Here is a 72,089-nt window from a genome sequence, read left to right as displayed (position 1 = left end):
TTATGACAGACCAGCTAGATCTATTGTCTATTTTATAATATGACTGTCCAGCTAGATCTACTGTCTCTATTATAATATGACAGACCAGATAGATCTACTGTCTCTATTATAATATGACAGACCAGCTACATCTACTGTCTCTTTTATAATATGACAGACCAGCTAGATCTACTGTCTCTATTATAATATGACAGACCAGCTATATCTACGGTCTCTATTATATTATGACAGACCAGCTAGATCTACTGTCTCTATTATATTAGGACAGACCAGCTAGATCTACTGTCTCTATCATATTATTACAGACCAGCTAGATCTACTGTCTCTATTATAATATGACAGACCAGCTAGATCTACTGTCTCTATTATAATATGACAGACCAGCTAGATCTACAGTCTCTATTATATTATGACAGACCAGCTAGAACTACTGTCTCTATTATAATATGACAGACTAGCTAGATCTACTGTCTCTATTATAATATGACAGGCCATCTAGATCTACTGTCTCTATTATAATATGACAGACCAGCTAGATCTACTGTCTCTATTATATTATTACAGACCAGCTAGATCTACTGTCTCTTTTATAACATGAAAGACCAGCTAGATCTACTGTCTCTATTATATTATGACAGACCAGCTAGATCTACTGTCTCTATTATAAAATGACAGACCAGCTATATCTACTGTCGCTATTATATTATGACAGACCAGCTAGATCTACTGTCTCTATCATATTATTACAGACCAGCTAGATCTACTGTCTCTATTATAATATGACAGACCAGCTATATCTACTGTCTCTATTATATTATGACAGACCAGCTAGATCTACTGTCTCTTTTATAATATGACAGACCAGCTAGATCTACTGTCTCTATTATAATATGACAGACCAGCTAGATCTACTGTCTCTATTATAATATGACAGACCACCTATATCTACTCTCTCTATTATATTATGACAGACCAGCTAGATCTACTGTCTCTTTTATAACATGAAAGACCAGCTAGATCTACTGTCTCTATTATATTATGACAGACCAGCTATATCTACTGTCGCTATTATATTATGACAGACCAGCTAGATCTACTGTCTCTATTATAATATGACAGACAAGCTATATCTACTGTCTCTATTATATTATTACAGACCAGCTAGATCTACTGTCTCTTTTAAAATTTGACAGACCAGCTATATCTACTGTCTCTATTATACTATGACAGACCAGCTAGATCTACTGTCTCTTTTATAATATGACAGACCAGCTAGATTTACTGTCTCTATTATAATATGACAGACCAGCTATATCTACTGTCTCTATTATAATATGACAGACCATCTATATCTACTGGCTCTACTATAATATGACAGACAAGCTATATCTACTGTCTCTATTATATTATTACAGACCAGCTAGATCTACTGTCTCTTTTAAAATTTGACTAATGTCTTTATTCTTTTGGAATTTCTGTGAGTGTAATGTTTACTGTTAATTTTTATTGTTTATTTCACTTTTGTTTATTATCTACTTCACTTGCTTAGGCAATGTTAACATGTGTTTCCCATGCCAATAAACCCCTTGAATTTAATCGAGAGAGAGAGGAGTGAGATTGGGAGAGGGAGATAGGGGGAGAGAGAGAGGGGGGAGAGAGAGGAGGGAGATAGATAGAGTGGGGGAAGAGAGAGGGGCAAGAGGGGGAGGTAGAAACCATTTACTTGTCCCTGTGTGTCAACATGTCAGAGCAGTCATGTGATACATGCAGGAAGACAGAGTAAAGGGATCAGCATGATGACAGAGACCAAGTTGAAGCTGGTCATGAGATGGGATCAGCATGATGACAGAGACCATGTTGAAGCTGGTCATGAGATGGGAACAGCATGATGACAGAGACCATGTTTAAGCTGGTCATGAGATGGGAACAGCATGATGACAGAGCCCAAGTTGAAGCTGGTCATGAGATGGGATCAGCATGATGACAGAGCCCAAGTTGATTAATCATTAGATTAATCACTCAGGTTACATACTGAGTGAGTACAGGCTAGCAGTGAGTTAGTGGAGCTAACATTATGTAGCCCAGAATCCCAGGCTAGCAGTGAGTTAGTGAAGCTAACATGAAGCTAAAAATGTATATACAGTGTGTGCAAATGTAGTAAGATTAGGGAGGTAAGGCAATAAATAGGCCATAGTGGCAAATAATTACAATTTAGCAATTAACACTGGAGTGATCGATGTGCAGAAAAAGGAATGTGCAAGTAGAGATACTGGGGTGCAAAGGAATAAATAACAATATGGGGATGAGGTAGTTAGGTGGGCTATTTACAGATGGCCTGTGTACAGGTGCAATGATCGGTAAGCTGCTCTGACAGCTGATGCTTAAAGTTAGTGAGGGAGATATAAGTCTCCAGCTTCAGTGACTTTTGCAATTATTTCCAGTCACTGGCAGCTGAGAACTGGGAGGAAAGGTGGCCAAAGGAGGAGTTGGCTTTGGGGACGATCAGTGAAATTTACCGGCTGGAGTGTGTGCTATGGGTGGGTGCTGCTATGGTGACCAGTGAGCTGAGATAAGGTGGGGCTTTACCTAGCAAAGATTTAGAAATGACCTGGAACCAGTGGGTTTGGCGACGAATATGTAGCGAGGACCAGCCAACAAGAGCATACAGGTCGCAGTGGTGGGTAATATATGGGTCTTTGGTGACAACATGGATGGCACTGTGATAAAGAGTGTTGGAGCTGTTTTGTAAATGACATCACCGAAGTCAAGGATCGGTAGGATAGTCAGTTTTACGAGGGTATGTTTGGCAGCATGACTGAAGGGTTCTAAATTTAATTTTGGATTGGAGATGCTTAAAAACTTGTTAGGGATAGGGTCTAGTTTCCACCAGACTGATGTGCCCAAAGTAAACTGCTTGTTACTCAGGCCCAGGAACCAGGATATGCATATAATTGGTAGCATTGGATAGAAAATACTTTTCAACCTCTCTTTCGTATTGTCTGAGATCTCTAAAGATTGGAAAGTTGCTGTGGCCATCCCCCTCTTCAAAGGGGGTGACACTCTAGACCCAAACTGTTACAGACCTATATCTATCCCACCCTGCCTTTCTAAAGTCTTCGAAAGCCAAGTTAACAAACAGATCTGCTATGCAATCTGGTTTTCGAGCTGGTCATGGGTGCATCTCAGCCACGCTCAAGGTCCTAAAAGACATCATAACCGCCATCGATAAAAGACAATAAATAAATGTAAATAAACTATTATATTTCATATGGAAAGTAGTATGTTCAATAGGAAAGCAAAATTAGTAAGTGCGTGACCGAAATACTGAGTTTGTTCCAGTGCTCTCCTAACCAAAATTCAAAATTTTTGCTTGTTTTTCAAAAAACAGGCTTAAAACCTTGAATAAAGTCTGTTGACATCTAGTGGAAGCCATATGAATTGCAATCTGGGAGACGGAATTACATAGGAACAATAGGTTATATTATAAGAGCTTGGGACTTCAAAAAACAATTCTGGTGGATTTTCTTCAGGATTTCGCCTGCCATATCAAATCTGTTATAGTCTCAGACATCATTTTAACAGTTTTAGAAACTTCAACGTGTTTTCTATCCAATGCTACCAATTATATGCCTATCCTGGCTTCTGGGCCTGAGTAACAGGCAGTTTACTTTGGGCACATCAGTCAGGTGGAAATTCAGGAAACTAGACCCTATCCCTAACAAGTTCAAAGGGTTGCAACAATTGCGGTGGATCATTTTTGAAAGAGATTGTCTAGCCTAGTGGATAATAAGGGGTCCTCTGCGTTGAAAGACAGGCTTGATCCATAACAACAACAAAAAACATAAAAAATGTTCATGTTCTAGTATAGAAAAGTACTGACGTTTTGGTATAACGTGCAACACTGTACTCTAATCTACTTTTCTTTACCTTTCTGTTCTGCACTCTACTGTGCTCTACTGTACTGCACTGAACTCTACCGTACTGTACTATACTGTACTGTACTCTATTGTACTATACTATACTTTATACAACGGGTGGGTTTAATCCTGAATGCTGATTTGGTTAATAGCGCATTCTAGCCGGTGTCTATTCCACAAATTACCACCGGCTAAATCTATGACGTTAAAATGCCCATTTACTCTGTTCCATCTGACTGCGCAATCCACTGTCTCCTCAGCCCAGCCAGGCAATTTATAAACTTGATCTCCTCTATAAAAAGCGTCCAGACGTTATTTCACATTTCTTTTAGAGAAACATTTCGTTTTCAACAGCAGAGATTTGTATAAACTTTCCTCTCTGTCTCTCCAAAAATGTGCAACATTGTTTCAATATGGTAATGAATGTGTAGGGGTTGGGACGAGAGAGAGAGGGAGGCAATGTTTCTCAGCCAGTCGAAATCATGAATCAGCTGGCATAATTTTTATGGATAAACACAAAGAAATGTTAATTGAAAAAGGGTCAAACGAAACGAAGTGCAGCTAGTTTGCAGTCTTTCCAGCTTCAATTTGAAGTGATTGTTTTAGCTGTGTTTTTGGCTAGCTCCTCTGAACAACAGTGTCCAGCTTCAGTTTGAAGTGAGTGTGTTAGCTGTGTTGTTGGCTAGCTCCTCTGAACAACAGTGTCCAGCTTCAGTTTGAAGTGAGTGTTGTTAGCTGTGTTGTTGGCTAGCTCCTCTGAACAACAGTGTCCAGCTTCAGTTTGAAGTGAGTGTTGTTAGCTGTGTTGTTGGCTAGCTCCTCTGAACAACAGTGTCCTAACGAGAGAGCACATTTTCTATGCCAGGCGAAATCGTGTCTCATTAGTTCATTGTTATGGATGTATCCAAATAAATGTCACTAAAAAAACGCTTAAACAAATGCAGAACAAAAAGACTGAACGACTGGGTCGCGTCCATAGATACAGAACACAAAGACTGAACGACTGGGTCGGGTCCATAGATACAGAACAAAAAGACTGAACAACTGGGTTGCCTCCCATAGATACAGAACAACAAGACTGAACGACTGGGTCGCGTCCATAGATACAGAACAAAAAGACTGAACGACTGGGTCGCGTCCATAGATACTATACTCAAAGACTGAACGACTGGGTCGAGACCATAGATACAGAACAAAAAGACTGAACGACTGGGTCACGTCCCATAGATACAGAACAAAAAGACTGAACGACTGGGTCGAGTCCCATAGATACAGAACAAAAAGACTGAACGACTGGGTCGGGTCCATAGACACAGAACAACAAGACTGGGTCGCGTCAATAGATACAGAACAAAAAGACTGAACGACTGGGTCGCGTCCATAGATACAGAACAAAAAGACTGAACGACTGGGTCGCGTCCATAGATACAGAACCAATAGACTGAACGACTGGGTCGCGTCTCTGGCAGCCAAACCGATAGAACGAATGACAAACAGTCTTGTCTAGCAACCCTACATTTGTTTTGGGACTATAGCTTGTGGAAAATAATGTTTTTAATTCAAATATGTCAATAATTATTTTAGCATTAGCTAGTAATCCATTAGCTAGCTAGCTAACGTTAACTGAACAGTTTTGAAATACAAAACTACATTTGGTCAATGCAAAATCAACGCATTAGCTAGCTATGTTGTCAAGCGATGTTGCACAAAGTGAGCCCATACTGTAGTTAACGTCGTTATCCACTTTTTGACATTGAACACAATTAAGTATTTTAATTAGTCAGCAATCTCTGTGATGTTAAAACTTGTGAAACATAGATGTCTGTGATTGATACAGACTTGATCCGGTCTGGACCAACCAAAATATGGTTTAGAATAATAATTGCATGTAGAATAATACCAAAAACATGCAATGGAGTCTATAACAATGTTCTATATTGTATATGTCTACCTTTGTACCTATTCAGGATACATCACCATGAACAGATGGATTTTCATAAATATCCATTCATTCTGTTACTGTCATTATGTTACCAGGTGTTGATCCACTTCACATACTGTAGTTCAATGCCCAAAACAGTTGGGTGGGGGTTTACTCAAAGTGTCATGTCGTAGCTGACACCTTCATCTTTTTGCAGCTTTGAATCTTAGAATACATTTAACAGTTTTGGAAAAATGTGGTGACGTTAAAAACTGAGGGAGATTTTAATGTCACACCGTTACCAAACTTTGCCTCTGGACAGTTCCTAAAGTAAATGTAAACATTTCAGTGGCAATTGTTAAAAGTAGACTTCTCCGTATACTGTAGGTGTGTGGTTTGTTAAACTTTGACATCAATGGCTTAAGCTTGGCGTACATTTTCTAAGTGAAAAAGTGAGTCTCAGCGTCACTGTGTTACCTTGACTACATATTGTATGACATGATATGGTAGGCCTGTGGCAGAAGAATGTGAGATAAGACCTAACAATAGGATTGTAATGTATATCATAAGATATACAAATGGCACCCTATTCCCTATTTAGTACAGTACGTTAGACTAGGGCCACAAATGGCACCCTATTCCCTATTTAGTACAGTACGTTAGACTAGGGCCACAAATGGCACCCTATGCCCTATTTAGTACCGTACTTTAGACTAGGGCCTATAACCCTAACACTATATTATGAATCGGGTGACCTTTAAGATGCAGCCTATGTGATCTGTTTTGTAGTTCTGATTTTAAATGTGATATTTAAAAACATTAATCTGATTTGACAGTAGTTTAACAAGCATGCAGCATACACTTGCCCCATCCCCCTCTCTCTCCGTCCCTCTCTCTCTCCGTCCCTCTCTCTCTCTCCGTCCCTCTCTCTATATCCGTCCCTCTCTCTCTCTCTCCGTCCCTCTCTCTCTCTCTCCGTCCCTCTCTCTCTCTCTCTCTCTCCGTCCCTCTCTCTCTCTCTCCGTCCCTCTCTCTCTCTCTCCGTCCCTCTCTCTCTCTCTCTCCGTCCCTCTCTCTCTCTCCGTCCCTCTCTCTCTCTCTCCGTCCCTCTATCTGTCCCTCTCTATCCGTCCCTCTCTCTATCTGTCCCTCTCTCTATCCGTCCCTCTCTCTCTCCGTCCCTCTCTCTCTTCATCCTCCTCTCTCTCCATCCCTCTCTCTCTCCATCCCTCTCTCTCTGTCCCTCTCTCTCCCTCTCTCTCTCCGTCCCTCTCTATCCGTCCCTCTCTCTCTCCATCCCTCTCTCTCTGTCCCTCTCTCTCTCTGTCCCTCTCTCTCCATCCCTCTCTCTCTCAGTCCCTCTCTCTCTCAGTCCCTCTCTCTATCCGTCCCTCTCTCTCTTCATCCGCCTCTCTCTCTGTCCATCTCTCTCCCATCCCTCTCTCTCTCCATCTCTCCTCTTCCCTTCATTTCTGTCTGTTTGGGTGAGGAGTATTTTTGGTGTAACAGTGGTTTTGACATTACCATGGATACCTCCTCAGCCAGCCCTGGTTATTTATAGCATCTGTAAGAGATATATAGCTGAGCTCCCTCTCTCTCTCTCTTTCTCACTCTTTCCTCCCTCTATCTCCATAAACAGTATCTCTCTCACTCTCTCTCCCCTCTCCTCTATCTCCATAAACAGTATCTCTCACTCTCTCACTCCTTCCTCCCGCTATCTCCATATACAGCATCTCTCTCTCCTCTTTCCTCTCTCTCCGTCCCTCTCTCTTTCCTCCTATCTCCATAAACAGTATCTATCTCTCTCTCCGTCCCTCTCTCTCCTCTCTCTCTCTTTCCTCCTATCTCCATAAACAGTATCTCTCTCTCTCTCTGTCCCTCTCTCTCTCCTCCCTCTATCTCCATAAACAGTATCTCTCTCACTCTCTCTCCCCTCTCTCTCTCTCTCTCTCTCTCTCTCTTTCCTCCCTCTATCTCCATATACAGTATCTCTCACTCGCTCTCTCTCTCCATACACAGTATCTCTCACTCTCTCTCCTCGCTCTCTCTCTCTCACTGTGAGAAACAACCCAGTGCTGCCAAAACATGGTTGCCAAAAACAGACAACATGGGCAACACAGGATGAGGGGCAGGAGGACAGAAATGTATCATGCAAACATGCATTTGATAATGAACTCTATTTCACTGATATCTCCAGTGTGGAGATGCTATTAGGAGAATTAGGGCATTATAATACATCTACATATGGGTTATTTCAACATATCAACAGAAAAATACAAAGATCATCTTCATCGTAAAATACAAACAATAACTTACACTCTTGGAAATAAATGTAGTGTATTGATTGACAGCTATTATAATGAAAATATATCTATCCTGAAATAGACGGGCGATGATGATGTGGCTATTGTCTGTGGGAACTAACGTGACTAGAAAGAGCTGACCTTGCTGAAGAGAAGACGCCACGACAACAACAACAGAATACTGGGTCTAAAATGTGCATCCTGTTCTGTTTCTATGGTGGGTTCTGTGAAAGGAAGACTAACATAGAGACACACAGCCGTATCTAAAGAACAAATTACCACCTTCCCCTGGGAGAGAAACACCACGGTTCTGTTTCAGACAGACTTCTATGTGACATAAACCATGATTTTGACATTTCAATTGGTAAATGACAATAGCCATGTCAGTACTGCTACATTAGTGTATGGTCAGTCCTGTGTGTCAGTACTGCTACATTAGTGTATGGTCAGTCCTGTGTGTCAGTACTGCTACATTAGTGTATGATCAGTCCTGTGTGTCAGTACTGCTACATTAGTGTATAGTCAGGCCTGTGTGTCAGTACTGCTACATTAGTGTATAGTCAGTCCCGTGTGTCAGTACTGCTACATTAGTGACAGGTCAGCAGACAGGTCTCTAGTCTCAGGAGTTCCCTCTTCACGCACAGCGCCAGCCTCAACATCACACGCACACAACAAGGCCAAAGATACCGACATACACTTCCCTCTCCTCTCCACGCCGGCCTGCCTTCTGCGTCACCATGACAACCCCTCAGTGGAAGCTACACCCATAGAATTAGGCATTAGAATACTTTAATTCAATAGGATGTCTGTGGCTACACCCTCACCTTAGCAGCATATACAGGAAGTGGATATTTAAGTTTGCCCAGAAATTTGGAAGTGGGGACAAAGCAAAGGCACCTTCCTACGGCTGCTACGTTAGGCTTTACGACCACAGCAGAGCTCCACAGAGAGAGAGCTGAGCTGGACAAACCAAATATAAAGATCAAATGTTACACCCAGATATACCCAGGTCAAAGGCTATACCCAGATATGCCCAGATATACCCAGATCAAAGGCTATACCCAGATATGCCCAGATATACCCAGATCAAAGGCTATACCCAGATATGCCCAGATATACCCAGATCAAAGGCTATACCCAGATATGCCCAGATATACCCAGATCAAAGGCTATACCCAGATATACCCAGATATACCCAGATCAAAGGCTATACCCAGATATGCCCAGATATACCCAGATCAAAGGCTATACCCAGATATGCCCAGATCAAAGGCTATACCCAGGTATGCCCAGATATACTCAGATCAAAGGCTATACCCAGATATGCCCAGATATACCCAGGTCAAAGGCTATACCCAGATATGCCCAGATATACCCAGATCAAAGGCTATACCCAGATATGCCCAGGTATACCCAGATCAAAGGCTATACCCAGATATACCCAGGTCAAAGGCTATACCCAGATATACCCAGATATACCCAGATCAAAGGCTATACTCAGATATACCCAGATATACCCAGATCAAAGGCTATACCCAGATATACCCAGGTCAAAGGCTATACCCAGATATACCCAGGTCAAAGGCTATACCCAGATATACCCAGGTCAAAGGCTTTACCCAGATATACCCAGATATACCCAGGTCAAAGGCTATACCCAGATATACCCAGATATACCCAGGTTAAAGGCTATACCCAGATATACCCAGATATACCCAGGTCAAAGGCTATACCCAGATCAAAGGCTATACCCAGATATACCCAGATATACCCAGGTCAAAGGCTATACCCAGATATACCAAGATCAAAGGCTATACTCAGATATTGCCAGAAATACCCAGGTCAAAGGCTATACTCAGATATTGCCAGATATGCCCAGATCAAAGGCTATACCTAGATATACCCAGATCAAAGGCTATACCCAGATATTTCCAGATATACCCAGATATTCCCAGATATACCCGATATTCTCAGATATACCCAGATCAAAGGCTATACTCAGATATACCTAGATATACCCAGATATTCCCAGACATACCCAGATCAAAGGCTACACCCAGATATACCCAGATCAAAGGCTATACCCAGATATTCCCAGATATACCCAGATATTCTCAGATATACCCAGATCAAAGGCTACACCCAGATATACCCAGATCAAAGGCTATACCCAGATATTCCCAGATCAAAGGTTATACCCAGATATCCCCAGATCAAAGGCTATACCCAGATATACCCAGGTATACCCAGATAAAAGGCTATACCCAGATCAAAGGCTATACCCAGATATACCCAGGTATACCCAGATCAAAGGCTATACCCAGATATACCCAGATATTCCCAGATCAAAGGCTATACCCAGATATACCCATATATTCCCAGATCCCAGATCATACCCAGGTATGCCCAGATATTCCCAGATATACGCAGATCAAAAGATCTCGCCGGCAGGTAGCCTATCGGATAGAGCATTTAGCCAGTAACCCATCAGGTGTATGTCACAATACCAAACTCAACCTCTAAAAACTACATTGGCGCATATATCCACGAGATAACAAGCACTAGTACCCATATGAACCCCTCAGGGCTGTACACTAGGGGCTACAAGGCATCGTATCCATATGAACCCCTCAGGGCTGTACACTAGGGGCTACAAGGCATCATATCCATATGAACCCCTCAGGGCTGTACACTAGGGGCTACAAGGCATCATATCCATATGAACCCCTCAGGGCTGTACACTAGGGGCTACAAGGCATCGTATCCATGTGAACCCCTCAGGGCTGTATACTAGGGGCTACAAGGCATCGGCTAACATGCCACCCTACGGATAATCTACACTGAGTGTACAAAACATTTAGAACACCTGCTCTTTCCATGACATAGACTGACCAGGTGAATCCAGGTGAACTCTATGATCTCTTATTGATGTCACCTGTTCATAAATCCACTTCAATCAGTGTAGAAGGGAGGAGACAGGTTAAAGAAGGATTTTTAAGCCATGAGACAATTGAAATTTGGATTGTGCACTTGTGCCATTCAGAGGGTGAATGGGCAAGATAAAATATATAAGTGCCTTTGAACGAGGCATGTTGAAATTTGCCAGGCGCACGAGTTTGAATGTGCCAAGAACTGCAACGCTGCTGTGTTTTTGACTTTCAATCGTTTTCTGTGTGTATTAAGAATGGTCCACCTCTCAAAGGACATCCAGCCAACGGCAGGCCAGTGGTCGAAAACGGGTCAATGATATGATGAAAGAGGACAAAGGAGGCTGACACTAATTGTGCAGAGCAACAGACGGGCTGTAGTTAGTCAACTGACAGTCCAGTACAACACTGGAGCCCAAAGACCCATCAAAGAATGCACAACTCATCGTACTGTGACACTAAGTAGGTATGGCAGCCGATGACCTTACAGAAATCTTTCAGCAGAAAGCAACAAGAAACTGCGGTTGCAGTGGGATAAAGAACGAAAACACTGGACACTGGAGAATAGGAAAAGCATTGCCTGTTCTGATGAATCCCGGTTCCTGTTGTTTCATGCTGTTGGGAGGACAAGGGTATGGAGACTCATGAGTACATGCATCTATCATACCGTGTGTCAACAGTGCATGTTGGTGGTGCGATAGTGTGGGGTGTGTTTTCAGTGCACACATTGGGGCTCTTTATAAAACTGGATAGTGTGGGGTGTGTTTTCAGTGCACACATTGGGCCTCTTGATAAAACTGGATAGTGTGGGGTGTGTTTTCAGTGCACACATTGGGCCTCTTGATAAAACTGGATAGTGTGGGGTGTGTTTTCAGTGCACACATTGGGCCTCTTGATAAAACTGGATAGTGTGGGGTGTGTTTTCAGTGCACACATTGGGCCTCTTGATAAAACTGGAGCAAAGTTTATATGCCACAAGATATCTGAACATCATGAGCCAATCAGGCTCCTCCCTTCATGGTAGCAGTGTATCCATCTGCAAATTATTTTTTTTTCAGCAGCATAATGTCTCATGTTTACAAGTCTAAGACTGTCTCGGAATGGTTCTACAAACATGACCGTGAATTCTGCTTACTGCAGTGGCCTGCCCAGTCACCAGAGATCAATCCCATGGAGCATCTGGGAGATGGAAAAAGCTATTCGGAGTAAAGATTCCACTACTAATGAACTTGACACAACTGTGGGAAGCATTGGAGTCAACATGGGCCAGAATCCCTGTGGAATGCTTTCAACCACTTGTAGAGTTCATGCCCCCGACAAATTGAGGCTGTTCTAATGGCAAAAGGGGAGTGCAACTAAATACTAGGAAGGTGTTCCTAATGTTTTGTGCACTCGGTGGACATACAGTGCCTTGCGAAAGTATTCGGCCCCTTTGAACTTTGCGACCTTTTGCCACATTTCAGGCTTCAAACATAAAGATATAAAAATGTATTTTTTTGTGAAGAATCAACAACAAGTGGGACACAATCATGAAGTGGAACGACATTTATTGGATATTTCAAACTTTTTTAACAAATCAAAAACTGAAAAATTGGGCGTGCAAAATTATTCAGCCCCCTTAAGTTAATACTTTGTAGCGCCACCTTTTGCTGCGATTACAGCTGTAAGTCGCTTGGGGTATGTCTCTATCAGTTTTGCACATCGAGAGACTGACATTTTTTCCCATTCCTCCTTGCAAAACAGCTCGAGCTCAGTGAGGTTGGATGGAGAGCATTTGTGAACAGCAGTTTTCAGTTCTTTCCACAGATTCTCGATTGGATTCAGGTCTGGACTTTGACTTGGCCATTCTAACACCTGGATATGTTTATTTTTGAACCATTCCATTGTAGATTTTGCTTTATGTTTTGGATCATTGTCTTGTTGGAAGACAAATCTCCGTCCCAGTCTCAGGTCTTTTGCAGACTCCATCAGGTTTTCTTCCAGAATGGTCCTGTATTTGGCTCCATCCATCTTCCCATCAATTTTAACCATCTTCCCTTTCCCTGCTGAAGAAAAGCAGGCCCAAACCATGATGCTGCAACCACCATGTTTGACAGTGGGGATGGTGTGTTCAGCTATGTTGCTTTTACGCCAAACATAACGTTTTGCATTGTTGCCAAAAAGTTCAATTTTGGTTTCATCTGACCAGAGCACCTTCTTCCACATGTTTGGTGTGTCTCCCAGGTGGCTTGTGGCAAACTTTAAACAACACTTTTTATGGATATCTTTAAGAAATGGCTTTCTTCTTGCCACTCTTCCATAAAGGCCAGATTTGTGCAATATACGACTTGATTGATGATTGTTGTCCTATGGACAGAGTCTCCCACCTCAGCTGTAGATCTCTGCAGTTCATCCAGAGTGATCATGGGCCTCTTGGCTGCATCTCTGATCAGTTTTCTCCTTGTATGAGCTGAAAGTTTAGAGGGACGGCCAGGTCTTGGTAGATTTGCAGTGGTCTGATACTCCTTCCATTTCAATATTATCGCTTGCACAGTGCTCCTTGGGATGTTTAAAGCTTGGGAAATCTTTTTGTATCCAAATCCGGCTTTAAACTTCTTCACAACAGTATCTCAGACCTGCCTGGTGTGTTCCTTGTTCTTCATGATGCTCTCTGCGCTTTTGACGGACCTCTGAGACTATCACAGTGCAGGTGCATTTATACGGAGACTTGATTACACACAGGTGGATTGTATTTATCATCATTAGTCATTTAGGTCAACATTGGATCATTCAGAGATCCTCACTGAACTTCTGGAGAGAGTTTGCTGCACTGAAAGTAAAGGGGCTGAATAATTTTGCACGCCCAATTTTTCAGTTTTTGATTTGTTAAAAAAGTTTGAAATATCCAATAAATGTCGTTCCACTTCATGATTGTGTCCCACTTGTTGTTGATTCTTCACAAAAAAATACAGTTTTATATCTTCATGTTTGAAGCCTGAAATGTGGCAAAAGGTCGCAAAGTTCAAAGGGGCCGAATACTTTCGCAAGGCACTGTACTTTTTCTATGCATTGTCAAGGCAGGAAGGCAGACAGGGGAAAGACAAAGGGAGGAGGGGTGTGTCTCTTTTTTGAACAACAGCTGGTGCGCCATCTCTAATATTAAGGAATCTCAAGTTCTTTGCTTGCTTGAGTTAGAATACCTCATGATAATCTGTTGGCCATACTATTGTTATGGTGAGTGAATGAGGACCCAAAAGCGAACTAACTTAAACAGAGCTTCTTTAATAACCAAACATAGGTAGGCTCAGATAGACCGGCAGATTCCGACAGGACAGGACAAGGTTACAGCAAACATGACGATAGTCTGGCTCAGGCATGAAACACAAACAAACAAGAATCCGACAAGGACAGGAGCAGAAACAGAGAGAGATATAGGGACCTAATCAGAGGGAAAAAAGGGAACAGGTGGGGAACGGGGTGAATGGGTAGTTAGAGGAGACAAGGGACAGCTGGGGGAAAGCGGGGGAGAAAAGGTAACCTAACACGACCAGCAGAGGGAGACAGGGTGAAGGGAAAGGACAGAGACAAGACAACATGACAGTACCCCCCCACTCACCGAGCGCCTCCTGGCGCACTCGAGGAGGAAACCTGGCGGCAACGGAGGAAATCATCAATCAGCGCACGGTCCAGCACGTCCCGAGAGGGAACCCAACTCCTCTCCTCAGGACCGTACCCCTCCCAGTCAACTAGGTACTGATGACCACGGCCCCGAGGACGCATGTCCAAGATCTTACGGACCCTGTAGATAGGTGCGCCCTCGACAAGGATGGGGGGGGGGGGGGGGAGACGAGCGGGGGCGCGAAGAACGGGCTTAACACAGGAGACATGGAAGACCGGGTGGACGCGACGAAGATATCGCGGAAGAAGAAGTCGCACTGCGACAGGATTAATGACCTGAGAGATACGGAATGGACCAATGAACCGCGGGGTCAACTTGCGAGAAGCCGTCTTAAGGGGAAGGTTCTGAGTGGAGAGCCAAACTCTCTGACCGCGACAATACCTAGGGCTCTTAGTTCTACGCTTATTAGCAGCTCTCACAGTCTGCGCCCTATAACGGCAAAGTGCAGACCTGACCCTCTTCCAGGTGCGCTCGCAACGTTGGACAAAAGCCTGAGCGGAGGGGACGCTGGACTCGGCGAACTGAGATGAGAACAACGGAGGCTGGTACCCGAGGCTACTCTGAAAAGGAGATAGCCCGGTCGCAGACGAAGGAAGCGAGTTGTGGGCGTATTCTGCCCAGGGGAGCTGTTCTGACCAAGACGCAGGGTTGCGAAAAGAAAGACTGCGTAAGATGCGACCAATAGTCTGATTGGCCCGTTCTGCTTGACCGTTAGACTGGGGGTGAAAGCCGGAAGAGAGACTGACGGAAGCCCCAATCAAACGGCAAAACTCCCTCCAAAATTGAGACGTGAATTGCGGACCTCTGTCCGAAACGACGTCTGACGGAAGGCCATGAATTCTGAAAACATTCTCGATGATGATTTGTGCCGTCTCTTTAGCAGAAGGAAGCTTAGCAAGGGGAATGAAATGAGCCGCCTTAGAGAACCTATCGACAACCGTAAGAATAACAGTCTTCCCCGCTGACGAAGGCAGTCCGGTGACAAAATCTAAGGCGATGTGAGACCACGGTCGAGAGGGAATAGGAAGCGGCCTGAGACGGCCGGCAGGAGGAGAGTTACCGGACTTAGTCTGCGCGCAGACCGAACAAGCAGCCACGAAACGACGCGTGTCATGCTCCCGGGTGGGCCACCAGAAACGCTGGCGAATGGAAGCAAGCGTACCCCGAACGCCAGGGTGGCCGGCTAACTTGGCAGAGTGAGCCCACTGAAGAACGGCCAGACGAGTAGGAACGGGAACGAAAAGAAGGTTCCTAGGACAAGCGCGCGGCGACGGAGTTTGAGTGAGTGCTTGCTTTACCTGCCTCTCAATTCCCCAGACAGTCAACCCGACAACACGCCCCTCAGGGAGAATCCCCTCGGGGTCAGTGGAGGCTACTGAAGAACTGAAGAGACGAGACAAAGCATCAGGCTTGGTGTTCTTAGAGCCCGGACGATAAGAAATCACGAACTCGAAACGAGCGAAAAACAGCGCCCAACGCGCCTGACGCGCATTAAGTCGTTTGGCAGAACGGATGTACCCAAGGTTCCTATGGTCAGTCCAAACGACAAAAGGAACGGTCGCCCCCTCCAACCACTGTCGCCATTCGCCTAGGGCTAACCGGATGGCGAGCAGTTCGCGGTTACCCACATCATAGTTACGTTCCGACGGCGACAGGCGATGAGAAAAATACGCGCATGGGTGGACCTTGTCGTCAGAGAGGGAGCGCTGAGAAAGGATGGCTCCCACTCCCACCTCTGACGCGTCAACCTCGACAACGAACTGTCTAGAGACGTCAGGTGTAACAAGGATAGGAGCGGATGTAAAACGATTCTTGAGGAGATCAAAAGCTCCCTGGGCGGAAACGGACCACTTAAAGCACGTCTTGACAGAAGTAAGGGCTGTGAGAGGAGCTGCCACCTGACCGAAATTACGGATGAAACGACGATAGAAGTTCGCGAAGCCGAGAAAGCGCTGCAGCTCGACGCGTGACTTAGGGACGGGCCAATCAATGACAGCTTGGACCTTAGCGGGATCCATCTTAATGCCTTCAGCGGAAATAACAGAACCGAGAAATGTGACGGAGGAGGCATGAAAAGTGCACTTCTCAGCCTTCACAAAAAGACAATTCTCTAAAAGGCGCTGGAGGACACGTCGAACGTGCTGAACATGAATCTGGAGTGACGGTGAAAAAATCAGGATATCGTCAAGGTAAACGAAAACAAAGATGTTCAGCATGTCTCTCAGGACATCATTGACTAATGCCTGAAAGACAGCTGGAGCGTTAGCGAGGCCGAAAGGAAGAACCCGGTATTCAAAGTGCCCTAACGGAGTGTTAAACGCCGTCTTCCACTCGTCCCCCTCCCTGATGCGCACGAGATGGTAAGCGTTACGAAGGTCCAACTTAGTGAAAAACCTGGCTCCCTGCAGGATCTCGAAGGCTGAAGACATAAGAGGAAGCGGATAACGATTCTTCACTGTTATGTCATTCAGCCCTCGATAATCTATGCAGGGGCGCAGAGACCCGTCCTTCTTCTTGACAAAAAAAAAACCCGCTCCGGCGGGAGAGGAGGAGGGGACTATGGTACCGGCGTCAAGAGCTACAGACAAATAATCTTCGAGAGCCTTACGTTCGGGAGCCGACAGAGAGTATAGTCTACCCCGGGGGGGGGTGGTTCCCGGAAGGAGATCAATACTACAATCATACGACCGGTGTGGAGGAAGAGAGGTGGCCCTGGACCGACTGAACACCGTGCGCAGATCGTGATATTCCTCCGGCACCCCTGTCAAATCACCAGGCTCCTCCTGTGAAGAAGAGACAGAGGAAACAGGAGGGATAGCAGACATTAAACATTTCACATGACAAGAGACGTTCCAGGAGAGGATAGAATTACTAGACCAATTAATGGAAGGATTATGACAAACTAGCCAGGGATGGCCCAAAACAACAGGTGTAAAAGGTGAACGAAAAATTAAAAAAGAAATGGTTTCACTATGATTACCAGAAACAGTGAGGGTTAAAGGTAGCGTCTCACGCTGAATCCTGGGGAGAGGACTACCATCCAGGGCGAACAAGGCCGTGGGCTCCTTTAACTGTCTGAGAGGAATGTCATGTTCCCGAGCCCAGGTCTCGTCCATAAAACAGCCCTCCGCCCCAGAGTCTATTAAGGCACTGCAGGAAGCTGACGAACCGGTCCAGCGTAGATGGACCGACAAGGTAGTGCAGGATCTTGAAGGAGAGACAGGAGTAGTAGCGCTCACCAGTAGCCCTCCGCTTACTGACGAGCTCTGGCCTTTTACTGGACATGAAGTGACAAAATGACCAGCGGAACCGCAATAGAGACAGAGGCGGTTGGTGATTCTCCGTTCCCTCTCCTCAGTCGAGATGCGGATACCTCCCAGCTGCATGGGCTCAGCACCCGAGCCGGCAGAGGAAGATGGTAGTGATGCGGAGAGGGAGGCGACGGAGAGCGCGAGCTCCTTTCCACGAGCTCGGTGACGAAGATCAACCCGTCGCTCAATGCGAATAGCGAGTTCAATCAAGGAATCCACGCTGGAAGGAACCTCCCGGGAGAGAATCTCATCCTTTACCTCTGCGCGGAAACCCTCCAGAAGACGAGCGAGCAAGGCCGGCTCGTTCCAGCCACTGGAGACAGCAAGAGTGCGAAACTCAATAGAGTAGTCTGTTATGGATCGATTGCCTTGACATAGGGAAGACAGGGCCCTGGAAGCCTCCTCCCCAAAAACAGATCGATCAAAAACCCGTATCATCTCCTCTTTAAAGTCTTGATACTGGTTAGTACACTCAGCCCTTGCCTCCCAGATTGCCGTGCCCCACTCACGAGCCCGTCCAATAAGGAGAGATATGACGTAGGCGACACGAGCAGTGCTCCTGGAGTAAGTGTTGGGCTGGAGAGAAAACACAATATCACACTGGGTGAGGAACGAGCGGCATTCAGTGGGCTCCCCAGAGTAACACGGCGGGTTATTGATTCTGGGCTCCGGAGATTCGAAAGCCCTGGAAGTGGCCGGTGGATCGAGGCGGAGATGGTGAACCTGTTCTGTGAGGTTGGAGACTTGGGTGGCCAGGGTCTCAACGGCATGTCGAGCAGCAGACAATTCCTGCTTGTGTCTGCCTAGCATCGCTCCCTGGATCTCGACGGCTGAGTGGAGAGGATCCGAAGTCGCTGGGTCCATTCTTGGTCGGATTCTTCTGTTATGGTGAGTGAATGAGGACCCAAAAGCGAACTAACTTAAACAGAGCTTCTTTAATAACCAAACATAGGTAGGCTCAGATAGACCGGCAGATTCCGACAGGACAGGACAAGGTTACAGCAAACATGACGATAGTCTGGCTCAGGCATGAAACACAAACAAACAAGAATCCGACAAGGACAGGAGCAGAAACAGAGAGAGATATAGGGACCTAATCAGAGGGAAAAAAGGGAACAGGTGGGGAACGGGGTGAATGGGTAGTTAGAGGAGACGAGGGACAGCTGGGGGAAAGCGGGGGAGAAAAGGTAACCTAACACGACCAGCAGAGGGAGACAGGGTGAAGGGAAAGGACAGAGACAAGACAACATGACAACTATTTACCAAGATAATTTTCATCAGCATAAACCGGTGCTCGTACTGAGACCAAATCAAATCATATTTGTCAAATGCACCGAATACAACCTTACAGTGAAATGCTTACTTACAAGCCCTTAACTAACAATGCAGTTTTAAGAAAAAAAAAGAAGAAAAAAAGTAAGAGATAAGAACAACAATTAATTAAAGAGCAGCAGTAAATAACAATAGCGAGGAGGAGTACAGGAGTTACCGGTACAGAGTTAATGTGCGGGAGCACCAGTGTCAAGGTGATTGATGTCATAATTACATGTAGGTAGATTATTAAAGTGACTATGCATAGATAGAGAGTAGCAGCAGCTTAGAAGGGGGAGTGGCAATAAAAATAGTCCGGGTAGCCAATTGATTAGCTGTTCAGGAGTCCTATGGCTTGGGGGAAGAAGCTGTTTAGAAGCCTCTTGGACCTAGACTTGGTGCTCAGGTACCGCTTGCCGTGCCTTAGCAGAGAGAACAGTCTATGACTAGGTTGGCTCGAGTCTTTGACAATGTTTAGGGCCTTCCTCTGACACCGCCTGGTGTCAGAGGAAGATGTCCTGGATGGCAGGCAGCTTAGCCCCAGTGATGTACTGGGCAGTATGCACTACCCTCTGTAGTGCCTTGCGGTCAGCGGCCGCGCTGTTGCCATACCAGGCAGTGATGCAACCAGTCAGGATGCTCTCGATGGTGCTAGTCTAGAACTTTTTGAGGATCTGAGGTCCCATGCCAAATCGTTTCGGTCTCCTGAGGGGGAATACGTTTTGTCATGCCATCTTCACGACTGTCTTGGTGTGCTTGGACAATGTTAGTTTGTTGGTGATGTGGAAACCAAGGAACTTGAAGCTCTCAACCTTTCCAGTCACTGGCAGCTGAGAACTGGGAGGAAAGGTGGCCAAAGGGGGAGTTGGCTTTGGGGACGATCAGTGAAATTTACCTGCTGGAGTGTGTGCTATGGGTGGGTGCTGCTATGGTGACCAGTGAGCTGAGATAAGGCGGGGCTTTACCTAGCAAGAACTTATAGATGACCTGGAGCCAGTCGGTTTGGTGCCGAATATGAAGCGAGGGCCAGCCATCGAGAGCATACAGGTCGTAGTGGTGGGTAGTATATGGTGCTTTGGTGACAAAACGGATGGCACTGTGATAGACTACATCCAATTTGTTGAGTAGAGTTTTGGAGGTTGTTTTGTAAATGACATAAATGAGGGTAGCATGAGTAAAGGATGTTTTGTTGCAAAAAAAGAAGCCAATTCTCCTTAGTCTTGATAACGTTGAGGATTGTTGTCTTGGCACCGAACAGCCAGGTCTCTGACCTCCTCCCTATGTGCAGCCTTGTCCTTGTTGGTGATCAGGCCTACCACTTTTGTGACATCGGCAAACTTAATGATGGTGTTGGAGTCGTTTGTGGACATGGAGTACAGAAGAGGACTGAGCACGTAACCCTGAGGGGCCCCTGTGTTGAGGATCAGCGTGGAAGATGTGTTGTTACCCTTACCACTTGGGGGCGGCCCGTCAGGAAGTCCAGGATCCAGTTGCAGAGGGAGGGGTTTAGTCCCAGGGTCATTAGCTTAGTGATGAGCTTTGAGGGCACTATGTGTTGAATGCTGAGCTGAAATGAATAGCATTCTAACATAGGTTTTCCTTTTGTCCAGGTGGAAAAGGGCAGTGTGGAGTGCAATAGAGATTGCATCATCTGTGGATATGTTGGGGTATGCGAATTGGAGTGGGTCTAGGGTGTCTGGGATGATGGTGTTGATGTGAGCCTTTCAAAGAGCCTTTCAAAGAACTTCATGGCTACGGTGTGAGTGCTACGGGTCGGTAGTCATTTAGGCAGGTTACCTTAATGTTCTTGGGCACAGGGACTATGGTGGTCTGCTTGAAACATGTTGGTATTACAGACTAAGACAGGGAGAGGTTGAAAAAGTCAGTGAAGATACTTGCCAGTTGGTCAGAGCACCCTCGGAGTACATGTCCTGGTAATCCATCTGGCCCTGCGGTATTATGAATGTTGACCTGTTTAAAGGTCTTACTCACGTCGGCTGTGGAGCGCGTGATCACACAGTCGTCCGGAACAGCTGAGGCTCTCATGCATGTTGCAGTGTTACTAGCCTCAAAGCAAGCATAGAAGTTATTTAGCCCGTCTGGTAGGCTTGTGTCACTGTGCAGCTCTCGGCTGTGCTTCCCTTTGTAGTCTGTAATAGTTTGCAAGCCCTGCCATATCCGACAAGCATCGGAGCCGGTGTAGTATGATTCAATCTTAGTCCTGTTTTGATGCTTTGCCTGTTTGATGGTTCATCGGAGGGCATAGCAGCATTTCTTATAAGCTTCCCTGTTAGAGTCCTACTTTAAAGTGGCAGCTCTACCCTTTAGCTCAGTGTGGATGTTGCCTTTAATCCATGGCTTCTGGTTGGACTATGTAGGTACAGTCACTGTGGGACTAAGTCATCGATGCACTTATTGATGAAGCCAGTGACCGATGTGGTGTATTCCTAAATGCCATCAGAAGAATTCCGGAACATATTCCAGTCAGTCTTAGCAAAACAGTCTTGTAGCTTAGCATCTCTTTCATCTGACCACTGGTGCTTCTTGCTTTAATTATTGCTTGTAAAGCAGGAATCAGGAGGATAGAATTGTGGTCAGATGGAGGGCGAGAGAGAGCGTTGTACGCGTCTCTGTGTGTCGAGTAAAGGTAGTCCAGAGTTTTTTTTTTTCCTCTGGTTGCACATTTAACATGCTGGTGGAAATAAGGTAGAATGGATTTAAGTTTCCCTGCATTGAAGTTTTCTTGTTTGCTTATGGGGGGACACAGCTCATTGTCTTAGTGCCAAGACGGGGAGGAGGGCCTGTTTGGGTGTCTGGAGTACATCTAGCTTGTCTGACTCATTTCAGAGAAATTCTTTGTCCAGTTCAAGGTGAGTAATCGCTGTTCTGATGTCACCATTAAGGTTTTTGATTTAAATAGATAAATAAATCAATAAAATAGATTTAACCGTTATATTCTTAATCAACAGTCAATTTACTATATTCTCATTCTGAATGGTCATCGAACTCTCAGATTTCAAGAATCCAATTGCTCGTTTAAGGACTTCAATGCAACAAAGGATTCACTTCAAGGTTTTATTACAAGACCAACAGGTGGAAATTTGGGTTGATACACTTGTTTGATATGCAACATATCAAACAACTGTATCTCGGCTTGTCCACCAGTCGTGGAGCTCTAGGCTCGTCCACCGGCCGTGGAGCTCTAGGCTCGTCCACCGGCCGTGGAGCTCTAGGCTCGTCCACCGGCCGTGGAGCTCTAGGCTCGTCCACCGGCCGTGGAGCTCTAGGCTCGTTCACCGGCCGTGGAGCTCTAGGCTCGTCCACCGGCCGTGGAGCTCTAGGCTCGTCCACCGGCCGTGGAGCTCTAGGCTCGTTCACCGGCCGTGGAGCTCTAGGCTCGTCCACCGGCCGTGGAGCTCTAGGCTCGTACACCGGCCGTGGAGCTCTAGGCTCGTCCACCGGCCGTGGAGCTCTAGGCTCGTCCACCGGTCGTGGAGCTCTAGGCTCGTTCACCGGTCGTGGAGCTCTAGGCTCGTCCACCGGTCGTGGAGCTCTAGGGTCGTCCACCGGTCGTGGAGCTCTAGGGTCGTCCACCGGTCGTGGAGCTCTAGGGTCGTCCACCGGTCGTGGAGCTCTAGGGTCGTCCACCGGTCGTGGAGCTCTCGGCTCGTCCACCAGTCGTGGAGCGCTAGGGTCGTCCACCGGTCGTGGAGCTCTAGGCTCGTCCACCGGTCGTGGAGCTCTAGGCTCGACCACCGGTCGTGGGTCGTCCACCAGTCGTGGAGCTCTAGGCTCGTCCACCGGTCGTGGAGCTCTAGGCTCGTCCACCGGTCGTGGAGCTCTAGGCTCGTCCACCGGTCGTGGAGCTCTAGGGTCGTCCACCGGTCGTGGAGCTCTAGGCTCGTCCACCAGTCGTGGAGCTCTAGGGTCGTCCACCGGTCGTGGAGCTCTAGGCTCGTCCACCAGTCGTGGAGCTCTAGGCTCGTCCACCAGTCGTGGAGCTCTAGGCTCGTCCACCAGTCGTGGGTCATCCATCCGGAGTTGCCAGTGGCTAGGCTATCCGTGGACAATGCAGTGACAGTATTTATTATGATATGTAATTAAGAGTAACAATCTTACAATAATCATCAGTTACTGTCACCAGTTTTACATAGACACAACGTCACACAAAAGGGAACTTCAATGCCATGAGGTGAATCTGGTTTATTTGAGTTTTCGTTATGACGGAGTGGTAGACAGGGAAAGTGGTTGAAAGAAGCAACTCCCTCATCGGGGCTACATACATAGGCCAATATGGGGACAAAACCTGATATTTGCTCAAAAGTGTTCATATAATGTTAAAAGGTGTTTTGAATTAGAATAACAGTCTCCAGGATGAAATGCATAGTATGACCAGATCCATACATTTTGTTACAGAAAAACACTGATTGCTGTTTTAATTAATAACATGGGAAGAGATAGAAAGAGCATCACCATGTACATTCAGGTTACATCAACGTTTCCAACAGTTCCAATACAGTCAAGAAAATGTGTTTAATTGTCCTTCTGCGCTCCATTTTGTCTTTGTTACAAAGAGTGGGAAGAGACATTTGGCTCTGGCAGCCAAAAAGTCTCTAATAACCCCCTTCCTTAACAAGTGAGTCGTAAAAGACAGTCAGTTCTTTGGCTCTTGTCCTCCTCAGTCCATTCAGAGTCGTAAAGGGAGCAGTTGATGTGTCTTGTGATCGGCTTGAAAGGGGGCCATCAAATACAGAACGGTAAACTCTTGGCCTGGAATGTGGTACTTAGGAAACTCTGTTCTGCATCACTTACTCCACCCCTCATGAGCTCTCTAATGCAACACTATACACACCATCACATACAGTACCAGTCACACACCTACTCATTCCGCTGTTTTTCACTTTTTCTTTTTACTATTTTCTACATTGTAGAATAATGAGAACATAACAACTATGAAATAACACATCATGTAGTAACCAAAACAGTGTTAAATCAAAATCTATTTTATATTATATATCTTCAAAATGCTCACGCTTTGTCTTGATGACAGCTTTACACACTCTTGTCCATGCCAGCTGGGAGTGAGAAGAGACTGGATTCTCTAGTGGTGGCAGAACCCTGTCCATGCCAGCTGGGAGTGAGAAGAGACTGGATTCTCTAGTGGAGGCAGAACCCTGTCCATGCCAGCTGGAAGTGAGAAGAGACTGGCTTCTCTAGTGGTAGCAGAACCCTGTCCATGCAAGCTACCTGGGATGATGTAACAGGGTGTAGTAATGGGTCCCAATATGCCTGGCAAAAACCAAACACTGCATTCCACAGTAAGAACCTTTTACCAAAGGTCAAGCATGGTGGTGGTAGTGTGATGGTTTGAGGATGCTTTGCTGCTTCAGGACCTGGATGACTTGCCTTAATAGAAGGAACCATGAATTCTGCTCTATATCAGATAACATTCAGTAAAAAATATTTATAAACATTGAGAAAATTAGAAAGGTGGCAAATACTTTTTCATGGAACTGTACAGTCCACTTTTTTCTCATTGGGTAATCCAATCTTTTCTCATTGGGTAATCCAATGTTTTCTCATTGGGTAATCCAATCTTTTCTCATGGGGTAATCCAATCTTTTCTCATTGGGTAATCCAATCTTTTCTCATGGGGTAATCCAATCTTTTCTCATTGGGTAATCCAATCTTTTCTCATTGGGTAATCCAATCTTTTCTCATTGGGTAATCCAATCTTTTCTCATTGGGTAATCCAATCTTTTCCCATTGGGTAATCCAATATTTTCCCATTGGGTAATCCAATCTTTTCTCATTGGGTAATCCAATCTTTTCCCATTGGGTAATCCAATCTTTTCCCATTGGGTAATCCAATCTTTTCCCATTGGATAATCCAATCTTTTCTATGCTAGATTTAGTCCTCATTCCCAAACTTCAGAAATACTGCACCCTCAACTTCAAAACTCCTTTGCTAGTTAAACAAACATGTAACTAAGAAATTAGCTGGAAGGCAACTTGAAAATGATGAATTGTTTCATTGAAGTAGTCATAATATATTCCATTTATCCAAAGGTGCATAAGAACAGCCCTTAGCTGTGGTGTATTGGTCATATCCCCTCCAGCCGTATTGCTTACATTATACCTCAGTGATTCAGCAATATGGCGCTTCAAATACTTCCGGTGCCATCGGGGGTTTTCCATAGGAATATGTGGATGACGTCAGCGGTATCACTGTCTACTGGTTTTAATGTCCATGGCTACAGCACTGTTCATCAGAAAAGGAGACATCCAGAAAATTGGTACCGCCAATGTGCCATCTTCTGTCTGTAGCATCCACACTGTTGGATTTAAAAACTAATATGACCCCATCATATTTAGATCTGTTTGCGTGACTTTCAATGAGCACTCGGAGAGACTTGATTGGTCTCCCCACATCACAAGCGCAAAAAGGGTGTGCGGGTGATGGGAATTAGGGAACTCCCAGTCTGACTCACCATAGTGCTGGTACCCACTAGAGACAAGGGTTTCCTAATAGGGCAGGTAGCTAGCTATAAAATGTCCTGCCCCTCCACAGTACAGACAACAGTTACTGTTCATCCTCCGTGAGCGTTCCCCAACGGACAACCTAGCTCTTCCCAACTGCATAGGCTCATTAGTATCCAACTCACCTGACGTAGATTCATGAGAGCGCTCGGGTGGCTTTGAATCCTCTTGGAAAAGCTGCCTTCGGAAACTTCCGATTCCCTCGAAGGTGAATGAGCCATAGTGGGTGCACGAGTGTGCCCGAGACCAGACCTCCTCTCACTCCTACGTTTCCTTAGGCGTCCATTGATTTTGACGGTTAGGATGATAAGTGAGTCGAGGTCCACTGGCAATTCCCGAGCAGCTAGATCATCTTTTACCACCTCAGTTAAAGGTTTCGGAGAGAGACTCCGGATTCCAGGCACTCTCAGCGGCCAACGTGTGAAAATTGTAGTCTGCCACACTACGGGGGTTCTGACGTAAGTCAAGCAGTTTACTGGCCGCCTTTCTCCCAGATACCTGAGACTCAAATACCTTTCTCACCTCTGCCATAAATTCCTCCAAATGACCACAAATGGCAGATTGTTGCTCCCGAACTACCATAGCCCAGGAGAACACCCTTCCCGGCATTAGCGTAATGGTAAACGCTATCTTCGATCGGTCTGAAGGAAGGAAAGATGGCTGTATCTCAAAAATAAGCGAGCACTGAGAAATAAAACCCCGGCAGGCACCAGGATTCCCCGAATATCAATCCAGAGGTGGTAAGCGGGGTTCTCGGGGAGCTGGAATAGGCTGTACAAACTTACCACAGAGAGGGGAAAAATACTGGATGATTGGGGTTTTTCCAGAGGTGGGAGGCAGCCTCTGAGCTAACTCCCTGATTTGCTCCATAATAACCTTTAACCCATGGTTGTGGCGTTCCGTCAAGGACCTGAGCCCTCCCAAAAGGCCGAGTAACAACTCCTGAGGTCTCCCAATGGTGGCTCCCTGCAGGGAGACAGCGTGGAGGAGCTGGTCCAAGTGTGCTGGGTCTGTCATGGCCATGGCTATCATGACACAAGGCAAGACCCAGATGCAGACACATGAGGCAGATGGTTGGAGTCTTACAATGTTTATTAATCCAAAAGGATTAGGCAAGAGAATGGTCGAGGACAGGCAAAAGGTCAAAACCAGATCAGAGTCCAGGAGGTACAGAGTGGCAGGCAGGCTCATTGTCAAGTCAGACAGAAAGGTCAGGCAGGCGGGTACAAAGTCCAGAAACAGGCAAGGGTCAAAACCGGGAGGGCTAGAAAAAGGGGAATGCAAAAAGCAGGAGAACAGGAGAAACATTGGTTGACTTGGAAACATACAAGACGAACTGGCACAAAGAGACAGTGAACATAGGAAAAAATACACTGGGGAAAATAAGCGACACCTGGAGGGGGTGGAGACAATCACAAGGACAGGTGAAACAGATCAGGGCGTGACAGAGGATGAGTTACCTGTAGTTGCAGGTGTGGTGAAGACCTCTGACTCCGAGCCTCACCCTGAAGGTCACGCAAAGGATGAGTGAGATTTTTTGAGAAAGTGGATCCCTGCCTGTTAGCAGGCACATATGTGGTTTCAAGCTGGGTAGAAAATAAGTTGGGTACTGTTAAATTGGTGAAGGTAGCTCAAAGTGGTCTTGTGAAGATGTTCTGTGTTTCTTTCTCCCAGAGGGAGCGGGCGCTTCGCATCACGTGCCTTGGGATAAGACCTCTGACTTGCATTGCTCTCCGGTGCAAGGTTGCATTTGAAAGGAGGGATTACTGGGGTGGCGTTAAGTGTTGAGGTGGAACAACTAAAATTGAAGATTCCCCGTGTCTGTGACACCCGTCGTTTGGTGTGACACAGACACGGTGACGAGCGTGGTGAATCTGAGAAGACACTGCATGTTCTTTTGAGTTTTCACCTGTCAAAATCATGTTAGGATATGTAATTTATCCCGTGAGCGCTTTTGTGCCGAACCCACTAAGGTGTTTTAGATGCCAAATTTATGGTCATGTTGCAGCAGTGTGTCAATTGTGGGAATGCCCATGTTGCTGGTGATCAGAAGTGTCCGGTGCGAGAGAGAGAGGTTGCCAGGGTCAGAGTATAACAGAAGGTGTTGTATTATGAGGCAGTAAGAGAGTAGTAGAGGAAGATGAGTCCAGGGTGATAGGTCATAAGAGGCTACCTTTGAGTGGGCCAATAGAGAGTGATAGGAATAACGTGAGGTTGGTTTCTTAGCGTTCATAGCCATGCTTATCAACTCTACCGCAGAAATTGAACATAAAGATTTAGATTTAGATAAAGATTTTACTGCAGAGGAGTTACAAGGTGTGTTGAACAACAGTGTCCTGACCTCCCAGGCTGCTGGCCGGGTGTGGGATCAGATGGGGGCCAAGAAGTGGAATAGTGGTGAGGTTTTAATGGGGTGTAGGGTTAGTTGGTATAGTGGGGAGGTTTTAATGGGGTGTAGGGTTAGTTGGTATAGTGTGGAGGTTTTAATGGGTGTCGGGTTAGTTGCTATAGTGGGAGGTTTTAATGGGTATAGGGTTAGTTGGTATAGTGGGGAGGTTTTAATGGGTGTAGGGTTAGTTGGTATAGTGTGGAGGTTTTAATGGTTGTCGGGTTAGTTGCTATAGTGGGAGGTTTTAATGGGTATAGGGTTAGTTGGTATAGTGGGGAGGTTTTAATGGGTGTAGGGTTAGTTGGTATAGTGGGGAGGTTTTAATGGGTGTAGGGTTAGTTGCTATAGTGGGAGGTTTTAATGGGTATAGGGTTAGTTGGTATAGTGGGGAGGTTTTAATGGGTGTAGGGTTAGTTGATATAGTGGGGAGGTTTTAATGGGTGTAGGGTTAGTTGGTATAGTGGGCGGTCTTAATGGTTGTAGGGTTAGTTGTATAGTGGGGAGTTTTAATGGGTTAGTTGGTATAGTGGGGAGGTTTTAATGGGTGTAGGGTTATTTGGTATAGTAGGGAGGTTTTAATGGGTGTAGGGTTAGTTGGTATAGTGGGGAGTTTTAATGGGTTAGTTGGTATAGTGGGGAGGTTTTAATGGGTGAAGGGTTAGTTGGTATAGTGGGGAGGTTTTAATGGGTGTAGGGTTAGTTGGTATAGTGGGGAGGTTTTAATGGGTGAAGGGTTAGTTGGTATAGTGGGGAGGTTTTAATGGGTGTAGGGTTAGTTGGTATAGTGGGGAGGTTTTAATGGGTGTAGGGTTAGTTGGTATAGTGGGGAGTTTTAATGGGTTAGTTGGTATAGTGGGGAGGTTTTAATGGGGGAAGGGTTAGTTGGTAGAACGGTGAAGTTTTAATGGGTGTAGGGTTAGCTGGTATAATGGTGAGGTTTTAATGGGTGTAGGGTTAGTTGGAAGGGCAGTGTTTCTTCCCTTTTCCCATCTTTTTTTGTGTCACAAAGTGTAATGAATTCATACTCTAGAACAGTAGGTAGAAATAGGGCAAGATGAGAGCTATAGATGAATATGGAGGCCCTGTCCGGCCTCACTCTCCACTACAGTAGATGGCGGTGTACGCACCTTTCAGTTGGTTGCGATCCGCCAAATTTAAAGAATAGAAGTTTGACTCCTCCCAGTTCTGTGTGCTGTTGCGAGGGGTACTTGATGGTGTTCTCATCACCCATCTCAAAGCTACTAGCAGACACTGTAGCGCTGATTAACAATATGGAGTAGCATGCACGCGTCTGGGCATTCTTTTCTTCCATTCCCTTTGATGGATGTGCACGTCCATTGGAATATACGTTCATCGCACGGTAAGTTCTCCGTGATGCATTCGGTGGCAGCCCCGGCCACTCGGTGAGAAATAGACAAATTGTTGTTGCTATTCGCCTATTCAGCTATTGTCTTGCTTCTCACAGCGTCTACGGGTCGATGGGTTCGTGTGCTGTTGCTGAGGGCAATGTGGAATTGGTTCCGATATTGCCGGAGTGTTCATTTTTTATTTCAGCCGATTTAAATATAGCCAGTGTTTAACTAAAGCGTTACTTTGTTGCAATGGTCAGTCCTGAGAATGAAGCCACACGTTGCGGAGGGAGGACCAGAGTACTATCATGGTCCTCCGAGGGTCATTTAATTATTTAAATGGTCTCTTACCAGGGAGGATCCGTGAACTCAGACTAACACCTGTCTCTCTGGAACTCATTTAGACCGTGATTGTTGTGTAATTACCTCGCCGTCCTCGTGTTTTATGTTTCCAATTATTTACCGAGGAGAGAGGAGCCTAATCCTTCATGGACATAATTTGTTCGTCATTAGTAGGATCACGAGCATGGTTAGTGATACAGACAATTTGCTTGTCTGTGTGTCATTCCAGTCGCCTTTGGTTGTGGTCTGGGGCCGGATGTATTAAGTGTCTTGATAGCTGATTTAGGATCAGTTTGGTCGTGTTTCATAAAACCTCTCACCAGTATAAGGGTGGCTGATTTAGGATCAGTCAGAATAAGATGACATGGTGACATTATCCTACTCTGATCTCCCTGTGAACTCCAACCTGATGGCACATGATGCCACCCACACCCCAGCGCCACAGCATCCTCCCACACCCCAGCGCCACAGCATCCTCCCACCACGGTCCCACACCCCAGCGCCACAGCATCCTCCCACCACGGCCCCACACCCCAGCTCCACAGCATCCTCCCACACCCCAGCTCCACAGCATCCTCCCACACCCCAGCTCCACAGCATCCTCCCACAACCCCAGCTCCACAGCATCCTCCCACAACCCCAGCTCCACAGCATCCTCCCACAACCCCAGCTCCACAGCATCCTCCCACAACCCCAGCTCCACAGCATCCTCCCACAACCCCAGCTCCACAATCCCAGCTCCACAGCATCCTCCCACAACCCCAGCTCCACAACCCCAGCTCCACAGCATCCTCCCACAACCCCAGCTCCACAGCATCCTCCCACAACCCCAGCTCCACAGCATCCTCCCACACCCCAGCGCCACAGCATCCTCCCACACCCCAGCGCCACAGCATCCTCCCACCACGGCCCCACACCCCAGCGCCACAGCATCCTCCCACACCCCAGCGCCACAGCATCCTCCCACCACGGCCCCACACCCCAGCTCCACAGCATCCTCCCACACCCCAGCTCCACAGCATCCTCCCACAACCCCAGCTCCACAGCATCCTCCCACAACCCCAGCTCCACAGCATCCTCCCACAACCTCAGCTCCACAGCATCCTCCCACAACCTCAGCTCCACAGCATCCTCCCACAACCCCAGCTCCACAGCATCCTCCCACAACCCCAGCTCCACAACCCCAGCTCCACAGCATCCTCCCACAACCCCTGCTTTACAGCATCCTCCCACACCCCAGCTCCACAGCATCCTCCCACACCCCAGCGCCACAGCATCCTCCCACACCCCAGCGCCACAGTATCCTCCCACCACGGCCCCATACCTCAGCGCCACAGCATCCTCACACCACGGCTCCATACCCCAGCGCCACAGCATCCTCCCTCTTTACCCACTCTCCCCCCCCCCCCTGCTCTTTACCCACTTTGCCCCCCTCCCCTTCTCTTTACCCACTCTCTCCTCTTCCCCCCTCCCCTGCTCTTTACTCACTCTCTCCTCTTCCCCCTGCTCTTTACCCACACTTCCCCCCTGCTCTTTACCCACTCTTCCCCCCCTGCTCTTTACCCACTCTCCCCCCTGCTCTTTACCCACTCTCCCCCCTGCTCTTTGCCCACTCTCCCCCCTGCTCTTTGCCCACTCTCCCCCCTGCTCTTTGCCCACTCTCCCCCCTGCTCTTTGCCCACTCTCCCCCCACTGCTCTTTTCCCACTCTCCCCCCACTGCTCTTTTCCCACTCTCCCCCCACTGCTCTTTGCCCACTCTCCCCCCCCTGATCTTTGCCCACTCTGCCCCCCCTGCTCTTTGCCCACTCTGCCCCCCCTGCTCTTTGCCCACTCTGCCCCCCCTGCTCTTTGCCCACTCTGCCCCCCCTGCTCTTTGCCCACTCTGCCCCCCCTGCTCTTTGCCCACTCTGCCCCCCCTGCTCTTTGCCCACTCTGCCCCCCCTGCTCTTTGCCCACTCTGCCCCCCCTGCTCTTTGCCCACTCTGCCCCCCCTGCTCTTTGCCCACTCTGCCCCCCCTGCTCTTTGCCCACTCTGCCCCCCCCTGCTCTTTGCCCACTCTGCCCCCCCTGCTCTTTGCCGACTCTGCCCCCCCTGCTCTTTGCCCACTCTGCCCCCCCTGCTCTTTGCCCACTCTCCCCCCCTGCTCTTTGCCCACTCTCCCCCCCCTGCTCTTTGCCCACTCTCCCCCCCCCTGCTCTTTGCCCACTCTCCCCCCCCCTGCTCTTTGCCTACTCTCCCCCCCTGCTCTTTGCCTACTCTCCCCCCCTGCTCTTTGCCCACTCTCTCCCCCCCTGCTCTTTGCCCACTCTCTCCCCCCCTGCTCTTTGCCCACTCTCCCCCCCCTGCTCTTTGCCCACTCTCCCCCCCCTGCTCTTTGCCCACTCTCCCCCCTGCTCTTTGCCCACTCTCCCCCCTGCTCTTTGCCCACTCTCCCCCCTGCTCTTTGCCTACTCTCCCCCCTGCTCTTTGCCCACCCCCCCCTCTGCTCTTTGCCCACCCTCCCCCCCTGCTCTTTGCCCACTCTCCCCCTGCTCTTTGCCCACTCTCCCCCCTGCTCTTTGCCCACTCTCCCCCCTGCTCTTTGCCCACTCTCCCCCCTGCTCTTTGCCCACTCTCCCCCCTGCTCTTTGCCCACTCTCCCCCCTGCTCTTTGCCCACTCTCTCCTCTTCCCCCTGCTCTTTACCCACACTTCCCCCCCTGCTCTTTGCCCACTCTCCCCCCCTGCTCTTTGCCCACTCTCCCCCCCTGCTCTTTGCCCACTCTCCCCCCCTGCTCTTTGCCCACTCTCCCCCCCTGCTCTTTGCCCACTCTCCCCCCCTGCTCTTTGCCCACTCTCCCCCCCTGCTCTTTGCCCACTCTCCCCCCCTGCTCTTTGCCCACTCTCCCCCCCTGCTCTTTGCCCACTCTCCCCCCCCTGCTCTTTGCCCACTCTCCCCCCCTGCTCTTTGCCCACTCTCCCCCCCTGCTCTTTGCCCACTCTCCCCCCCCTGCTCTTTGCCCACTCTCCCCCCCTGCTCTTTGCCCTCTCTCCCCCCCTGCTCTTTGCCCTCTCTCCCCCCCTGCTCTTTGCCCTCTCTCCCCCCCTGCTCTTTGCCCTCTCTCCCCCCCTGCTCTTTGCCCTCTCTCCCCCCCTGCTCTTTGCCCTCTCTCCCCCCCTGCTCTTTGCCCTCTCTCCCCCCCTGCTCTTTGCCCTCTCTCCCCCCCTGCTCTTTGCCCACTCTCCCCCCCTGCTCTTTGCCCACTCTCCCCCCCTGCTCTTTGCCCACTCTCCCCCCCTGCTCTTTGCCCACTCTCCCCCCCTGCTCTTTGCCCACTCTCCCCCCCTGCTCTTTGCCCACTCTCCCCCCCTGCTCTTTGCCCACTCTCCCCCCCTGCTCTTTGCCCACTCTCCCCCCCTGCTCTTTGCCCACTCTCCCCCCCTGCTCTTTGCCCACTCTCCCCCCCTGCTCTTTGCCCACTCTCCCCCCCTGCTCTTTGCCCACTCTCCCCCCCTGCTCTTTGCCCACTCTCCCCCCCTGCTCTTTGCCCACTCTCCCCCCCTGCTCTTTGCCCACTCTCCCCCCCCTGCTCTTTGCCCACTCTCCCCCCCTGCTCTTTGCCCACTCTCCCCCCCTGCTCTTTGCCCACTCTCCCCCCACCGCTCTTTGCCCACTCTTCCCCCCCTGCTCTTTGCCCACTCTCCCCTCCCTGCTCTTTGCCCACTCTCCCCCCCCCGGTCTTTGCCCACTCTCCCCCCCTGCTCTTTCCCCACCCTCCCCCCCTGCTCTTTGCCCACCCTCCCCCCCTGCTCTTTGCCCACCCTCCCCCCTGCTCTTTGCCCACCCTCCCCCCCTGCTCTTTGCCCACCCTCCCCCCCTGCTCTTTGCCCACCCTCCCCCCCTGCTCTTTGCCTACCCTCCCCCCCTGCTCTTTGCCCACCCTCCCCCCTGCTCTTTGCCCACTCTCCCCCCCTGCTCTTTGCCCACTCTCCCCCCCTGCTCTTTGCCCACCCTCCCCCCCTGCTCTTTGCCCACCCTCCCCCCCTGCTCTTTGCCCACCCTCCCCCCTGCTCTTTGCCCACTCTCCCCCCTGCTCTTTGCCCACTCTCCCCCCTGCTCTTTGCCCACTCTCTCCTCTTCCCCCTGCTCTTTACCCACACTTCCCCCCCTGCTCTTTGCCCACTCTCCCCCCCTGCTCTTTGCCCACTCTCCCCCCCTGCTCTTTGCCCACCCTCCCCCCCTGCTCTTTGCCCACCCCCCCCCCCTGCTCTTTGCCCACCCTCCCCCCCTGCTCTTTGCCCACCCTCCCCCCCTGCTCTTTGCCTACCCTCCCCCCCTGCTCTTTGCCCACTCTCCCCCCCTGCTCTTTGCCCACTCTCCCCCCCTGCTCTTTGCCCACCCTCCCCCCCTGCTCTTTGCCCACCCTCCCCCCCTGCTCTTTGCCCACCCTCCCCCCCTGCTCTTTGCCCACCCTCCCCCCCTGCTCTTTGCCCACCCTCCCCCTGCTCTTTGCCCACTCTCCCCCCCTGCTCTTTTCCCACCCTCCCCCCTGCTCTTTGCCCACCCTCCCCCCTGCTCTTTGCCCACTCTCCCCCCTGCTCTTTGCCCACTCTCCCCCCTGCTCTTTGCCCACTCTCTCCTCTTCCCCCTGCTCTTTACCCACACTTCCCCCCCTGCTCTTTGCCCACTCTCCCCCCCTGCTCTTTGCCCACTCTCCCCCCCTGCTCTTTGCCCACTCTCCCCCCCTGCTCTTTGCCCACTCTCCCCCCCTGCTCTTTGCCCACTCTCCCCCCCTGCTCTTTGCCCACTCTCCCCCCCTGCTCTTTGCCCACTCTCCCCCCCTGCTCTTTGCCCACTCTCCCCCCCTGCTCTTTGCCCACTCTCCCCCCCTGCTCTTTGCCCTCTCTCCCCCCCTGCTCTTTGCCCTCTCTCCCCCCCTGCTCTTTGCCCACTCTCCCCCCCTGCTCTTTGCCCACTCTCCCCCACTGCTCTTTGCCCACTCTCCCCCACTGCTCTTTGCCCACTCTCCCCCCTGCTCTTTGCCCACTCTCCCCCCACTGCTCTTTACCCACTGTTATCCTCCCCTTCTCTTTACCCACTCTTCCCCCCTCCCCTTCTCTTTACCCACTCTCCCCCCCTGCTCTTTACCCACTCTTTCCCTCCCCTTCTCTTTACCCACTCTTCCCACCTTCCCTGCTCTTTACCCACTCTCTCCCCCCTGCTCTTTACCCACTCTCTCCCCCCTGCTCTTTACCCACTCTCTCCCCCCTGCTCTTTACCCACTCTCTCCCCCCTGCTCTTTACCCACTATTTTCCCCCCCTTCTCTTTGCCCACTCTTCCCCCCCGCTCTTTGCCCACCCTCCCCCCCTGCTCTTTGCCCACCCTCCCCCCCTGCTCTTTGCCCACCCTCCCCCCCTGCTCTTTGCCCACCCTCCCCCCCTGCTCTTTGCCCACCCTCCCCCTGCTCTTTGCCCACTCTCCCCCCCTGCTCTTTGCCCACCCTCCCCCCTGCTCTTTGCCCACCCCCCCCCCTGCTCTTTGCCCACTCTCCCCCCTGCTCTTTGCCCACTCTCCCCCCTGCTCTTTGCCCACTCTCTCCTCTTCCCCCTGCTCTTTACCCACACTTCCCCCCCTGCTCTTTGCCCACTCTCCCCCCCTGCTCTTTGCCCACTCTCCCCCCCTGCTCTTTGCCCACTCTCCCCCCCTGCTCTTTGCCCACTCTCCCCCCCTGCTCTTTGCCCACTCTCCCCCCCTGCTCTTTGCCCACTCTCCCCCCCTGCTCTTTGCCCACTCTCCCCCCCTGCTCTTTGCCCACTCTCCCCCCCTGCTCTTTGCCCACTCTCCCCCCCCTGCTCTTTGCCCACTCTCCCCCCCTGCTCTTTGCCCACTCTCCCCCCCTGCTCTTTGCCCACTCTCCCCCCACCGCTCTTTGCCCACTCTTCCCCCCCTGCTCTTTGCCCACTCTCCCCTCCCTGCTCTTTGCCCACTCTCCCCCCCCCGGTCTTTGCCCACTCTCCCCCCCTGCTCTTTCCCCACCCTCCCCCCCTGCTCTTTGCCCACCCTCCCCCCCTGCTCTTTGCCCACCCTCCCCCCTGCTCTTTGCCCACCCTCCCCCCTGCTCTTTGCCCACCCTCCCCCCCTGCTCTTTGCCCACCCTCCCCCCCTGCTCTTTGCCCACCCTCCCCCCCTGCTCTTTGCCTACCCTCCCCCCCTGCTCTTTGCCCACCCTCCCCCCTGCTCTTTGCCCACTCTCCCCCCCTGCTCTTTGCCCACTCTCCCCCCCTGCTCTTTGCCCACCCTCCCCCCCTGCTCTTTGCCCACCCTCCCCCCCTGCTCTTTGCCCACCCTCCCCCCTGCTCTTTGCCCACTCTCCCCCCTGCTCTTTGCCCACTCTCCCCCCTGCTCTTTGCCCACTCTCTCCTCTTCCCCCTGCTCTTTACCCACACTTCCCCCCCTGCTCTTTGCCCACTCTCCCCCCCTGCTCTTTGCCCACTCTCCCCCCCTGCTCTTTGCCCACCCTCCCCCCCTGCTCTTTGCCCACCCTCCCCCCCTGCTCTTTGCCCACCCTCCCCCCCTGCTCTTTGCCCACCCTCCCCCCCTGCTCTTTGCCTACCCTCCCCCCCTGCTCTTTGCCCACTCTCCCCCCCTGCTCTTTGCCCACTCTCCCCCCCTGCTCTTTGCCCACCCTCCCCCCCTGCTCTTTGCCCACCCTCCCCCCCTGCTCTTTGCCCACCCTCCCCCCCTGCTCTTTGCCCACCCTCCCCCCCTGCTCTTTGCCCACCCTCCCCCCCTGCTCTTTGCCCACCCTCCCCCTGCTCTTTGCCCACTCTCCCCCCCTGCTCTTTGCCCACCCTCCCCCCTGCTCTTTGCCCACCCTCCCCCCTGCTCTTTGCCCACTCTCCCCCCTGCTCTTTGCCCACTCTCCCCCCTGCTCTTTGCCCACTCTCTCCTCTTCCCCCTGCTCTTTACCCACACTTCCCCCCCTGCTCTTTGCCCACTCTCCCCCCCTGCTCTTTGCCCACTCTCCCCCCCTGCTCTTTGCCCACTCTCCCCCCCTGCTCTTTGCCCACTCTCCCCCCCTGCTCTTTGCCCACTCTCCCCCCCTGCTCTTTGCCCACTCTCCCCCCCTGCTCTTTGCCCACTCTCCCCCCCTGCTCTTTGCCCTCTCTCCCCCCCTGCTCTTTGCCCTCTCTCCCCCCCTGCTCTTTGCCCACTCTCCCCCCCTGCTCTTTGCCCACTCTCCCCCACTGCTCTTTGCCCACTCTCCCCCACTGCTCTTTGCCCACTCTCCCCCCTGCTCTTTGCCCACTCTCCCCCCACTGCTCTTTACCCACTGTTATCCTCCCCTTCTCTTTACCCACTCTTCCCCCCTCCCCTTCTCTTTACCCACTCTCCCCCCCTGCTCTTTACCCACTCTTTCCCTCCCCTTCTCTTTACCCACTCTTCCCACCTTCCCTGCTCTTTACCCACTCTCTCCCCCCTGCTCTTTACCCACTCTCTCCCCCCTGCTCTTTACCCACTCTCTCCCCCCTGCTCTTTACCCACTCTCTCCCCCCTGCTCTTTACCCACTATTTTCCCCCCCTTCTCTTTGCCCACTCTTCCCCCCCGCTCTTTGCCCACCCTCCCCCCCTGCTCTTTGCCCACCCTCCCCCCCTGCTCTTTGCCCACCCTCCCCCCCTGCTCTTTGCCCACCCTCCCCCCCTGCTCTTTGCCCACCCTCCCCCCCTGCTCTTTGCCCACCCTCCCCCTGCTCTTTGCCCACTCTCCCCCCCTGCTCTTTGCCCACCCTCCCCCCTGCTCTTTGCCCACCCCCCCCCCCCTGCTCTTTGCCCACTCTCCCCCCTGCTCTTTGCCCACTCTCCCCCCTGCTCTTTGCCCACTCTCTCCTCTTCCCCCTGCTCTTTACCCACACTTCCCCCCCTGCTCTTTGCCCACTCTCCCCCCCTGCTCTTTGCCCACTCTCCCCCCCTGCTCTTTGCCCACTCTCCCCCCCTGCTCTTTGCCCACTCTCCCCCCCTGCTCTTTGCCCACTCTCTCCCCCTGCTCTTTGCCCACTCTCCCCCCCTGCTCTTTGCCCACTCTCCCCCCCTGCTCTTTGCCCTCTCTCCCCCCCTGCTCTTTGCCCTCTCTCCCCCCCTGCTCTTTGCCCACTCTCCCCCCCTGCTCTTTGCCCACTCTCCCCCACTGCTCTTTGCCCACTCTCCCCCACTGCTCTTTGCCCACTCTCCCCCCTGCTCTTTGCCCACTCTCCCCCCACTGCTCTTTACCCACTGTTATCCTCCCCTTCTCTTTACCCACTCTTCCCCCCTCCCCTTCTCTTTACCCACTCTCCCCCCCTGCTCTTTACCCACTCTTTCCCTCCCCTTCTCTTTACCCACTCTTCCCCCCTCCCCTTATCTTTACCCACTCTTCCTCCCCTTCTCTTTACCCACTCTCCCCCCCGCTCTTTACCCGCTCTCTCTCCCCCCCGCTCTTTACCCGCTCTCTCCCCCCCGCTCTTTACCCGCTCTTCCCCCCCCCCGCTCTTTACCCGCTCTTTCCCCCCCCCACTCTTTACCCGCTCTTTCCCCCCCCCGCTCTTTACCCACTCCCCCCCCCCGCTCTTTACCCACTCCCCCCCCCCGCTCTTTACCCACTCTCCCCCCCGCTCTTTACCCACTCCCCCCCCCCGCTCTTTACCCACTTCCCCCCCGCTCTTTACCCGCTCTTCCCCCCCTGCTCTTTACCCGCTCTGCCCCCTCCCCTTCTCTTTACCCACTCTTCCCTTCTCTTTACCCACTCTCCCCCCCTGCTCTTTACCCTCTCTCCCCCCTGCTCTTTACCCTCTCTCCCCCCTGCTCTTTACGCTCTCTCCCCCGCCTGCTCTTTACCCACTCTTTCCCCCCCTGCTCTTTACCCACTCTTTCCCCCCCTCTTTACCCACTCTCTTGTCAGTGCTCAAAGACTAGTCTATTTGCCAACCCTGTTTGTATATAACACATGTACTTTATGCAGTGTTTTTTTGAATGTTCAACCCTGTATTGTAGTTTCACTGTATGTTGTCCCCCCTTCTCTTTACCTGCTCTTCCTCCCCTTCTCTTTACCCGCTCTTCCTCCCCTTCTCTTTACCCGCTCTCCCCCCTGTATTGTAGTTTCACTGTATGTTGTCCAGTCACCCTCTGTCCTGACATTGTTTTGGATTTTTCTGGAATCAGTTCATGGTTTGAAATGGACTCCTCTTGGAGTCAATTCCCATCTCCAGGAATTTAGGAATGGAATCACAATGGACTCCCAATATTTCATGATATTAACAGTCCTTCATCTCCTGTAGATTGAGATCCAGACTGATCCATTCCTTGCTGAGACAACATGGCTTCTGACAACACACAGCGCAGTTACTCCATCATCCCATGTTTCATCTTCGTAGAGGTAAGTGTCTGTCTGTCTCTGGTGTTACCTAATAACAGGTCATAGAGGTAAGTGTCTGTCTGTCTCTGGTGTTACCTAATAACAGGTCATAGAGGTAAGACTGTCTGTCTGTCTCTGGTGTTACCTAATAACAGGTCATAGAGGTAAGTGTCTGTCTGTCTCTGGTGTTACCTAATAACAGGTCATAGAGGTAAGACTGTCTGTCTCTGGTGTTACCTAATAACAGGTCATAGAGGTAAGTGTCTGTCTGTCTCTGGTGTTACCTAATAACAGATCATAGAGGTAAGACTGTCTGTCTCTGGTGTTACCTAATAACAGGTAGTACAGTGATCCTAGAGGTAAGACTGCCTGTCATGTGGAACTCTCATAGAGACCAAAGAGGAGTTCGGTGTAATTCTAATATTGCCCTCACATCAATTTATTTCACCAATAATCTTTCCGATGTTTGAATGCCATTTTCACCCAGGTGAACATGTGTTTCATGTCCATGAAATAGAATAAATGTCTGTAATCACCTTCAGACACACCTGGCCAACTTGATGGGTGATGTAACCATCTGGCGAAGTGGAGTCTTTTGTTTAGACATCTAGCTAGCTAGCTAAACAATGACCTGGCATTATCCAAACTCGTACTACAAATATTGTCATATCTGTAGTATGAGTCTGTAGGTAGCTAATGGTTAGACACACAGCCTGCTACTTTACGTTTGGGTTTGGTTAGACACACAGCCTGCTACTTTACATTTGGGTTTGGTTAGACACACAGCCTGCTACTTTGGGTTTGGTTGTGGTTAGACACACAGCCTGCTACTTTACATTTGGTTGTGGTTAGACACACAGCCTGCTACTTTGGGTTTGGTTGTGGTTAGACACACAGCCTGCTACTTTACATTTGGGTTTGGTTAGACACACAGCCTGCTACTTTACATTTGGTTGTGGTTAGACACACAGCCTGCTACTTTACATTTGGTTGTGGTTAGACACACAGCCTGCTACTTTGGGTTTGGTTGTGGTTAGTCACACAACCTGCTACTTTGTGTTTGGTTGTGGTTAGACACACAGCCTGCTACTTTACATTTGGGTTTGGTTAGACACACAGCCTGCTACTTTACATTTGGTTGTGGTTAGACACACAGCCTGCTACTTTGGGTTTGGTTGTGGTTAGACACACAGCCTGCTACTTTGTGTTTGGTTGTGGTTAGACACACAGCCTGCTACTTTGGGTTTGGGTGTGGTTAGACACACAGCCTGCTACTTTACGTTTGGTTGTGGTTAGACACACAGCCTGCTACTTTGGGTTTGGTTGTGGTTAGACACACAACCTGCTACTTTGTGTTTGGTTGTGGTTAGACACAGCCTGCTACTTTACATTTGGGTTTGGTTAGACACACAGCCTGCTACTTTACATTTGGGTTTGGTTAGACACACAGCCTGCTACTTTACATTTGGTTGTGGTTAGACACACAGCCTGCTACTTTGGGTTTGGTTGTGGTTAGTCACACAGCCTGCTACTTTGTGTTTGGTTGTGGTTAGACACACAGCCTGCTACTTTGGGTTTGGGTGTGGTTAGACACACAGCCTGCTACTTTGGGTTTGGATGTGGTTAGACACAGCCTGCTACTTTACGTTTGTTTGTGGTTAGTCACACAGCCTGCTACTTTACGTTTGGTTGTGGTTAGACACACAGCCTGCTACTTTGGGTTTGGATGTGGTTAGACACAGCCTGCTACTTTGGGTTTGGTTGTGGTTAGACACACAGCCTGCTACTTTACATTTGGTTGTGGTTAGACACACAGCCTGCTACTTTACATTTGGTTGTGGTTAGACACACAGCCTGCTACTTTACATTTGGTTGTGGTTAGACACACAGCCTGCTACTTTACATTTGGTTGTGGTTAGACACACAGCCTGCTGCTTTGGGTTTGGTTGTGGTTAGACACACAGCCTGCTACTTTACATTTGGGTTTGGTTAGACACACAGCCTGCTACTTTACATTTGGGTTCTCCCTGATGTTGTCTCTCCAGCTGGTGATAATGGCAGGGACCGTCCTGCTGGCCTACTACTTTGAGTTAGGTCAGGTTGTATTTAGGTTAGATTAGGTTGTGTTTGAGTTAGGTCAGGTTGTATTTAGGTTAGATTAGGGTTCCAGCCTGATATCTCCCTGTTGTCGTCTCTCTAGCTGGTGATAATGGCAGGGACCGTCCTGCTGGCCCACTACTTTGAGTTAGGTCAGGTTGTATTTAGGTTAGATTAGGGTTCCAGCCTGATATCTCCCTGATGTTGTCTCTCCAGCTGGTGATAATGGCAGGGACCGTCCTGCTGGCCTACTACTTTGTTAGGTCAGGTTGTATTTAGGTTAGATTAGGGTTCCAGCCTGATATCTCCCTGATGTTGTCTCTCCAGCTGGTGATAATGGCAGGGACCGTCCTGCTGGCCCACTACTTTGAGTTAGGTCAGGTTGTATTTAGGTTAGATTAGGGTTCCAGCCTGATATCTCCCTGATGTTGTCTCTCTAGCTGGTGATAATGGCAGGGACCGTCCTGCTGGCCTACTACTTTGAGTTAGGTCAGGTTGTATTTAGGTTAGATTAGGGTTCCAGCCTGATATCTCCCTGTTGTCGTCTCTCTAGCTGGTGATAATGGCAGGGACCGTCCTGCTGGCCCACTACTTTGAGTTAGGTCAGGTTGTATTTAGGTTAGATTAGGGTTCCAGCCTGATATCTCCCTGTTGTCGTCTCTCTAGCTGGTGATAATGGCAGGGACCGTCCTGCTGGCCTACTACTTTGAGTTAGGTCAGGTTGTATTTAGGTTAGATTAGGGTTCCAGCCTGATATCTCCCTGATGTTGTCTCTCCAGCTGGTGATAATGGCAGGGACCGTCCTGCTGGCCTACTACTTTGAGTTAGGTCAGGTTGTATTTAGGTTAGATTAGGGTTCCAGCCTGATATCTCCCTGATGTTGTCTCTCTAGCTGGTGATAATGGCAGGGACCGTCCTGCTGGCCCACTACTTTGAGTTAGGTCAGGTTGTATTTAGGTTAGATTAGGGTTCCAGCCTGATATCTCCCTGATGTTGTCTCTCCAGCTGGTGATAATGGCAGGGACCGTCCTGCTGGCCTACTACTTTGAGCTGACCGACACGTTCGGCATCCACGTCCAGGGGTTCTTCTGCAACGATGCTGACCTGATGAAGCCTTACCCCGGGGTGGACGAGAGCAGCTTCATCCCTCCCCTCATCCTCTACTGCGTGGTCGCCGCTGTTCCCACCACCATCGTGAGTACTAGGTTACTGACTGACTCTGTCTTGCTGGCTCTGCCCTCTGTCTCTGTCTGTCTCTCTCTCTCCTGTCTCTCTGCCCCCTCGCTCCTCTTTCTCTCTCTCTGTCACAATATGTGGCTTGGCTCCCATCGCCATCTTGAGTACAGTAACTGTTTTTCTGTCTTTTCGCTCTCGCTATCTTGCTTTCTCAGTAAATCATCTCACATTATCCTCCATTATCTTTGTATTATATATTTAATGAAAGTATATATCCTACTGATGGCTCTTAATTTAATCACTCTTTTGTGGTTGAGAATTTTCTTGTATTTGAGTTTTAAGAAGGCTTCTGAAGTTTAATTTCCACTTTTTTTTTTTTTTCAGACTTGATTTCCCCTCCTGAAAAATGTTATAAGGATTATTCCTCCTGCAGCAAACTGGCTCGAATTTAGATCCTGCATCTGTATTATTTACAGATCAAATGCTCCCATTAGCCTCATTTCTACTGAAATATTGATTTCTAGGTTTAATTATGACTGCTAGATTCACTGGAGGAAAAAAACAGATGTTTTTTGAAGACACTGAGGCACTGACACGGTTTCATTAGTTCAGATAATGAACACTAGATGGCACTGTTGCTACACTGTAGATCTACTGCCTACAGTTCGGCAGCAGCCATAGCAGCTCTACATGCCCGTCTGGTGCCAACACAGACTGCACCTTTATTTAACCAGGTAGGCAAGTTGAGAACAAGTTCTCATTTACAACTGCGACCTGGCCAAGATAAAGCAAAGCAGTTCGACACATACAACAGCACAGAGTTACACATGGAGTAAAACAAACGTACAGTCAATAATACAGTAGGAAAATATGTCTAGATACAATATGAGGTGAGATGAGGGAGGTAAAGGCAAAACAAAGGTCATCGTTGCGAAGTAAATACAATATAGCAAGTAAAACACTGGAATTACTAAGTCGCTTAGGATAAGTGTATGCTAAATAGTATATATTATTATTTATTGAGTGTGGGTGTAATGGTAGGCTACCTTGGGCAGCAGGTAGCCTAGTAGTTAACTGAAAGGTTGCTGGATTGAATCCCTGAGCTGACAAGGTAAGAATCTGTTGTTCTGCCCCTGAACAAGGTAGTTAACCCACTGTTCCCTGGTAGGCCGTCATTGTAAATGAGAACTTGTTCTCAACTAGCCTACCTGGTTATTTAAAGGTGAAATAAATAAATAAAAGTCATGTTCATGTGGGTGACCTCCGTGGGAATCAAACATATCCTGATGGTCTACCAACTGAACCACACAAGACCAACTAACACCTCCAGAGTAGTGGTACATTTTAGTCATTTATCAGACGCGCCTATCCAGAGTGACTTAGTGGCGTTATTTAAAGTGAGTAGTGATACCTTTAAGTAATTTTTTAAAAAGTGGCCAGTGATTTCAATCTGTGTGTTGGCAGCAGCCTCTCCGATAGCGATGGCTGTTTACAGTCTGATGGCCTTGATGGAAGCTGTTTTTCAGTCTCTCAGTCTCTGCTTTCATGCACCTGTACTGACCTCGCCTTCTGGATGATAGCGGGGTGAACAGGCAGTGGCTCGGGTGGTTGTTGTCCTTGATGATATTTTTGGCCTTCTTGTAACATCAGGTGCTGTTGGTGTCCTGGAGGGCAGGTTGTTTTGCCCTGGTGATGCGTTGGGCAGACCTCACTACCCTCTGGAGAGCCCTGTGGTTGAGTGCAGTGCAGTTGCCGTACCAGGTGGTGATACAGCCCGACGGGATGTTCTCGATTGTGCATCTGTAAAAGTTTGAGGGTTTTAGGTGACACAAGGGTTAGGGCTGGGTGTTAATGCTAATTTGTCGGGACATGGACTCTACAAGGTGTTGCAAGCGTTCCACAGGGATGCTGGCCCATGTTGACTCCGATGCTTCCCATAGTTGTCAAGTTGGCTGGATGTCCTTTGGTTGGTGGACCATTCTTGATACACACAGGAAACTTTATTGAGCATGAAAAACCCCAGCAGCATTGCAGCCTTGACACAAACTGTTGCTCCTGGCACCTACTACCAAACCCCGTTCAAAGGCACACTATTTTGTCTTTGTTCACCCTCTCTGTTAGATCAAGGCTCCTTTAACCTCCTCTCCTTCATCTACACAGCGATTGAAGTGGCTTTAACAAGTGACATCAATAAGGGATCATAGTTTTCACCTGATCTGTCTATGCCATGGAAAGAGCAGGTGTTCTTAATATTTTGTACACTGTCTGTCTTCAGATCTTCATCGGAGAGGTTTCCAAGTACAGTGGTTCTTCCTTTTTAAAAGTTGCTGCGTACTGCAGCACAGCTTGCGGGGTGCCGCAGAATTCTATGGCACGTTATTTAAGTGGCAGCCATTGTTGCCAGAATGCCGCAATTTACCACAATCTGCCACCATCTACCACAAACCGTCGCGGCATAAGCTCCAAACTTTTAAAGGAAGAACCACTGTACATCATGAAGTCCATCAGGGTGGAGGTTAGGCTCAATGTGTTTAACATTACCATGCATCTGTCTGTCATCAGATCTTCATCGGGGAGGTATCCATGTACATCATGAAGTCCACACGGGCGGTGCTACTAACCCAGGAGAAGACCATGGTGACGGGGAAGTGCTGCTACCTGAACGCCCTTACCAGGAGAGTCATCAGGTTTATTGGTTAGTTATTGGTGACCTACTGGTCATGTCAGTGGTGTTACTTGTATATTAGATGTTGAGCGTAGTTACATGTTGAGCAGCCAACTCTTAGCAAACTATTTTATAGTATTTTTTATTTTTTTATAAAACATGTCATTTAGCTGATATTCTTTTTCATAGCGACTTACTGCAGCAATTAGGTTTAAGTGCACATTGATAGATTTTTCACCTAGTCAGCTCAGGGATTTGAACCAGCAACCTTTGTTACTGGCCCACCTTCTCTTAACCATTAGGCTTTCATACAAACATCTGCTGCAGATTAACATGGGGCCCGTTCAGTTAGCGTGATTGAAGCTGTAGTTATGAGAGCAGTTTGGAACTCTCCAAGATGTCTTCACGGTTTCTACTGACGACCCTTCTCTCTAGTAGAACGTCTATTAGGGTGCTCAATGACACCGTGTCAGGGTGCTCAATGACACCGTGTCAGGGTGCTCAATGACACCTGTAGTGTCACACTAATGTACACTACACCTGTTAGTGCTCAATGACACCGTGTTACACTACGTCTGTTACAGTGCTGAATGACACCAAGTTACATTACGTCTGTGTTAAAATGCATCCCAAAATGGCACTGTATTCCTTACATAGTTCACTACTTTGACCAGCACACACAGGGCCCTGGACAAAAGTAGTGCACTGTGTAGGGAATGTGGTTCCATTTGGGACACAGTCCAGCCCATTGTTCTCTGTCTCTCCCTCCAGAACACAGGACCCCCCCAGACAGAGGGGCACCACCATGCTCAGAGTATTACAATATAAAGAGCAGATAATAAGTCATATTTCATGAACATTGGAAATGAAGCATTTAGTTTCATGTCTCTATCTTTTCTCTCTCTGTTCGTCTCTCTCTCTCTCTCCAGGTGTGTTTGCGTTTGGTCTGTTTGCGACAGACATCTTTGTAAATGCGGGGCAGGTGGTGACGGGCAACCTGGCGCCGTACTTCCTGTCTGTGTGTAAGCCCAACTACACCGGCACCGAGTGTCGCTTCAACCACCAGTTCATCTCCAACGGTAACATCTGTACCGGCAGCCCGGTCGTCGTGGAGAAGGCTCGACGCTCCTTCCCTTCCAAAGACGCGTCGCTCAGCGTCTACTCTGCTGTCTACGTCACGGTGAGTTTTACTGACCCTAACCCTCGCTCAGCGTCTACTCTGCTGTCTATGTCACGGTGAGTTTTACTGACCCTAACCCTCGCTCAGCGTCTACTCTGCTGTCTACGTCACTGTGAGGGTTATGATAATCAGAATGAGTATTACAGTAGAATGTAGTCATTGTTACTCTGCTGTCTACGTCACTGTGAGGGTTATGATAATCAGAATGAGTATTACAGTAGAATGTAGTCATTGTTACTCTGCTGTCTACGTCACTGTGTGAGGGTTATGATAATCAGAATGAGTATTACAGTAGAATGTAGTCATTGTTACTCTGCTGTCTACGTCACTGTGAGGGTTATGATAATCAGTGAGTATTACAGTAGAATGTAGTCATTGTTACTCTCCTGTGTATGTCACTGTGAGGTTTATGATAATCAGAATGAGTATTACAGTAGAATGTAGTCATTGTTACTCTGCTGTCTACGTCACTGTGAGGGTTATGATAATCAGAATGAGTATTACAGTAGAATGTAGTCATTGTTACTCGGCTGTCTGCGTCACTGTGAGGGTTATGATAATCAGAATGAGTATTACAGTAGAATGTAGTCATTGTTACTCGGCTGTCTGCGTCACTGTGAGGGTTATGATAATCAGAATGAGTATTACGGTAGAATGTAGTCATTGTTACTCGGCTGTCTGCGTCACTGTGAGGGTTATGATAATCAGAATGAGTATTACAGTAGAATGTAGTCATTGTTACTCGGCTGTCTGCGTCACTGTGAGGGTTATGATAATCAGAATGAGTATTACAGTAGAATGTAGTCATTGTTACTCGGCTGTCTGCGTCACTGTGAGGGTTATGATAATCAGAATGAGTATTACAGTAGAATGTAGTCATTGTTACTCGGCTGTCTGCGTCACTGTGAGGGTTATGATAATCAGAATGAGTATTACAGTAGAATGTAGTCATTGTTACTCTGCTGTCTACGTCACTGTGAGGGTTATGATAATCAGTGAGTATTACAGTAGAATGTAGTCATTGTTACTCTGCTGTGTATGTCACTGTGAGGTTTATGATAATCAGAATGAGTATTACAGTAGAATGTAGTCATTGTTACTCTGCTGTCTACGTCACTGTGTGAGGGTTATGATAATCAGAATGAGTATTACAGTAGAATGTAGTCATTGTTACTCTGCTGTCTACGTCACTGTGAGGGTTATGATAATCAGTGAGTATTACAGTAGAATGTAGTCATTGTTACTCTCCTGTGTATGTCACTGTGAGGTTTATGATAATCAGAATGAGTATTACAGTAGAATGTAGTCATTGTTACTCTGCTGTCTACGTCACTGTGAGGGTTATGATAATCAGTGAGTATTACAGTAGAATGTAGTCATTGTTACTCTGCTGTGTATGTCACTGTGAGGTTTATGATAATCAGAATGAGTATTACAGTAGAATGTAGTCATTGTTACTCTGCTGTCTACGTCACTGTGAGGGTTATGATAATCAGAATGAGTATTACAGTAGAATGTAGTCATTGTTACTCGGCTGTCTACGTCACTGTGAGGGTTATGATAATCAGAATGAGTATTACAGTAGAATGTAGTCATTGTTACTCTGCTGTCTACGTCACTGTGAGGGTTATGATAATCAGAATGAGTATTACAGTAGAATGTAGTCATTGTTACTCTGCTGTCTACGTCACTGTGAGGGTTATGATAATCAGAATGAGTATTACAGTAGAATGTAGTCATTGTTACTCGGCTGTTTATGTCACTGTGAGGGTTATGATAATCAGAATGAGTATTACAGTCGGCAGCATAGTAGTATTGCATGTAGTCATTGTTACTCTGCTGTCTGCGTCACTGTGTACTGATGGAACTGGCCCAACTTTATTATGATGATGGAGACATTTTTAGCTTGGGCAGACACCATAGAGACAGTTACTACTTCTAATCATGTCTCTCCCTGCCTCTCCCTGTCTCTCCCTGTTCCAGATGTACATCACTAGCACCATAAAGACTAAGAGTAGTCGCCTGGCCAAACCGGTGCTGTGCCTGGGCACCCTCTGTACAGCCTTCCTCGCCGGGCTCAACCGGGTCTCGGAGTACCGGAACCACTGTTCTGATGTCATCGCTGGGTTCATCCTTGGTAGCTGTATCGCTCTCTTCCTGGTGAGGACTAACGGTCGTTTTATCTGGTTGTGTTGATCTCTTTTAGCACATAATGGGAGCTGATCTTCCTGATGAGGACGTCTTGTATTCCTATTGGTCAAAATCTTCCTCGGCATCTAAATGGTTCTTACTGGCAATATTCCCTCTAAGCTGCGTGCCACGCAGAAGAAATATCAGAGAAGCACGAGATTGAACTTAACTTTCTACAGTTTTCCCCCTTAGTTAATTAACATTATCAATGTTTCCCTTTACTGTGGGAATTGTGATCAAAGCAATAGTAGCCACTTTCAATGTAACATACCAAAATGAAATATGCCAGATTTAGTATGCAAAACTAACTGCAAGATATTATTTTTTCTGCATTGACATGCAGGACTCACTCTACTCAGACCGGTGCACCATATCCAATCAGAACTGCAGGAAGCCTATATGCATGTAGTCCATTGCCATATATGGATCTGAGTAGGATTCTATTGCATTGACATGCAGGACTCACTCTACTCAGACCGGTGCACCATATCCAATCAGAACTGCAGGAAGCCTATATGCATGTAGTCCATTGCCATATATGGATCTGTGTCATTGACTTTGAACTGGACTGTGTTTACAGCATGAGCAGTCGTGAGTAGATGCACTTGCTTTGAGATCGAAGTGAGAGCTGCATGTTGCCACGTGGGCACATTTTGTTCATATTATTTGCTAGTTAGTGAGTTATTAGTCCAGTTATAGATCATTTCTTGTCAACGATAAGGCAGTGATTGCTTCCTCCAAGAGCACAAAATGTGTACATTTCTAGACACCTTTGAAAAGCCAGTCAGGTAAATAGCTTGTTTTTTTCTCTTAAAGGGGCAGTGTTGTATTTGAGACAGTCTTGAATAAGCTAAGTAGCCAATAGGCAGAGGGTAGCATAATTTGTCTGATTCTCTGTAATAATGGAATGGGAATAACAATGCATTTTCATTTAACAACACATGTTCAGTCACCTCCTTGTCTGAAGGACAAGTGGATAAACTTGTTAATGTGAAGCCCTGCATGTTTTTTGTTTTAAATCTCATGGAATGTAGACCTACATTGAACACCACACATTGGCTCCTACTGTAGGCTGAATGATAGAACAGATATTTCCATGGTAAAATGTTACGGGATGCATTTTCTCTATTGTTTTTGATGGTAGGCCTCTCTGGTAGGTCTACATTATGATCAAATAGCCACAGAATCCTACTTGGACACTGTTACAACTGTAACCTAAAGCAGGTTCAACCTCAAGGTATATAGTAAAAGCACACTGGAAGTTACACAACATTTTCACATTGTTGAAGTGTGCGCTCAGCAGACCAGAAATTTGCTCAGTGCCAAAATATTTGAGTTGACACATTGGCACGGGTGAATTTTCTAAATAGATCAAATGTATTGATTGGCCAGTGGCTCTTCTCGTGGATATGTAGTCATGGAGATGGGATCCTGTAACCCTGGGAACCCTAATACTGTTCAGCCTTTTGCTCTGTGACGTTTTCATGTCAGGGAATGTTTCAGTGACGTTGTGTCTCCTTCAGGGTATCTGTGTGGTGAACAACTTTAAAGGAACCCACTCCCCTCCTGCCAAACAGAAGAGTGAAGATTACCGTGGTCTCCCTCTAATGACCTTCCCCCGCATCCAGAGCCCCCTGCAGACACTCAACGCACAGGTAACTTAACACCACTGTTCAATACTACTGCACAGGTAAACCCACTTAACACTGCTGTTCAATACTACTGCACAGGTAACCACTTAACACCACTGTTCAATACTACTGCACAGGTAACCACTTAACACCACTGTTCAATACTACTGCACAGGTAACCACTTAACACTACTGTTCAATACTACTGCACAGGTAACCACTTAACACTACTGTTCAATACTACTGCACAGGTAACCACTTAACACCACTGTTCAATACTACTGCACAGGTAACCACTTAACACCACTGTTCAATATTACTACAGAGGCCATCACCTGCTTTACTATTCAGACACTGTACCGGGGCCACCAGACACTGTACCGAGGCCACCAGACACTGTACCGAGGCCACCAGACACTGTACCGAGGCCACCAGACACTGTACCGAGGCCACCAGACACTGTACCGAGGCCATCACCTGCTTTACTATTCAGACACTGTACCGAGGCCACCAGACACTGTACCGAGGCCACCAGACACTGTACCGAGGCCACCAGACACTGTACCGAGGCCACCAGACACTGTACCGAGGCCATCTGCTTTACTATTCAGATACTGTACCGAGGCCATCAGATACTGTACCGAGGCCATCGGATACTGTACCGAGGCCATCGCCTGCCTTACTATTCAGACACTGTACCGAGGCCATCAGACACTGTACCGAGGCCATCAGACACTGTACCGAGGCCATCAGACACTGTACTGAGGCCATCTGCTTTACTATTCAGATACTGTACCGAGGCCATCTGCTTTACTATTCAGATACTGTACCGAGGCCATTGCCTGCTTTGCTATTCAGATACTGTACCGAGGCCATCTGCTTTACTATTCAGATACTGTACCGAGGCCATCGGATACTGTACCGAGGCCATCGGATACTGTACCAAGGCCATCTCCTGCTTTGCTATTCAGATACTGTACCGAGGCCATCGGATACTGTACCGAGGCCATCGGATACTGTACCGAGGCCATCGGATACTGTACCGAGGCCATCGGATACTGTACCGAAGCCATCGGATACTGTACCGAGGCCATCGCCTGCTTTGCTATTCAGATACTGTACCGAGGCCATCGGATACTGTACCGAGGCCATCGCCTGCTTTGCTATTCAGATACTGTACCGAGGCCATCAGATACTGTACCAAGGCCATCTGCTTTACTATTCAGATACTGTAACGAGGCCATCTGCTTTACTATTCAGATACTGTACCGAGGCCATCAGATACTGTACCGAGGCCATCAGATACTGTGCCGAGGCCATCAGATGCTGTACCGAGGCTATCGCCTGCTTTGCTATTCAGATACTGTACCGAGGCCATCAGATACTGTACCGAGGCCATCGGATACTGTACCGAGGCCATCGCCTGCTTTGCTATTCAGATACTGTACCGAGGCCATCTGCTTTACTATTCAGATACTGTACCGAGGCCATCAGATACTGTACCGAGGCCATCGCCTGCTTTGCTATTCAGATACTTTAACGAGGCCATCGCCTGCTTTACTATTCAGATACTGTACCGAGGCCATCTGCTTTACTATTCAGATACTGTACCGAGGCCATCTGCTTTACTATTCAGATACTGTACCGAGGCCATCAGATACTGTACCGAGGCCATCGCCTGCTTTGCTATTCAGATACTGTACCGAGGCCATCGGATACTGTACCGAGGCCATCGGATACTGTACCGAGGCCATCGCCTGCTTTGCTATTCAGATACTGTACCGAGGCCATCGGATACTGTACCGAGGCCATCGGATACTGTACCGAGGCCATCGGATACTGTACCGAGGCCATCGGATACTGTACCGAGGCCATCGCCTGCCTTACTATTCAGACACTGTACCGAGGCCATCAGACACTGTACCGAGGCCATCATCTGCTTTACTATTCAGATACTCTACCGAGGCCATCTGCTTTACTATTCAGATACTGTACCGAGGCCATCAGATACTGTACCGAGGCCATCAGATACTGTACCGAGGCCATCAGATACTGTACCGAGGCCATCGCCTGCTTTGCTATTCAGATAATGTACCGAGGCCATCGGATACTGTACCGAGGCCATCGGATACTGTACCGAGGCCATCGGATACTGTACCGAGGCCATCGGATACTGTACCGAGGCCAACGGATACTGTACCGAGGCCAACGGATACTGTACCGAGGCCATCGGATACTGTACCGAGGCCATCGGATACTGTACCGAGGCCATCGCCTGCCTTACTATTCAGACACTGTACCGAGGCCATCAGACACTGTACCGAGGCCATCATCTGCTTTACTATTCAGATACTCTACCGAGGCCATCTGCTTTACTATTCAGATACTGTACCGAGGCCATCAGATACTGTACCGAGGCCATCAGATACTGTACCGAGGCCATCAGATTCTGTACCGAGGCCATCGCCTGCTTTGCTATTCAGATACTGTACCGAGGCCATCGGATACTGTACCGAGGCCATCGGATACTGTACCGAGGCCATCGCCTGCTTTGCTATTCAGATACTGTACCGAGGCCATCGGATACTGTACCGAGCGGGGCCATCGGATACTGTACCGAGCAGGGCCATCGGATACTGTACCGAGCGGGACCATCGGATACTGTACCGAGCGGGGCCATCGGATACTGTACCGAGCGGGGCCATCGGATACTGTACCGAGCGGGGCCATCGGATACTGTACCGAGCGGGGCCATCGGATACTGTACCGAGCGGGGCCATCGGATACTGTACCGAGCGGGGCCATCGGATACTGTACCGGGGCCATCGCCTGCTTTGCTATTCGGATACTGTACCGGGGCCATCGGATACTGTACCATCGGATACTGTACCGGGGCCATCGGATACTGTACCGGGGCCATCGGATACTGTACCGGGGCCATCGGATACTGTACCGAGGCCATCGGATACTGTACCGGGGCCATCGGATACTGTACCATCGGATACTGTACCGGGGCCATCGGATACTGTACCGGGGCCATCGGATACTGTATCGGGGCCATCGGATACTGTACCGGGGCTATCGCCTGCTTTGCTATTCAGATACTGTACCGAGGCCATCGGATACTGTACCGAGGCCATCGGATACTGTACCGAGGCCATCGGATACTGTACCGGGGCCATCGGATACTGTACCGAGGCCATCGGATACTGTACCGGGGCCATCGCCTGCTTTGCTATTCAGATACTGTACCGAGGCCATCTGCTTTACTATTCAGATACTGTACCGAGGCCATCAGATACTGTACCGAGGCCATCGCCTGCTTTGCTATTCAGATACTGTAACGAGGCCATCGCCTGCTTTACTATTCAGATACTGTACCGAGGCCATCTGCTTTACTATTCAGATACTGTACCGAGGCCATCTGCTTTACTATTCAGATACTGTACCGAGGCCATCAGATACTGTACCGAGGCCATCGCCTGCTTTGCTATTCAGATACTGTACCGAGGCCATCGGATACTGTACCGAGGCCATCGGATACTGTACCGAGGCCATCGCCTGCTTTGCTATTCAGATACTGTACCGAGGCCATCGGATACTGTACCGAGGCCATCGGATACTGTACCGAGGCCATCGGATACTGTACCGAAGCCATCGGATACTGTACCGAGGCCATCACCTGCTTTACTATTCAGACACTGTACCGGGGCCACCAGACACTGTACCGAGGCCACCAGACACTGTACCGAGGCCACCAGACACTGTACCGAGGCCACCAGACACTGTACCGAGGCCACCAGACACTGTACCGAGGCCATCACCTGCTTTACTATTCAGACACTGTACCGAGGCCACCAGACACTGTACCGAGGCCACCAGACACTGTACCGAGGCCACCAGACACTGTACCGAGGCCACCAGACACTGTACCGAGGCCACCAGACACTGTACCGAGGCCATCTGCTTTACCATTCAGATACTGTACCGAGGCCATCAGATACTGTACCGAGGCCATCGGATACTGTACCGAGGCCATCGCCTGCCTTACTATTCAGACACTGTACCGAGGCCATCAGACACTGTACCGAGGCCATCAGACACTGTACTGAGGCCATCTGCTTTACTATTCAGATACTGTACCGAGGCCATCTGCTTTACTATTCAGATACTGTACCGAGGCCATCTGCTTTACTATTCAGATACTGTACCGAGGCCATTGCCTGCTTTGCTATTCAGATACTGTACCGAGGCCATCTGCTTTACTATTCAGATACTGTACCGAGGCCATTGCCTGCTTTGCTATTCAGCTACTGTACCGAGGCCATCTGCTTTACTATTCAGATACTGTACCGAGGCCATCGGATACTGTACCGAGGCCATCGGATACTGTACCAAGGCCATCTCCTGCTTTGCTATTCAGATAATGTACCGAGGCCATCGGATACTGTACCGAGGCCATCGGATACTGTACCGAGGCCATCGGATACTGTACCGAGGCCATCGGATACTGTACCGAAGCCATCGGATACTGTACCGAGGCCATCGCCTGCTTTGCTATTCAGATACTGTACCGAGGCCATCGGATACTGTACCGAGGCCATCGCCTGCTTTGCTATTCAGATACTGTACCGAGGCCATCAGATACTGTACCAAGGCCATCTGCTTTACTATTCAGATACTGTAACGAGGCCATCTGCTTTACTATTCAGATACTGTACCGAGGCCATCAGATACTGTACCGAGGCCATCAGATACTGTGCCGAGGCCATCAGATGCTGTACCGAGGCTATCGCCTGCTTTGCTATTCAGATACTGTACCGAGGCCATCAGATACTGTACCGAGGCCATCGGATACTGTACCGAGGCCATCGCCTGCTTTGCTATTCAGATACTGTACCGAGGCCATCTGCTTTACTATTCAGATACTGTACCGTGGCCATCAGATACTGTACCGAGGCCATCGCCTGCTTTGCTATTCAGATACTGTAACGAGGCCATCGCCTGCTTTACTATTCAGATACTGTACCGAGGCCATCTGCTTTACTATTCAGATACTGTACCGAGGCCATCTGCTTTACTATTCAGATACTGTACCGAGGCCATCAGATACTGTACCGAGGCCATCGCCTGCTTTGCTATTCAGATACTGTACCGAGGCCATCGGATACTGTACCGAGGCCATCGGATACTGTACCGAGGCCATCGGATACTGTACCGAGGCCATCGCCTGCTTTGCTATTCAGATACTGTACCGAGGCCATCGGATACTGTACCGAGGCCATCGGATACTGTACCGAGGCCATCGGATACTGTACCGAGGCCATCGGATACTGTACCGAGGCCATCGCCTGCCTTACTATTCAGACACTGTACCGAGGCCATCAGACACTGTACCGAGGCCATCATCTGCTTTACTATTCAGATACTCTACCGAGGCCATCTGCTTTACTATTCAGATACTGTACCGAGGCCATCAGATACTGTACCGAGGCCATCAGATACTGTACCGAGGCCATCAGATACTGTACCGAGGCCATCGCCTGCTTTGCTATTCAGATAATGTACCGAGGCCATCGGATACTGTACCGAGGCCATCGGATACTGTACCGAGGCCATCGGATACTGTACCGAGGCCATCGGATACTGTACCGAGGCCATCGGATACTGTACCGAGGCCAACGGATACTGTACCGAGGCCAACGGATACTGTACCGAGGCCATCGGATACTGTACCGAGGCCATCGGATACTGTACCGAGGCCATCGCCTGCCTTACTATTCAGACACTGTACCGAGGCCATCAGACACTGTACCGAGGCCATCATCTGCTTTACTATTCAGATACTCTACCGAGGCCATCTGCTTTACTATTCAGATACTGTACCGAGGCCATCAGATACTGTACCGAGGCCATCAGATACTGTACCGAGGCCATCAGATTCTGTACCGAGGCCATCGCCTGCTTTGCTATTCAGATACTGTACCGAGGCCATCGGATACTGTACCGAGGCCATCGGATACTGTACCGAGGCCATCGCCTGCTTTGCTATTCAGATACTGTACCGAGGCCATCGGATACTGTACCGAGCGGGGCCATCGGATACTGTACCGAGCAGGGCCATCGGATACTGTACCGAGCGGGACCATCGGATACTGTACCGAGCGGGGCCATCGGATACTGTACCGAGCGGGGCCATCGGATACTGTACCGAGCGGGGCCATCGGATACTGTACCGAGCGGGGCCATCGGATACTGTACCGAGCGGCGCCATCGGATACTGTACCGAGCGGGGCCATCGGATACTGTACCGAGCGGGGCCATCGGATACTGTACCGAGCGGGGCCATCGCCTGCTTTGCTATTCGGATACTGTATCGGGGCCATCGGATACTGTACCGGGGCTATCGCCTGCTTTGCTATTCGGATACTGTACCGGGGCCATCGGATACTGTACCATCGGATACTGTACCGGGGCCATCGGATACTGTATCGGGGCCATCAGATACTGTACCGAGGCCATCGCCTGCTTTGCTATTCAGATACTGTACCGAGGCCATCGGATACTGTACCGAGGCCATCGGATACTGTACCGAGGCCATCGGATACTGTACCGGGGCCATCGGATACTGATACTGTTTGCTATTCAGATAATGTACCGAGGCCATCGGATACTGTACCGAGGCCATCGGATACTGTACCGAGGCCATCGGATACTGTACCGAGGCCATCGGATACTGTACCGAGGCCATCGGATACTGTACCGAGGCCAACGGATACTGTACCGAGGCCAACGGATACTGTACCGAGGCCATCGGATACTGTACCGAGGCCATCGGATACTGTACCGAGGCCATCGCCTGCCTTACTATTCAGACACTGTACCGAGGCCATCAGACACTGTACCGAGGCCATCATCTGCTTTACTATTCAGATACTCTACCGAGGCCATACTATTCAGATACTGTACCGAGGCCATCAGATACTGTACCGAGGCCATCGCCTGCTTTGCTATTCAGATACTGTACCGAGGCCATCGGATACTGTACCGAGGCCATCGGATACTGTACCGAGGCCATCGCCTGCTTTGCTATTCAGATACTGTACCGAGGCCATCGGATACTGTACCGAGGCCATCGGATACTGTACCGAGGCCATCGGATACTGTACCGAGGCCATCGGATACTGTACCGAGGCCATCGCCTGCCTTACTATTCAGACACTGTACCGAGGCCATCAGACACTGTACCGAGGCCATCATCTGCTTTACTATTCAGATACTCTACCGAGGCCATCTGCTTTACTATTCAGATACTGTACCGAGGCCATCAGATACTGTACCGAGGCCATCAGATACTGTACCGAGGCCATCAGATACTGTACCGAGGCCATCGGATACTGTACCGAGGCCAACGGATACTGTACCGAGGCCAACGGATACTGTACCGAGGCCAACGGATACTGTACCGAGGCCAACGGATACTGTACCGAGGCCAACGGATACTGTACCGAGGCCATCGGATACTGTACCGAGGCCATCGGATACTGTACCGAGGCCATCGGATACTGTACCGAGGCCATCGGATACTGTACCGAGGCCATCGGATACTGTACCGAGGCCATCGCCTGCCTTACTATTCAGACACTGTACCGAGGCCATCAGACACTGTACCGAGGCCATCATCTGCTTTACTATTCAGATACTCTACCGAGGCCATCTGCTTTACTATTCAGATACTGTACCGAGGCCATCAGATACTGTACCGAGGCCATCGGATACTGTACCGAGGCCATCGGATACTGTACCGAGGCCATCGCCTGCTTTGCTATTCAGATACTGTACCGAGGCCATCGGATACTGTACCGAGCGGGGCCATCGGATACTGTACCGAGCAGGGCCATCGGATACTGTACCGAGCGGGACCATCGGATACTGTACCGAGCGGGGCCATCGGATACTGTACCGAGCGGGGCCATCGGATACTGTACCGAGCGGGGCCATCGGATACTGTACCGAGCGGGGCCATCGGATACTGTACCGAGCGGGGCCATCGGATACTGTACCGAGCGGGGCCATCGGATACTGTACCGGGGCCATCGCCTGCTTTGCTATTCGGATACTGTACCGGGGCCATCGGATACTGTACCATCGGATACTGTACCGAGGCCATCGGATACTGTACCGGGGCCATCGGATACTGTACCGGGGCCATCGCCTGCTTTGCTATTCGGATACTGTACCGGGGCCATCGGATACTGTACCATCGGATACTGTACCGGGGCCATCGGATACTGTACCGGGGCCATCGGATACTGTATCGGGGCCATCGGATACTGTACCGGGGCTATCGCCTGCTTTGCTATTCAGATACTGTACCGAGGCCATCGGATACTGTACCGAGGCCATCGGATACTGTACCGAGGCCATCGGATACTGTACCGGGGCCATCGGATACTGTACCGAGGCCATCGGATACTGTACCGGGGCCATCGGATACTGTACCGAGGCCATCGGATACTGTACCGGGGCCATCGCCTGCTTTGCTATTCATCTGCTGTACTTTTTAATGTGTGGGTCTTTCATTTCTTTGTCAGGATATATTTTCTCAGGTTTAGGGTGTACATGAATACACATCCATCTACTTTACCCTGTACATGTAACTGCCTAAAATAATGGAAACACTTGCGTAAATGAGGGCTAGAAAGTATATTGAAAGCAGGTGTTTCACACAGGTGTGGAGTTAATTAAGCAATTACAATCCCATCATGCTTAGGGTCATGTATAAAAATGATGGGCCATTATTTTGGCTACCATGGCTATGCCCCCATAGGATGTCCCCATCCACAGGTACGAGTCGTCACTGAATGCGTTGATGAACATGAAAACGATGTAAAACATATGCCATGGTCGTCAGTGACCAGATCTCAACCCAATTGGACACTTATGGGAGTTTCTGAAGTGGTGCCTGAGACGGCGTTTCCCACCACCATCAATAAAACACCAAAATATTGAATATTTCATGGAAGAATGGATGTCTCATCCCTTCCAGACACTTGTAGAATCTGTGCCAAGGTGCATTGAAGCTGTTCTGGCTGGTGGTGGCCCAACGCCCTATTAAGACACTTTATGTTGGCAGTTACCTATGCTTCGGTATATGCCTCAATTTTTTGTTTAAATTCAGTATATGCCAAAACATTTTCTTAGTTGCTTATGAAATTCTTAACAAAAATGCCTCTGTCTTCCAGAATCTTAGTTTTGCTGGTCTTGTCAAGTTTGGGATATGCGTACCTCACTCGCTTGCTTTATGTTTGCTGGACATCAACCACAGTATAAACCAACATTCCCCCTTCTGTCTTTCAGAACCATTCGGCATCGATGACCGAGGTCACATGACTAGCGGGGACCGAGGGGGGTCAGCACCGGGTCACCTTTGCGTCTCCTCAACACATCTTCTAGGCACAATGTTTTGTACTGTCATACTACTACTGTAAAAAAAGGACAGTATTCTGGTGTAACTAGTTAGAGGCTGATGTTTTGTACATTTTTGTATAAGGGAGTATGTGCTGTAGCCTACCTAATCCTGAAGATGTTATTACTGTAGGTCTGACCTAGGGTTGTAAAATAATAAGCAGGAAATCTGTGAATCCTCCTGGGATTTCTGGGAAACCTGGGAACTTTGGTCCGAACTGAACTGTCTGTCAAGACTGACTTACTTTCCTCCTCTCTCTCTCATGTTTTACATCACAAAGTAAATCTAATATGCAGTATTTAATGTTATGGAAATATTGATGTCATTCTGTGGGATTTGTACAAATACTTCTATCTATTCTGTTTGACTAAAGTTTTTTTTTTTTTTTTTAATCGCTGTAAAATATTTTCACTTTTTTTTTGTTTTTTTTTCTGGCTGCCGTTTTTCAGGAATGTTTTTGGTATTCATAATGTTTGTGGTATAGGGAAAAAAAAACATCTCATTGACTTGTGACTTGGTGTGGTATTGTTTTCCTTCATGGCAGAATACAGAAGCTGCCATTCTCTCAGCATGGAACTAAACAGTTGAACTGTTTGAATAGATATTTGTATAGTGTATTTCTTTGAAAAATACATATTTATTTAGAAATGCTGCATATATTTTTCTTGATTTGTGAACAAAATAAATAGTCCATAGCAGAGTATCAATTGTGTGGGCATTTTATTCCAAACCTCAACAGTCTTTGTTGGCCTTTCTACAATGGGTGGGTCTTCCTGAATGCTGATTTGGTTAAAAGCTCATTCCAGCTGGTGTCTAATCCACAAATTACCACCGGCTAAATCTATGACGTTAAAATGCCTATTTACTCTGTTCCATCTGACTGCGCAATCCACTGTCTCATCAGCCCAGCCAGGCAATTTATAAACTTGATCTCCACTATAAAAAGCGCATAGACATTATCTCACATTTCTTTTAGACTAACATTTAGTTAAACAGAGGAGATTGGTATAAACCTTGCTGTCTGTCTCTGACATTTACAACATTGTTTCAAGATTCAAATTCCAGTGGTCCCATAGTAATGAATGTGTCAAATCCTGACACAGGCAACGTTTCTCAACCAGTTGAAATCATGAATCAGCTGGCATGATTTTTATGGATATATATACAAAAATGTCAAACAAAATGAACGCAGCCTTTCCAGCTTCAAGTGATCGTGTTGTTGGCTACCTCCTGAACAATGGGGTCCTGAGAAGTGAGCAAATGTTTTATGCCAGGCAAAATCGCGCCTCATTAGCTCATTGTTATAGATGTTTCCAAATATATGTCACTATAAAACATTAATGCAAATGCAGCTACTTTGCTGTTATTCTGGCTGCACCATAGTCGGCTAGCTAGAAAGCAAGGGATAAGAACATTGCCAGTCAGTATGGCAATGGAACATTTAGAATAAATGACTGGGTCCCTTCCATAAATACAGAACAAGACTGAACGACTGAGTTGTGTCGAGCGACCGAACCGATAGAACAAACTACACCGGATCTGATGCTCGTTGTGGCAGGGCTTCAACTATTCCAGACTACAAAGGGAAACCCAGACACGAGCTGCCCAGTGACACGAGCCTACCAGACAAGCTAAATGCCTTTTATGGTTGCTTCGAGGCAAGCAACACTGAAGCATGCATGAGAGCACCAGCTGTTCTGGATGACTGTGATAACGCTGTTGGTAGCCGATGTGCGCAAGACCTTTAAACAGGTCTACATTCACAAAGCCGCGGGGCCAGACATATTACCAGGACGTGTACTCAAAGCATGCGCGGACCAACTGGCAAGTGTATTCACTGATATTTTCAACCTCTCCCTGACCGAGTATGTAATGCCTACATGTTTCAAACAGACCACCATAGTCCCTGTGCCCAAGAAAGTGAAGGTGACCTGTCTAAATGATTACCGTCTCGTAGCACTCATGTCGGTAGCCATGAAGTGCTTTGAAAGGCTGGTCAGGACACACATCAACAGCATCCTCCAGGACACCCTAGACCCACTCCAATTCGCATACTGCCCCAACAGATCCACAGATGACTCAAACTCAATAGCACTCCACACTGCCCTTTCACACCTGGACAAAAGGAAGGAGATGGCCACCACCTAGCCAATTGTGCTATTTTTTTCGCGTTATTTGTAAATTATTTTGTACATAATGTTTCTGCAACCGTATCTTACGGAAGAAAAGAGCTTCTGGATATCAGGACAGCGATCACTCACCTCGGATTAGAAAAATATATTTTCAACAACAACAAGCAGGACTCACACGATATTCCCCAAACACACCACATTGCAGACATCCCAATTATATGCAAAAGGAAGCGATGCAGAGGAAGAAGAGCCGGATGCCTCGTCCGGACCTGCAGAAGGCAACTAGGAAAGCTGCCGTTACCGTCAATATTACTCGCCAACGTGCAGCCATTGGACAATAAACTAGACGAGGTAAGATCACGAATATCCTACCAACGGGACATCAAAAACTGTAATATCCTATGTTTCACGGAATCGTGGCTGAATGACGACATGGATATTCAGCTAGCGGGATACATGCTGCACCGGCAGGATAGAACAGCACACTCCAGGAGACCGGGGGGGGGGGGCAGTCTGTGCAAATTTATAAACAGGAAGTCTCTAGATTTTGCTCGCCTGAGGTAGAGTATATTATGATAAATTGCAGGCCACACTACTTGCCTAGAGAGTTCTCAGATATACTTTTCGTGGCTGTTTATTTACCACCACAGACAGATGCCGGCACTAAGACCGCAATCAGCCAGCTGTACAAGGAAATAAGGAAACAGGAAATCACTCCCCAAAGGGGGCGCTCCTAGTGGCCGGAGACTTTAATCCAGGGAAACTTAAATCAGTTCTACCAAATTTCCATCAACACGTTAAATGTGCAATCAGAGGGAATAAAACATTCTAGATCAGCTGTACTCCACACATAGAGACGCGTACAAAGCTCTCCCTCGCCCTCCATTTGGTAAATCCGACCACAACTCTATCCTCCTGATTCCTGCTTACAAGCAAAAATTAAAGCAGGAAGCACCAGTGACTCGGTCTATAAAAAAATGGTCAGATGAAGCAGATGCTAAACTACAGGACTATTTTGCTATCACAGACTGGAACATGTTCTGGGATTCTTCCGATGGCATTGAGGAGTACACCACATCAGTCACTGGCTTTATCAATAAGTGCAGTGAGGACGTCGTCCCGTACATACCCCAACCAGAAGCCATGGATTACAGGTAACATTCGCACTGAGCTAAAGGGTAGAGCTGCGGGACTCTAACCCGGATACTTACAAAAAATCCCGCTATGCCCTGCAACGAACCATCAAACAGGCAAAGCGTCAATACATGGCTAAGATTGAATCATACTACACCGGCTCCGACGCTCGTCGGATGTGGCAGGGCTTGCAAACTATTACAGACTACAAAGGGAAGCACAGCCGTGAGCTGCCCAGTGACGCGAGCCTACCAGACGAGCTAAATCACTTCTATGCTCGCTTCGAGGCAAGCAACACTGAGGCATGCATGAGAGCATCAGCCTTTCCGGACGACTGTTTGATCACTGTCTCCGTAGCCGACGTGAGTAAGACCTTTAAACAGGTCAACATTCACAAGGCTGCGGGGCCAGATGGATTACCAGGACGTGTGCTCCGGGGCATGTGCTAACCAACTGGCAGGTGTCTTCACTGACATTTTCAACATGTTCCTGATTGAGTCTGTAATACCAACGTGCTTCAAGCAGACTACAATTGTCCCTGTGCCCAAGAACACAAAGGCAACCTGCCAAAATGACTACAGACCCATGGCACTCATGTCCGTAGCCATGAATTGGTTTGAAAGGCTGGTAATGGCTCACATCAACACCATTATCCCAGAAATCCTAGACCCACTCCAATTTGCATACCGCCCAAAACAGATCCACATATGATGCAATCTCTATTGCACTCCACACTGTCCTTTCCCACCTGGACAAAAGGAACACCTATGTGAGAATGCTATTCATTGACTACAGCTCAGCGTTCAACACCATAGTATCCTCAAAGCTGATCACTAAGCTAAGGACCCTGTGACTAAACACCTTCTGCAACTGGATCCTGGACTTCCTGACGGGCTTCCCCCCAGGTGGTGAGGGTAGGCAACAACACGTCTGCCACGCTGATCCTCAACACTGGGGCCCCTCAGGGGTGCGTGCTCAGTCCCCTCCTGTACTCCCTGTTCACCCACGACTGCATGGCCAAACACGACTCCAACACCATCATTAAGTTTGCTGACGACACAACGGTGATAGGCCTGATCACCAACAACAATGAGACAGCCTTTAGGGAGGAGGTCAGAGACCTGGCAGTTTGGTGCCAGGACAACAACGTCTCCCTCAACGTGAGCAATATAAATGAGCTGATTGTGGACTACAGGAACAGGCAGGCCGAACAGGCCTCCATTAACATCAACAGGGCTGTAGTGGAGCGGGTCGAGAGTTTCAAGTTCCTTGGTGTCCACATCACCAACAAACAATCATGGCCAAACACACCAAGACAGTTGTGAAGAGGGCACAACAATGCCTTTTCCTTTGGCATGGGTCCCCAGATCCTCAAAAAGTTATACAGCTGCACCATCGAGAGCATCCTGACTAGTTGCATTACAACCTGGTACGGCAACTGCTCATCATCCTACTCTAAGGCGATACGAAGGGTAGTGCGTACGGCCCAGTACATCACTGGGGGCAAGCTTCCTGCCATCCAAGCTTCCTGCATCCAAGGCAGTCACCCCAGTCATAGACTGTTCTCTCTGCTACCGCACAACAAGCGGTACCAGAGCGCCAAGTCTAGGTCCAAAATGCTCCTTAACAGCTTCTACCCTCAAGCCATAAGAAAAATTATCAAATGGCCACCTGGACTATTTACATTGACTTACCTCAACTTGTACCCCCGCACATTGACTCGGTACCGGTACCGCATACGAAATAGCCTCGTTATTCTTATTTTATTGTTACTTTTTATAATTGTTTACTTTAGTTTATTTGGTAAATATTTTCTTAACTCTTTCTTGAACTGCACTGTTGGTTAAGGGCTTGTAAACATTTCAGGGTAACCTGTTGTATTCGGTTCATGTGACAAAGTTTGATTTGATTTGAACAACTAGCCGGCTTGGGTAGCAAACCATAGATTGGTGTCGGGATGTTGTGAAAAGGATGAAATGGTATAAATAAATGTATGAAAATGTTTTTAATGAAAATATGTCAATCATTTTATTATTTGTATATTATATGAATCATTATTTTGGAAACCCGTTTGTATAAAAGTGTTAATGGCCTAAAAGCCGGTGTTCAACTTCGTGTCGGGCCTAACAAACACCTGTGCCAATATATCCTCCAAACACCAATATATCCTCCAAACACCAATATATCCTCCAAACACCAGCTTCGAAGGCATTAACACTTAATGGTAGTATTTAGCATAAATTTAGCAGTCATCATTTAATTAAATTGACTGCATTCCCAAAGATTATTCTGCAAGTGACAATATAATCTGACTGAGTTGTCTTTCAAAAGTGTTTAGTAATGTTTAGTTATGAATCATGTTCATTTGTAACTCATCTTGTTCGGTGGCTCCTAGACTGGATCTTAATGGTCATTCCAGTCATCTCCTGCACGTGTCCCAAATGACACCCTATTCCTTATAGTCCCAATGGGCCCTGGTCAAAAGTAGTGTATAAAGGGAATAGGGTGCCCTGTGGTAGATAAGGTCCTCCCTTGGTAGAAATAATCAGCGCTCCATTTTTTGTGTTTTGGTGACTATGTAATTATAATCACAACAAAATCAACTAGATGTGTTTGTCAGTAATATGTCATTGTAAGGAGATTAGCCACACACACACACACATGAGATGAAACTTGATTATCTTTGTTAATAAATAAGAACAAATTCAAACCCATGAAAATAACTCCTAATATATCCTGACAGCCCCCAAGGAAGAGAACAGCTTTACTCTGGACAAGACTAACGCAGACGCTGGGAGTCGAGAAGCAGGTGCAGGTGGTGAGTTTAATAACACGATGAACATGGAACGATACAAAACAAGAGTAGCGTCTGGACATAAACACATAACCAATACTGCCTGGGGAATGAACCAAAGGGAGCGACAATCAGGGAAGGGATGGAGTCCAGGTGAGTCTCATAATGAGGTACTAGTGCGGGTAACGATGGTGTACGTAATGATGGTTGTCAGAGGCAGTGATTTGTAAATCGGCAACGTCGAGCGCCGAAGAAGGAGAGTGGGAGTAGACGTGACAGAATCCCCCCCCCCCCCCCCCCACGATGGGACAGCTTTAGCCAGGGGACCAGGAAACACCGGCCTGAGAAGGGAAACATGAAAGGAAGGTGAGATACGGTAGTCACTGGGTAGCTGTAATATATACGTCACCTCTTTGACCCTTCGGAGAACCTTGAACGGCCCCACAAACCGGGGTTCAGCTTCTTGCAGGGAGTGGGAGGTTCCTGGTAGAACATGATGGAACACGGGAGTTTAACTGCAGTGGCAATCCTTCTACTCCTGACATTGGACTCACGGTGACGTGAGTATCGCTCCACACCTTTTCTGTTTGCCTAAACCACCGCAGGAGCTTCGGTCTGGCCTGGGGTCAACAGAGCCAGGACCGGCTGACAACCCAGAACACACTGGAATGGAGTCAGCCTGGTGGAGGAGTGACGTAACAAATTCTGGGCGTACTCCGCCTCTGGAAGGAATTGGGCCCACTCCCCCTGCCGGTCCTGGCAGTGGCTCCTCAGGAACTTCCCCAGCTCCTGGTTCATCCTCTCCACCTGCCCTTTAGACTGAGGCTGACCGTGACCTCAAACTTCTCCATGAAGGCTCTTCATGTCCGTGATGCGAATTGGGGGCAACGGTCGGAGACGATGTCCTCCGGAAGGCCATAATGCCAGAAGACCTGCTGAAACACTGCCTTAGCGACCTGGAGACCAGAGGGGGATAAAACGGCAGGATTTTGAGAATCCAAAATGGTGGTGAAAGCATCAGAGATCAGTGACAAAGTCAATGGACAGATGTGACCAGGGATACCGAGTTGGGATGTACCGGACACTGCTGAAGCTGGTGCCCCCCTTGACCACAATAGGGACAGAGCCCCAGCTGTTTCCGTCTGCGTCGTTCAGGCTCCAAGGAGAGGTTGTCGTCTCGACATGCCAGTTGCATCTGGACCTCCCTGCGCAGTCCTCTTCTGAATAACGTACGGGGTGCCGGCTCATTCCATCCACTGGATACTGCTACTGTCTGGAAGGTGAGCGCCTACTCGGCAGCGGTTTGTTCATCTTGCCGTAGTTGGAATAGAAGCTCACTCCCCTCTGCCCTACGGCGGATGATCGAAGATACATCTGAACAGAGCCATGAACCCCTCATACGAAGCCAGCTCCTCCTCTCCTCTCTCCCAGATGGCTGAAGCCCTCTCCAACCCCCGCCTAGTCAGCAGAGAAATAACCATGGCAACCTGGGACCTCTCGGTGGTGAGGCCTCCCATCTGTTGTGCAAAATAGAGGGAGCACTTGAGTAGGAAGCCACTTAGATGGGGTTGCGTGCTGGCACCAATCCTCTACTCCGTCATATTTATCCGGGAGGGACAAATGGGCATTGCTGACCTGGGCGGACTGCTGAATGGACTGGTGTGCTGGGTCGACTGGTGGCAGAGTATCCTCCTCTAGTTGAAGGTTGTCAGATGCAGTGATTAGAGATGTCATACATCATCCTGACACCTCTACAGCTATCATAGATAACCTTGACACCTCTACAGCTATCATACATCATCCTGACACCTCTACAGCTATCATACATCATCCTGACACTTCTACAGCTATAATCCTGACACCTCTACAGCTATCATAGATAACCTTGACACCTCTACAGCTATCATACATCATCCTGACACCTCTACAGCTATCATACATCATCCTGACAACTCTACAGCTATCATACATCATCCTGACACTTCTACAGCTATCATCCTGACACCTCTACAGCTATCATACATCATGCTGACACCTCTACAGCTATCATCCTGACACCTCTACAGCTATCATACATCATCCTGACATTTCTACAGCTATCATCCTGACACCTCTACAGCTATCATAGATCACCCGGACACCTCTACAGCTATCATACATCATCCTGACACCTCTACAGCTTGCATACATCATGCCTACACCTCTACAGCTATCATCCTGACACCTCTACAGCTATCATACATTACCCGGACACCTCTACAGCTATCATACATCATCCTGACACCCCTACAGCTATCATCCTGACACCTCTACAGCTATCATACATTACCCGAACACCTCTACAGCTATCACCCTGACACCTCTACAGCTATTATACATCATCCTGACACTTCTACAGCTTTCATCCTGACACCTCTACAGCTATCATAAATCACCCTGACACCTCTACAGCTATCATACATCTTCCTGACACCTCTACAGCTATCATCCTGACACCCCTACAGCTACCATACATCATCCTGACACCTCTACAGCTACCATACATCTTCCTGACACCTCTACAGCTATCATACATCATCCTGACACCCCTACAGCTATCATCCTGACACCTCTACAGCTATCATACATTACCCAGACACCTCTACAGCTATCATCCTGACACCTCTATAGCTATCATACATCATCCTGACACCTCTACAGCTATCATACATCATCCTGACACCTCTACAGCTATCATACATCATCCTGACACCTCTACAGCTATCATACATCACCCTGACACCTCTACAGCTATCATCCTGACACCTCTACAGCTATCATACAGCACCCTGACACCTCTACAGCTAACATACATCATCCTGACACCTCTACAGCTACCACACATCACCCTGACACCTCTACAGCTACCATACATCATCCTGACACCTCTACAGCTATCATACATCATCCTGACACTTCTACAGCTATGTTCACCCTACCCTGACACCTCTACCCTGCTCTCCAAATGTTCACCACCACCTGATACCAACACACCTCTATGGCACAGTCACACTCTTTCTCCCTTAAACCACATCTTTCACAAATCTAAATGAACTGTAAGTGTGTAAATGCATTCATGAGGAAAAGTTCTGATTCAATATAGTATTGTATCATCAGTTCCTCAGTACCCTCTGTCTTCATGTTAGGTGTATTGAGACAGCAAACAGTACTGTCGGAAAACATCCAAAAGATCACATTCTTTATCAAATAAGATGTGAGATATGATGTTCAGAGAGTAAAGAAAAGGGACCACTAGAAGATCTATTGAAACAATCCACCGTAGGACCGGGAGCAAGGCTTTGGGTAGAGACAGTGTCCTCTGGTTATCTCCGGTCAGAGAGAGCTTGGAGGTTGGTTGGAGATGGAGAGCAGACGGTTCCAGTGATCAGGACACACCATGATCCTCTGGTACAGAGCTCTGGGTCTGATTGTCTTAGGTACAGGGCTCTGGGTCTGATTGTCTAGGTACAGGGCTCTGGGTCTGATTGTCTAGGTACAGAGCTCTGGGTCTGATTGTCTAGGTACAGGGATATGGGTCTGATTGTCTAGGTACAGGGCTCTGGGTCTGATTGTCTAGGTACGGGGCTCTGGGTCTGATTGTCTAGGTACAGGGCTCTGGGTCTGATTGTCTAGGTACAGGGCTCTGGGTCTGATTGTCTAGGTACGGGGCTCAGGGTCTGATTGTCTAGGTACAGGGCTCTGGGTCTGATTGTCTAGGTACAGGGCTATGGGTCTGATTGTCTAGGTAGAGGGCTCTGGGTCTGGATATAGGGCTCTGGGTTTGGGTAGAGGGCTCTGGGTCTGAGTAGAGGTATCTGAATATAGGGCTCTCGGTTTGGGTTTCTGGGTCTGGGTAGAGGGCTCTGGGCCTGGGTGAGTCTGGCTGGTCTCTGGGTCTCCTGCTGGTCCTCTGTGCTGCTCTCGGACTCAGTGTTCCTGTGTGTCTGCTGGTACCAGTGTAACAGAGTTTAAAATATCTTCCCTCATGCTATCAAATTGGTTTATTTTCTACAGCTTAAACCTCAGTCATTTTGTGACCAGACAGGTCCTCTACTCAGCGATGTTGTGTTTTTTTATTTTACCTTTAGGCAAGTCAGTTAAGAACACATTCTTATTTTCAATGACGGCCTAGGAACAATGGGTTTAACTGCCTGTTCAGATTTGTACCTTGTCAGCTCGGGGGTTTGAACTTACAACCTTCCGGTTACTAGTCCAACTCTCTAACCACTAGGCTACCCTGCCGCCCCTACCAGTTTCTGCTGGTACCAGTCTCTACTCTGTCATGTTGTGTTTCTGCTGGTACCAGTCTCTACTCTGTCATGTTGTGTTTCTGCTGGTACCAGTCTCTACTCTGTCATGTTGTGTTTCTGCTGGTATCAGTCTCTACTCTGTCATGTTGTGTTTCTGCTGGTACCAATCCTCTACTCTGTCATGTTGTGTTTCTGTTGGTACCAGTCTCTACTCTGTCATGTTGTGTTTCTGTTGGTATCAGTCTCTACTCTGTCATGTTGTGTTTCTGCTGGTACCAGTCTCTACTCTGTCATGTTGTGTTTCTGCTGGTACCAATCCTCTACTCTGTCATGTTGTGTTTCTGCTGGTATCAGTCTCTACTCTGTCATGTTGTGTTTCTGCTGGTACCAGTCTCTACTCTGTCATGTTGTGTTTCTGCTGGTACCAGTCTCTACTCTGTCATGTTGTGTTTCTGTTGGTATCAGTCTCTACTCTGTCATGTTGTGTTTCTGCTGGTATCAGTCTCTACTCTGTCATGTTTTGTTTCTGCTGGTATCAGTCTCTACTCTGTCATGTTGTGTTTCTGCTGGTACCGGTCTCTACTCTGTCATGTTGTGTTTCTGCTGGTACCAATCCTCTACTCTGTCATGTTGTGTTTCTGTTGGTATCAGTCTCTACTCTGTCATGTTGTGTTTCTGTTTGTATCAGTCTCTACTCTGTCATGTTGTGTTTCTGCTGGTACCAGTCTCTACTCTGTCATGTTGTGTTTCTGCTGGTATCAGTCTCTACTCTGTCATGTTGTGTTTCTGCTGGTACCAGTCTCTACTCTGTCATGTTGTGTTTCTGCTGGTACCAGTCTCTACTCTGTCAAGTTGTGTTTCTGCTGGTACCAATCCTCTACTCTGTCATGTTGTGTTTCTGCTGGTATCAGTCTCTACTCTGTCATGTTGTGTTTCTGCTGGTACCAGTCTCTACTCTGTCATGTTGTGTTTCTGCTGGTACCAATCCTCTACTCTGTCATGTTGTGTTTCTGCTGGTATCAGTCTCTACTCTGTCATGTTGTGTTTCTGCTGGTACCAGTCTCTACTCTGTCATGTTGTGTTCCTGTTGGTACCAATCCTCTACTCTGTCATGTTGTGTTTCTGCTGGTACCAATCCTCTACTCTGTTATGTTGTGTTTCTGCTGGTATCAGTCTCTACTCTGTCATGTTGTGTTTCTGTTGGTATCAGTCTCTACTCTGTCATGTTGTGTTTCTGCTGGTACCAATCCTCTACTCTGTCATGTTGTGTTTCTGCTGGTATCAGTCTCTACTCTGTCATGTTGTGTTTCTGTTGGTATCAGTCTCTACTCTGTCATGTTGTGTTTCTGCTGGTACCAATCCTCTACTCTGTCATGTTGTGTTTCTGTTGGTATCAGTCTCTACTCTGTCATGTTGTGTTTCTGTTGGTACCAATCCTCTACTCTGCCATGTTGTGTTTCTGCTGGTACCAGTCTCTACTCTGTCATGTTGTGTTTCTGCTGGTACCAGTCTCTACTCTGTCATGTTGTGTTTCTGCTGGTACCAATCCTCTACTCTGTCATGTTGTGTTTCTGTTGGTATCAGTCTCTACTCTGTCATGTTGTGTTTCTGCTGGTACCAGTCTCTACTCTGTCATGTTGTGTTTCTGCTGGTATCAGTCTCTACTCTGTCATGTTGTGTTTCTGCTGGTACCAGTCTCTACTCTGTCATGTTGTGTTTCTGCTGGTACCAATCCTCTACTCTGTCATGTTGTGTTTCTGTTGGTATCAGTCTCTACTCTGTCATGTTGTGTTTCTGCTGGTACCAGTCTCTACTCTGTCATGTTGTATTTCTGCTGATATCAGTCTCTACTCTGTCATGTTGTGTTTCTGCTGGTACCAGTCTCTACTCTGTCATGTTGTGTTTCTGCTGGTATCAGTCTCTACTCTGTCATGTTGTGTTTCTGCTGGTATCAGTCTCTACTCTGTCATGTTGTGTTTCTGCTGGTACCAATC

General features: G+C 48.5%; 1 protein-coding gene across 1 annotated transcript; it reads left to right on the top strand.

Annotated features, from left to right (window-relative positions):
* The first annotated feature begins 29,363 nt into the window (after window positions 1-29,363).
* LOC110523109 (phospholipid phosphatase-related protein type 1) lies at window positions 29,364-60,449 on the top strand. Its single transcript, XM_090236601.1, has 8 exons — window positions 29,364-29,637; window positions 39,262-39,359; window positions 42,441-42,629; window positions 45,174-45,306; window positions 46,206-46,456; window positions 48,440-48,616; window positions 50,170-50,301; window positions 59,638-60,449. The coding sequence occupies exons 2-8, from the start codon at window positions 39,300-39,302 to the stop codon at window positions 59,668-59,670; spliced, it is 975 nt and encodes a 324-aa protein (XP_090092727.1). The 5' UTR covers window positions 29,364-29,637; window positions 39,262-39,299; the 3' UTR covers window positions 59,671-60,449.
* Window positions 60,450-72,089: the final 11,640 nt, after the last annotated feature.

The sequence above is a fragment of the Oncorhynchus mykiss genome, chromosome 5, assembly GCF_057628025.1.
Source record: "Oncorhynchus mykiss isolate SJ-2025 chromosome 5, ASM5762802v1, whole genome shotgun sequence".
Lineage (NCBI taxonomy): Eukaryota > Metazoa > Chordata > Actinopteri > Salmoniformes > Salmonidae > Oncorhynchus > Oncorhynchus mykiss.
This window is presented reverse-complemented; position numbering and strand designations above follow the sequence as displayed.

Bases quoted from the DNA above. Each gene is read 5' to 3' on its own strand.
- LOC110523109 (XM_090236601.1), top strand. From the start codon at position 39,300: ATGGCTTCTGACAACACACAGCGCAGTTACTCCATCATCCCATGTTTC. The intron at 48,617-50,169 runs GTGAGGACTAAC...TGTCTCCTTCAG, and splicing joins GCTGTATCGCTCTCTTCCTG to GGTATCTGTGTGGTGAACAA. The intron at 50,302-59,637 runs GTAACTTAACAC...TCTGTCTTTCAG, and splicing joins TGCAGACACTCAACGCACAG to AACCATTCGGCATCGATGAC.